Source organism: Micromys minutus (assembly GCF_963924665.1).
Source record: "Micromys minutus genome assembly, chromosome: 7".
NCBI lineage: Eukaryota > Metazoa > Chordata > Mammalia > Rodentia > Muridae > Micromys > Micromys minutus.
In genome coordinates this window covers 11987600-12059688 of record NC_137976.1, presented here as the reverse complement: position 1 = coordinate 12059688, position 72089 = coordinate 11987600, and positions in this window count along the sequence as shown.

Genomic DNA, 72089 nt, shown 5'->3' with positions numbered 1-72089 from the left:
TTTTTGACAAAGGAGTTGTAAAAATTCAATGGAAAAAGGACAGCATATTCAACAAATGGTGCTGGTCCAACTGGCACTCAGCATGCAAAAGAATGAAAATAGACCCTTTCTTATCTCCTTGTTCAAAGCTCCAGTTTAAGTGGATCAAAGATCTCCACATTAAACCAGATACACTGAAACTATTAGATGACAAAGTAGGGAAAACCTTAGAACACATAGGCACAGGAGAAAATTTCCTGAACAAAACACCAATGGCTCAAGCTCTAGGGTCAAAGATTAACAAATGGTACTTAATGAGATTGCAAAGTTTCTGTAAGGCTAAGGAAATTGTCAAGAAAACAAAAAGGCAACCAACAGAATGGGAAAAGATCTTTACCAACACCACATCAGATAGAGGCCTAATATCCAAACTATACAAGGAACTCAAAAAGCTAGACACCAGAGAATCAAATAACCCTATTAAAAAATGGGGTACAGAGCTAAACAAAACGTTTTCAGTTGAGGAACACCGAATGGCCGAGAAACATCTGAGGAAGTGCTCAACATCCTTAGCCATCAGGGAAATGCAAATCAAAACAACCCTGAGATTCCACCTCACACCAGTCAGATTGGCCAAGATCCAAAACTCAGATTACAGCAGATGCTGGCAAGGCTGTGGAGAAAGACGAACACTTACCCACTGTTTGTGGGGTTGCAAACTAATACAACCACTTTGGAAATCATTCTGGCGATACCTTAGAGAATTGGATATAGTACTACCTGAAGACCCAGCTATTTCACTTCTGGGCATATACCCCAGAGACACTTTAATACACAACAAAGATATATGCACCACAATGTTCATAGCGGCTCTATTTACAATAGCCAGAAGCTGGAAAGAACCCAGATGTCCTTCAAAAGATGAATGGATACAAAAATTGTGGTACGTATACACAATGGAATACTACTCAGCCACCAGAAACAATGACTTAACCAAATTCTTAAGAAAATGGCTGCATCTAGAGAATATAATCCTGAGTGAGATATCCCAGTCACAAAAGAACAGACATAATATGCAGTCACTGATATTGGGATGCTAACCCCAGAGGCTTGCAGTCCCCCCAGAAACAACTCGCAGACTATATGAAGTCCAAGAAATAAAGAAAACAAAATATACATATATATATATATATATATATATATATATATATATTTACAAAACAAGAAGACTTTGACTATTTCCATGTTGTGTTTTGTTTTGCATGTACTTTACGCTCATTGTAACTAGTAGGTTTTCAATGCATACTGTCAAGCCCTTGAAAAAAATCAAGTACTGACTAAAAAATATATTCACAGAGTTTTATGTAAAAATTATTTTAATATCTGAAAAACAGTAGTGACAAAAATGTATAATTTTAAGCAAAAAATGTTTAAAATCTGTACATTTATCTTTGTTTTGTAAAATAAAGTCATTAAAAAAAAACATTACTTGTAATTAAACCTATAGATCAACCTCTAAAAATAACTAGATAAATAAAAGAAAAAGAAGCCAGTAAATAACTGCCTTACCCTAGTATCCATGGCTTATATATTATTTCAAACACTGACTAATCAGGACAACATTGCTTCTATAAACTTAAGTCTGTTATTTTTTTTGGAGAAAGTTAAAGAGGTCACTGGGGGTAGGAACTTTTACAATGCTACTCTGACTTTGTTTGGGCATCTCCCACCTGACTTGCTTAGGAATAAAAATGTTTCCCTGATATAACTGAAATGAACATCTTAGTAAAAAGAATTTTTTTTTTTTTTTTTTTTTTTTTTTTTGCTTTTACCTATCTGGGTCTGAGCTCAACTCTAATGAACTTGTAGCTTAAAACCTAAATTCAGGAACATCACACATGTGTGTAAAAGCACTGACTCCAAGGTTCACTGAGGAATAGGTTTCATCATTGGGCCTATAATTCTCATCAAAGAGAAAACTGGTAGTTAATTGGCTGAACTTTAAGCCATGGGGTCACTGGGGAGAAGAAATGAGAGAATTCATAGCTACTTAGGTTTGTAGTCAAGGAACATGGAGATTTCATGGGGAAGGAAATGAATGAAGCAGTTGTGGTATCCCAGATGGTAATGAGAAATCTTGTCCAGGCCATGTTTATTGATCACAAAGTTAGCTCTGGTTCTGCAGGAAGTTCTGGCGAAGTCCTGATTGCTTGGGGAGAACCAAAGAAAAGAGATTGTTGTGGGAGGAAGGGGCAGTTCATCCCATTGTACCTATAATCTGGACACAAAGAGAGATGAATGGGAACAACCTGGAAAAGGTGTTCAGATCATAAGTGTCATGAATAGATTAATACTGCTGCCTTGAGGGTGGCATTCTTTTGTAATCAAAGCAAGCTCTCTGCCTCACAGCTGTGTTCCTTCACCCTTATCTCCTCCTACCACAGTCACTCCCTACCTGTGAATTCTCCTTAACAATAGAACAGGTAAGGCACATTCCTTGCAGGCCTAGAGGCTTGGAATCTTCAGATTCCTTCAGAGAAGTGAGGAATGGCATTTATTTAGTTACATTGTTTTTGAGAGAGTTTCATGTATAAGGCTGAGAAATAAGGGTTTTTTTTTTTCCTATTGTTTTAAACTCTAGACAAAATCTTCAGAGATTACCATTTTTCTCATAACAACAGAAAAACAAAGTAGAAAGTTCGTATCAGTAAGTAGAAGTTGGTTTAACAAATATTTGGAAACACAAAAGCAGCTTTATACATTGAAGACATGCTAGAGGACTCTTCAGAAACATACTGGAAAAACTCTGAATTCTTCAAGAGCCAATCACTGGGGTAAATCTAGTTGGGGCCAGCAACATCTCAATCTCCTTACTGAAGGGGGTCCTAGAGTTGGTGGAAATGGAAATTGTAAAGAGAATCCTGAGGAGGGGAAATTTGAAATGAAAATGGGGAGGCTTTAGAAACTGGAGTCAAAGCTATTCTTGTAAAACGTGACAGAATGCGAGATGTGTGCCATAAGTGATGAACTAGAAGATCCAGCAGGGAAAAAATACCTTGGCAGTCAAGCATTCAGGCTGCATTACAGCTGTATTCGTTGGCATATGGTTAGAGGCAAGTGCAAAGAGAGGACGTAGATGGGATTTTTACTTAAAATAGAAACGGAGTGGAAAGGTTGTGAAATATTTCATTCTAGTCATACAAAGCGTAAAAATGAAAAACGTGTGTGAAGAGGGGATTAAGGGAGTTATGCAATTGCGTAGTACTAAAGAACCTCACTGTAGTACTAAATTAATTCACTGGATTAAAAATACTCTTCTGATGTTCATCAGTGGCTATTCAGAAGACCGTGTATGGATTTCAGAAATATGAGAGGTTGCTCGGTCCATCATAGTCTCATAGTTCTAGATTTGGGGAATCCGTGCTGAAGAAACAAGCCCAGAGTGTTCTCCGTTGCTCACTCCAAAGACCTTAAACATTTGATTCCCCAATTCTAGGGTAGGTAGCATTAATAAGTACAAAGAGTACCATAAAGATTGTTCCAGAACTTTTAAATCATGAAGCTTGCTGATGCTAATATGCAGAGATGTAGGATAACAGTACTTAGAACCTGGTTTCTGTAAGGAAAAGATGACGGGGCACGAATGAAAGGAAAAGTCACAGGGCACCAATGTTGTGAAAGGTTAACGATCCGAGTCACGGCACCAATGTTAGTGGAAGGATGAAGAGAGTGGGGGGCATATGGCCCATGGAGGTGCGGCGAGGCCTGAGGGCAAGGGAGATGCCTCTGAGGGGTCCATGTTGGGAATCCCTTCCCTGAGGGACCAGCCACACAACAGTATAGTACGGAATAGAGTTTATTCAGGCCATGGGAGAGTTAAGAGGGTGGTAGAGGCAGAGAGAGAGAAGTAGAGGAGTAGAGGCCGGCCATGAGCACGTGGGAGAGAGGGGGGAAGGGAAGGGAAGAGGGAGGCTGCAAGAGCACAAGGGCAGGAGAGGCCAAGAGAGAGAGAGGAGGGGTCAAGCAGCTCCTTTTATAGTGTCAGGTCACTGGGGCGGAGCATACCTGGCCACTGCTGGGTAATTGAGGGGTGGGGTATACCTGGCTGTTGCTAGGTAACTGAGAGGTGGGGTTTACAGAATCCCAACAGTTTCCTCAACTCAGACTTTAATTAATGATTCAGACTATCAAGACACTACAACTCAGGAAAAGTTGCATAGAGGAACAGAACCATCAACCTACAAAAATGTCTAGTGGGACCTCAAGGACAAACATGACTCAGAATCCCAGAAACATAAGGATATTTGCATAAATCACAGTTCAGAGAAAACATCAAGCAGGATTTCACCCTTTGAAAGCCATGAATCCTACAAAAGTTTCTAGAGTCCCCACTCACATTCTATAGGAGTGTTCTCCTGGACCACTGTAGGAGGGCCCTCTATCCTGCTTCCTGACCCCATCCTCTGGAGCTCATTTGCCTGACTGTCACTGTGATATGCCTTGGATATGGACAATAGAATTTTGTTTACAAAAGAGTATATTTCAGACTTGAGCACACTGTCCAAGGTTACACATTACTGTCAGTCCATTCATCTTTCTTTCAATCATGGATGTACAAATACCATCCAGTATCTGATCCACAATAATTTGGAAATAAATAAATTGCATTGATCCCAGTGGTAATTTCCTGGGAAAAAAATTGCTTGAAGATGAACTTTGAGTTTACCCACACCTAATTTTAAAAAAAATCTAGACTTCAAATTCTTGTTTCATTGCAGAATAAACTAACATATTTTAGTGGTTATTGGGGTAGAATTTTGTTTTATGACAAAGATGGGTTTGAGAGAACCAGAAGCAGAATAAAATGACTTGTATTCTTTCAAAATAATAACACTGTAATTTAATGATGTGTGCTGGTGTTGGGAGATGGGATATTTGAGGGGAGATGTGTTTACGACAGTCTCTACCACCAGTGATCAATTAATGAAGGTAACGAAGTGAGGTCACCATCAAGAACTTGTGTTAGTATAAAACTGAGCAATCATTACACCTATTGACTCAGTTTGACCATCTTTCTTACACATGCCAGCACACTTTTCAAGTTTTTTTGTCAAGTTATAATATCATAGTATGAAGTCTAATCCAAGAATACTGAACTGTGAGTCAAATACATTTCTGGTCCCTGGTCTCTACTAGACAGAAAAATACAACGTTGCACCTAGGATTAATATTGAATAGTCATTATTACAACAATGGAAATAAAAAAAAATTATGCCTGATACCCAGAATGAGTGTGCATAAAATATGTTTTCATAGATGAGCTTTTCTTGGGAACCATTAAATTGTTCGTACAGCATTTGGCATTTTAAATAGCAAGGACTTAAGAGTAAATTTTCTAAGTTGCAGTAGAAGAACTACAGGTAAGAATTACAACAGCAGAGATGCCTTGGTGGGTAAAGTGGAGAGGTCCAACCTCCACTTTGACTCTTCAGGCTGATACAAGGGAATCTCAGAACAAACTGGCTAGTGAAGTTACTCCTATTAGCAAGTTCTGATTTGACTGATAACTCTTTGTGATTTAAATTAAAGTACTGATGAGGACAGTTGCCCACATGAACTTCAGCCCTTAAATATATACTAATATTGCATCTTCACACATTCTAGATAACATTCATAAGCGCAGGCATACAATACACTTGTATCAATGGAACATGAGAGCAAGAACTAGTTCTGCTATGAAAATAAACTAATACATACTCAAAAGAGTGAGTTTCCCCAATTGAATGGAAACAAAGAAAAGATAATGAAAAAAATATCTTACCTTCTCCTATTTAAAATGCCCACCTGGATGCCTCACCTAGAGATCCACCCCATGTGCGGCCACTGGGCCAAGGCACTATCACTAGGAGGTGTTTGCTGGCAGGAACCAGACAGGGGGTGCGTCCTCAGGGGCTCTGCCAGAGTCCTGTAGCTGAGCATGCTTGCAGTAACCATCAGGGCAAACACAGTGACCCTGGTGACGGTGCTTGGGGCGGAGAGGGGGCAGGTATGAAGAAGCTGAAGGGGGTTGTGGCCTCATAGGAAGAACATTGTAGACCAACCAAATCCTCCACAGCTCCATGGACTAGAACACCAATCATTGAGCACAAATTGAGAGGCCCATGGCTCCAGTTGCATATGTAGCAAAGAATATCAATATCTGGCATCAATGTGAGAAGAGGCCTTTGGTCCAGTGAGGGCATGTTTTGCCAATGTAGGGGAAGGCCAAGGCACTGAGGTGGGGAGGGTGATTGAGAACAAATGTACCTTTGTGAAGATAAGTAGAGGGGAAGGGGGATGGGAGCAGGGTGGGCAAAGGGTATAACAAATGTAAATGTAATACATAGAGTATCTAATCAAAATTGTAAAGACAGCAAATTCAAATTTAAAAAAAAGTCCCACTGTTTTTGCTTTCTACTAAAAATACATTACAAATAATATTTAAATGACAAGACTTTCTGTGCTATATATTTAAATGATAGATTTTGCTGCTTTTCATCATTTCTAGTATCTCAGCATATTTCTACTTCTTCAGAAGGAGCAAGTTATTAATTATCATCAGCTGTGGGTTACACTCAAAATCAACAAGCTTCCAATATGCAATCACGGTGAGGCATCTATGTAGAATCAAACCTATAATCGAGACAGGATGATGGTGTGGAATAGGTCATGGATAAGTACAATAGAGCTGTGTCAGGCTCCAACAATCAAAGATTGTGAAGCATAAACTATAGCTTTTTACAAAAGCCAATGCAGTCACAGCAACAGAGATGAGTCTGCTTTACTGTATTATTTAACCAATGACCCAGCTGCAGAAAAGGGATTGCACAAACCATTCAACCATGTCCAAAGACATCAGCACATCTCTGCAAAGGCTCCAGGGGCCGCCATAGCAGCAGAGAAAAATAGTCCATACTCCTGCATGTCAGCTCTCTCTGGTATAAAGCACCACTCCAGACTGTCAGGATCTCCTCTTAAGCTTATTGCCTGTTATATTTTCTTTCCTCAATTTGATATTCACCTATGTCATAGATTTGATTTATATTGAAAAGGATTCACAAAATTATAGGGAACAAAAAGTATTTGGTATATTAACTACCCTTCAGAAACTCCTTGCTTCCTTTGAATAATAATCGCATCATGACTGGCATGTCAATACTTTAGACCAGTGGCTTATATTACCACATGAACTATAATATGTGGTATAATATAACTACTTAGTTCCGTGTCAGAAAAATATAAAAACTATTATGAAGAGATTTTATTCTTTGCCAGAATAGCATCATATCTTAAGTAGTTGTTCTCTTGACTTACTAAACTAGTGTATTATTTTAGAAATTCAGTTGTGGAAATTAAGATAATTTTTTCCAGGAAATAACCATTTCTACCTCTACAGTTAATGAAGTCAGACCCTCACTAACACATCCAGCACACTACATAGAGCACGACTTCAGGGCTTCGAGTTACAGAGCTCCCTAAGTCCAATACTGAAAGTAATGGCAGTTTGTACAGGTGAACAGAGGCTGTCAGACTCTTTTCAGAACTAGAAAACAATCATGATCATAATGAATTCTTTTTATATCTAGTTCAATTCCATCTATAATGTGTTAGAAATTTCAGTGTGAAGGTGTACTTTATGAGGCAGATTCTTTTTTTTTTTTATTTCCCCAAGACGATTTTATAACTGACTCCTGATTTTTATTAAATCCCATTGTGATTTTTTTCTTGCAATAGAGACTATGAAAAGTACAGTTCTTCAGAAATTTCATTAAGAGCAGCCCACGAATTGCCTCTCAACTTATTCCTGCATGAACTGTTCAGCTTTCAGCCTACTTCCTTATTGGCATTCACACTCCTTTATATCCAAAGCAAAAAAAAAAAAACAAAAACAAAAACAAAAAAAAAAAACAAAGTTGCCTTTTGCTGGCCTCTAAAGGGAAAATTTCTCATTTTATATGTGTTTAAAATCATAAGTATTAGTTAGGGATACAGAACAATTGAAAGCATGTTTGCCTAGTGTGTACAAAGCCCTAGGTATATTCCTCAACTCCAAAAAACATGCAAAACCCATAGTATTTTTTAAACATTTTAATTACACAGAATTATTTGCCAACAAGAATGGAAAGATTCATACCTTTAAATTGAGACATCAGTTATTTATAGACAATTTTATAATTTCTAATAGTCATAATAAATGGTGATTACTCATGCATTTTAAATTAAGGCTGAAAATAAGAAATATATTCATCATCTAATATGTTAGATTAGAAAACTGTTGATGAATCTCCATTGCAGAAAACATTACTCTCTAATTTATGCCAGGATATAGGATAAGTGTCATTTTAAATCTAAGTCTAGGCTACCCAAAAGTCTTGATTTTCCTCCAGATGTATCTCCTTAAAAACAAAATGTAATTCTTCAGCGTTTTCTTTGAAACCATTTAAAATTCCACAAAATTATGGGGAGTTGGGTCCCTAAAATATAGTACCTACCTAATTATGTATCCTCAATCTTCATTATTGCTTCCCAGATTCAAGTAGCTTCACTCTCAGAAAGCCTCTCCAGTTGGGTCTGTTTTCTATATTTCCTGCCCTCCTCTTTGGTTAAAGATCCCATTCCGTCCAGTTGGATGATTCTGCTTCATTCTTCAGGTATTTTCTGAATCTTGACATCTCCAGAATTACCAATGGAGTTCTGAAATCTGAATCAGTACTCATGCACAAACCTCAAGGTGGTTTTTAGTTCTTCTATTTTATATTATTAGTTTACTTGAGTGGCTTACTCTGTTTATCTGTCTGTCTGTCTGCTTGCCTGTTTGATTGCTTTCTAAAAGGAAAGGAAGAAACAATCTGAGTTGGGTAACCTGCAGTGTGTGAAATTGGGAGAAGTTGTAAGAAGTCTGGGAGAAGTTGTAAGAATGAAACCTGTGATCAAAATATCTTATATAAAAACTAATTACATTAGTATATAGTATATATGACACAGTAATATATTATATAATATTAGCATAATATTATACTACTGGAAGCTTCATAACTGATTTTAATTTATACTCTAGAACCATAGCAATAAATGTTGATGTTAGTAGGAAGACAAAACAGACCCATTGGTTAAGAGAACTGAGAGCCCATATATAAACCCATGCTTCTACAAACACATGAGATTTTACCAAATAGAAACACATTAGACAAAAGACAACATCTTCAGTGAATGGTACTAGTCAAACTGGCTAGCTTCATGGAGAAGAATAAGTCTTCATCTTCATCTTTTGTACTGGGTGCTTTTGTGTCAACTTGACACAGCTGGAGGTATCACAGAAAAAGAAGCCTCAGTAGAGGAAATGCCTCCATGAGATCCAGCTGTTAGGCATTTTCTCAACTAGTTATCAAGGGTAGAAGGCCCAGCCCATTGTGGGTCGTACCATCCCTGGGCTGGTAGACTTGGGTTCTATAAGGAAGCAGGCTGATCAAGCCAGTGGAAGCAAGCCAGTAAATAGCATCCTTCTGTGGCCTCTGCATCAGCTCCTGCTTCCTGACCTGCTTGAGTTCCAGTCCTGACTTCTGGTCATAAACAGCAATGTGAAACTGTAAGCTGAATAAACCTTTATTTACAACTTGCTTCTTTGTCATGATGTTTGTGTAGGAATAGAAACCCTGACTAATACAGTTTTCACACGCACAAAACTCCACTCCAAATGAACTAATATCTTGAGCATTGAAACTTAAACCTTGATTCTGACAAATGAGAAAGTAGGAAAATGTGTCAATCCAGAAACATAGGAAAAGTTGTTCTGTACAAGACTTTGGTTGCATAAGAAGTGAGAACAATTGAAAAGTAGGAACTCAGGGGATTAAAACACCTTTTTATAGTAAAGAAAATGGTTAACTGAGTGAAGAGGAATCTTACATACTGGGGAAATTATCTTTTTGCTTTATGTTTGAAAGAAGGCTAGTGACCAGAATACAAAGAACTAAAAGACTCAAATTCAACAATCTATATCAAATAATAAGCTATTGAACTAAATGAAGAGTGCAAAAATGATTAAATAGAAATGGCTAAATATTTCTAAAATCACTCAATACCTACAGACAAAAGGATAAGACCAACACAATTTTGAGATTTAATATACATTGTTCTGAAAAGACTATTAAAAATACAAGTAATTTTTAAAATATTTTTATTTTTTATATTTTATATTTATGTCATTCCTTTATTTTAAAAATAAAAGGAATGACAGGCACCAGATGGGTACATGGAAAATGGAAAGTCTCTGTACTCACTGCTTGCGTTATGTATTGAAAATAAAATATTTACTTATATTTGTACTTCAGGACTATATAATCTGACTAGTCAAATATGTGACATTCCCTATTCGGGTTGAACCAGGAAAGCAATGTTTTATTATTACTATTATTATTATTATTATTATTATTATTATTATTATTATTATTAAATCTATTCATTCACTTTACAACCCAATACCAAGCCTTCTTTTCCTTTCAGTACTTGCTCATGTAAGTCCTCCCCACATTTCCCTTAGAAGGCAAACACCACTTCTGTGTGTCAAACCCCACATGCCTTCATTCATCCCCCCAACCCAACCTTGCACATCAAGTTGCTGAGGGCCTAGGCACATTATTTTTCTACCAAAGCCAGACAAAGCTGTCCATGTAGGGGTGCAGGATCCACAGAGGGTCTGAGACAGCCCCTGCTTCATATATGTAGTGGACTTACATGAAGACCAAGCTATTCATCTGCTACATATGTGCATGGTGCCTAGGTACAGCCTGTGCTTGCTCTTTGGTTGGTGATTGTGTTCTGGGAGCCTACAAAGGTGCAGGTTAGTTGATTCTCTTAGTCTTCTTGTAGATTTTTTGTCCTCTTGGGGCCCTTGATTCTCCCAACTCATCTGTTAAGACTCCTTGAGCTTCATCTACTGTTTGGGTGTGAGTCTCCGTATCTCTTTCTTATTGCCTATTTAGTAGAGCCTCTCAGAGAACAATTATGCTAGGTTCCTGTCTGCAAGCATAACAAAATATCATTAATAATGTCAGAGATGGGTTCTTGCCTATGGGATGGGTCTCAGTTTGGGGTAGTGTATGGTTAGCTATTCCCTCTATCTTTATTACTACACATCTTATATGCAGTACTTATTTTAGCTGGATGCTTTTGTGAGTGGGTGTTGTCCTTATTCTTTACTTCCTGTAGCCAGGAAGGACTACCAGAGGAAGGACAAGGACAGCAACCCACCCACAAACTTATGTTTCTTACGTGTGTGTTTTTAATGTTTTCATTTTTATTGGAAAAGATTCAATTTAGAGACACCTCATTTATTTTGTGACCATATTTTTGTAGAAACAAAACCAATCTTGAAGATAACTAGTAATAATGTGTACCATAGCACCATACAATCCAACATCAATCAACATTGTCCACATTTTGCTATTGACCCTTTCCGATCTCTGACCCAGAACCAAGGAGACTTTGGGGAAGGAGGAGAAGGAAATGGCATAGGGTATCTTGTACATCTGTCACACACATGACAGCATTTGACTTTGTGCTTGCTTAAAACCTCAGGTCTTTGGTTCAGTAGTCCACACTGACTGCTTTGTGAGGGTATATAAAAATTAGCAAATGAGGATGCCAGTAAAACATATTACACATAAAGAATCAAAAATATATAAAACAGCGGGCAAGAAAATCAGTTGTATGGATAGATGAGAGGTTATTTGGGAATTTAAATTGGCTATGGAGGACGAAATAAAGAGAGATTGCAGAAGTAGTTGCCAGGAATCTAGACTGTGCAGCTGAGAGGCTATTAACTGACAGAAGAGACACAGAATAGAAAGTCAACATCCAGAGCTGGTGTCCTTAACTTAACATTAAAAGCTCATTCTTCATACACATGTGAAGTTTGCAGTATTCTGAGTAGAGTACACATAAGTATGTGCAAGAAAATTAAAAGCAACATACCTGCAATGTTTAGACATTAGTCTTGACTTTCCACTCTCTTCTATCCTGGTTGCTAAACTATATAATTATAATTATTCTAACTTTCCCTCCTCCCCATCTGTACCACATATCAACATGATATTGGTCCCTTGAGAGTTTGTTTTGTTTTGTTTCATATATCTTGGCCTTTTGCTAGAACTGGGCCTACCTTTTCAGATTTATTATTTACCAGTCAATACTATCTACCACCAGTCTGTTCCTGATCTCAGACATCTCCTAGAATGATATGGGATCATTTCAACTGTTATGTGTCTTAAATTAAAAACATTGTAAATTGCTGTTGTTCAGCAAATTCTTCCTTAAACCGAAAGATAGACATATGCAGGAACATTCTCAGTTACAACTGCTCTTTTTGCTTAAAACACGAAAATCATGAGATTACCACTAAACAAAAGTTGGAACTTAAGTGTGTCTTTAGGCAATATTTGCCTTCTGTGGTTGTTTTTGTCTCTTATATTATATGGGCATCTGTCCATATTCAAATTTATTTTCAATCAGAAAAATAAAGGTCTTCCTTAGATGAAAGGAAGTAGTTGTCTCTACACTTTTATAATCATAGCTGCTATTTTCTTATGAAGGTTACACATTTGTGATGTGGAGTTCATGTATCTATTATACTCATTGGAAGGTTTTAGCCTGTTTCCAGGCAAAGTGTTTCTTCCTGAATCAATCTTCAGTAAAGTCCCATTATGTGTTTTTGAGATTAATCATCTTGTAAAGCTTTTGAATCACATATTCAAGCTGGGGATTTTCAGACTCCATTGATGCTAGCTCAGTTTAAATACACAGCAATGAGTGCTTGGATCACTTGATGGTTTTAGAATTATGACCTGGCTTGTTTTCCCCTGCTGGTTCACTTGCATTAGCTGCATCAATGAGACACTTCAGATCTGCTTCACTCTGAAAAACTATATGACTTCCATGTCCTCACCTTTTTTTCTTTCCTGTCACCAAATATGTTCTCTCTATGAAGACCAGAAAAATCCATAATCCTCTACATAATTTCACCAAAAAATGTATTCATCTGCCTATGGCATCCCTGGCCATTGTCACACCATTGTAGGCAATTATCCATGCCTATGTTCCTTACCTGCATTGTCATTTCCGGTTTGCATTGTTCTAGACTTGGTAAGAATGAGTACCTTCATTTATTTTCAATTATTTCCTTCTTAATTTGTTTTCCATTGTTCTTTTATATTTTAAGGCATGTCTTTAATTTCAGTAACTTGACAATGTTTACCAAGTGTGTTCTTCTGAAAAACAACAGCAAAACATCTACTACATCCTAAAGTGATGGCTCACTTAGACTTTTAAATGTCACAAACTTGATATTTCTGACTTTATAGATCTAGACTAGATGACAAAAAGCCTTATTTGCTAAACCCAGAAAAGTAAGCAAAATGTTCACACCACAAAAGGCCTATGTCAAACAAACCAGATAAATTAAGAATAGAACATCATACAGGTTCAGACTTTGAGTTACTGAAAACTAAACCTAAAACTAGGACAGGGATGTTACAAGAAGGTGCTTGAAGACTAGTAAGAAGGAAGGATGAAGTGTGACTATGACTAAACATTATATTAATATATAAAATTCTCAAATATTTTGAAAGTTTGAATGGGATATGTTTTGTGCATGTTTTGAATAATTTAAAGAGTGTTTCTCAAGGTAGAAAATCTAGATATGAGGAAGTTCACAGGGTATTAATTTAAGATCCTGGATTACAATGAGTCATTGGCCTAAAACAAATTTTAATAATCATTTTTCATGAAAATAGAGTATTGGCTTGATAGAAGACAATCATTGACTTATATAATGTTGTTATGAATAATTCCTATCATTTACCTATCTGTAGTCAAATATCCTGCTATTAGAATTTTATGGCAAACTGATTTTTTTTTCAATCCTCATTTATGTGCTTACATAGCCTGATTCACAAATACTGTCATTAAATTTCTCTGTAAAAATCAGATGTTGTTCCATTCATAAGAATTCATCCAATTTTTTGGGGCTGATTTCCAATTTCCAGAATAATTTCTTCCTGGAACATGCATCTCTCCTTTAATAAAAATCTCAAAAAGAAACAGTTGGATATCTGAGATACAAACATACATGTGTGGTTCTGTCTTTTGTTTGTTTGTTTTTAATTAAATGAAAATAGATTTTTTTGTGCAATATATCTGGACCACGGTTTTAACTCTATCATTACTTCCAACTCCTTTCCATCTTTCCTTTCCTTAGATCCATTCTCCCTTTATTTTCCTTTAGAAAGGTGTATGCCTCTGAGAGACAACAACCAAACAGGGACAAGCAAGATACAATAAAAAAGCCTTAATTTTGAGACTCATAAAGTTAACAGGGTAACAATAAAAGACTCTCAAATGACTCAGAGAAAGATCCACTACTACTATTATGATGTACACAAGAACCACAAGCTAACAATCAGAGAGAGAGCCTGGTACATTCCCATGCAGGCTACATGGCTATTGCTTCAGTGTCTGTAAGCTTAAGTGAGCCCTCATTGGGTGATTCTGTGGGCGATATGTGAGTTATCCTTCCCCTGCTCTGACTCCTCCAATTCTTCCTCTTCCTCTTCTACAGAATTCCATGATCAACACGTGCAGGGACCCAAGGGAGACTTCCAATTTAAATTCCCCCCCCCTCTCTCTGTCTGTCTCTCTCTCTCCCTCCCTCCCTCCCTCCCTCCCTCTCTCCCTCCATCTCTCCCTCCCTAATACCTTACTGTAGATCTCTGAACCACTTCCCTTTGCTGAAGAGGAATCACTAATGACTACTGGAAAACCTTAACCAAAGCATGGATAAAGAAAGTGTAATACATTCAAAGAATAGAATATTTTAAAAGGATATTCTGCTATACTCTTATTTGCTCTTATAAACAGTGGCTTGGAATTTTTTATTGTCTCTCACATTTCTCTGTCACATTGTCATTATAAAATAGCTACAGTAAAATTTTTAATGAAATTATGGGACACACACATGGGTTTAGTTACATTCAAGAGCATGTTTAGCTACCATTGAAATATTTAATTTTATCAACTAATAAGAATTGTAACTTCATGAAGAGATTTTATAATTTACTACTTGACTTATTTAAAATAAAATAATGTATCATCACAAAAAGCATGATAGCCTATGCCAACAGAAAGCCAGTGTTCATTTTAAAATCTAGCATGGAGACACATATATCATATGTGTCTGAGTTCTGTATCCTGATCTAGAAAGAATGTTAAATATATCTCCTAGTTTATTTCAAGTAATTTTATTTTGGGGTTTTTGCCATTTTAAAAAGTAACGAGTAAAAGGTAAAAGCAGGGCATAGTTGATGAAGACAGGTTATGATGCAGTTTGGAAGGCATTGAGTAAAATCTAATTTTGAAATTTAAAATCAAAAAGAAGCCAAAACCTCATTTTCATTTTTTCTACATGCCCATCAAGCTTGTGATTATGACTTTACAAAATACTTAATCCATCAACTTGACTATCCCCATTGAATATTTCAAAGTAGGGAAAGCATATGAAAGTGCACCTTCAGCAAGCTGTATGCTAAGACACTATATATACCATTATCAGCATGAGAGTGGAACCTTTTCTTTTAACTAATGTATTCTCATACTTGGCTGTGGCATCTTGAATATCTTGGGGTCTCCAAGGCAAATTCAATGTTATACCTTGTTGTTTCAATATCTACAAATGATCTTCTGGGCTCTTCCAAAGGACTGGTGACAATTCTCCAGCTCTGGTCTCTGTAGCTCTCCACACTCAGGTTGATTGACTCCATTCATACTCTTGTTCTTGGTGATCATCCAATAGTACTGGCATCTCTAATATACTGGGGTCTGCCATTACGATTAGGCTTCACCAATAGCTGCTCATAGGCTCTCTACATGTTGCCAAACCTCAAATACTTTGAGTAACCACTTCAGTTCTGGGCCATTAACTACAACTGAGGCTGCACCTTTACCAAAGGCCTCTCATAGCGCCAAGCTTCAGCTGTTCTTCATGACTTTTTCATGCCTTCAAAGTAGCACCTGGGTGACTCTTACACATTACCAAGTACAGCTGCATGACAAAGTACAACCTTGGCTATCTCTGGAATGCAGCTCTTTTCTGCTTTCAGAAAACACTTCTCAGAAGATTTTACCTCAGTGATACTGGTCTCTTGTTACTCACAGCTAAATTCTTAGCTCCAGCTATCCAGCATCAACTGTCCCAGTATTCACTTTGATTCTTGACTCTAAGGCCAAAGATGCTGTGTCCTGCTTCTTTCTGGGGCTGAAACATGCCTGCCTCCAACACACACACATTATTCTATTACCAACTTTCTCTTTTCTAATTCCCTCACTGCTTAAGATTGGCTGTCCTGGAACTTGCTCTGTAGATTGACATTAAACTCAAAGATCCTCATGGCTCTGTCTCCTGACTTTAAAGATGTGAGCCATCATGCCTGAATCTAAACTTAGTTTGGTAGGATGTTGCTCCAAAGTCCCTTAGTTTATCCTTTTGAACATGGGATTCAGCTCCATTTAATTTCCTGGTACCTCATTAATACCTGAAATAAATATTTTATATTTTTCCTTTCTTTTTTTCTCACTTTTATTGGATATTCTTGGTATTTACATTTCAAATTTTATCCCTTTCACCCCACTCCCATCTCTTCTTCCCCTCCCATTGCCTCCATAAAGGTGCTCCCTCTCTCAACCACCCTCTCCCACCTCAGCACCTTGGCATTCCCCTACACTGGGACAAACAAGCTTTCACTGAACTAACAGCCTCTACTCCCATTGATGCTGGAAACTGCTATCTTCTGCTATATATGCAACTGGAGCCATGGGGATCTCCATGTGTACTCATTAGTTGGAGTTTTAGTTCATGGGAGCTGTGGAAGGTTTGGTTGGTTGAAAATGTTCTTTCAAAGGGATTCCAGACTCTTTCAGCTCCTTCATTAGGGTAACCAGGCCACATCTATTTAAAATCCTCTTTATGCGACTTAAACATAAAACAAAGGCTATGATGGGTGTTTCTGAGACTTCCTTTGTCAATGCAATTAACCTGAGTTTCTTCACCTTAGTCTCAGACAGACTCTTCAGACAAGGGAAAAAGTATCCACCTTCTTCTGGAAAATACCACATAAAACAGGCTCTAGGCCACATTCTGAAATGCTTCTCCACTAAACCTCTCAAGACAGGTCTGCATAGTTCAAATTGTACTCAGCAACAATGCCTTCCATATTTCTACAAGGATAGCCCATTAAGCCCAACTTAAAATATTCCAATGCTTTCCAAAGTTCCGAAATCCACATTGCTCCAAACAAAAGCATCGTCAGGGCAGTCACAAAAATACCCCAGTCCCTGGTATCAACTTCTGTCTTAGTTAGGGCTCTACTGCTATGGACAGACACCATGACCAAGGTAAGTCTTATGGAGGATAACATCTAATTGGGGCTGGCTTACAGGTTCAAAGGCTAGGGCCATTATTATGAAGGTAGTGTCCAAGCAAGCATGATGCAGGCAGAACTGAGTTCTATATTTCATCTGAAGTCTGCTATTAGAATACTGGTCTCCAGACAGCTAAGATGAGGGTCTTATAGCCCACATAAACAGTGACTAACATACACCAACAGAGCCATTCCTTCTAATAGTGCCACTCCGTGGGCTGAGCATATGCAAACCACCACAATTATACTTCTCAAGTTCTGCTGGTTTGGTTTTTCTTTTCTTTTCTTTCATTCTTTTTTTTTCCAACCAAGTTTTTACCTCAGCTCAAGTATTTTTAAAGGAAAAGCATTTAAACCAAGAGGTAGATAGTTTAAGGTAAATTAGTTTAGCAAGGCAAATAAAAGGGAGAAAAGGAGAACTGTGTGAATGGGCCAACCTGAAAGAAAATAACTGAGCACTGAAATCTATGCTGTAGTTTTTCAAGTGCTTGTTAAGAGAATATGGGATATATTCATTTCAGGTTTATTTAAGCACAAAATCCATGTGATTTCCTTTTTTAATTTATTTTTTTCTCTCCTACAACTTTATTTAAATGTACCTAATATGTTCTTTGCACATAGTGTGTTCTCCATTATATAATAAGCATGTTCTCCAAAAAAATAATTACCCATTTTATGGAAAACCATCGTGGTCTCAGATCCTGTCCAATGAAAGAAGAGAACTATGTTGAAAATACAGCACACACAGTACTTGGTGTATAATTTCAATACTAAAATGTTTCTTTTCTCATAAAGCCACTGACTAAAATATAGAAAATCGCTCTCACCTACAATAAAGATATCATTTCACACTGTCTGACTAAATGGAATTGAGCAAATAATCCCAATAAAATTGTATCATATATATTATTTCTAAACACTGAAAATCTCTAAAAATACTTAGATGTAAATATGTATTCCAGAATAAATAAATGCAAACTTCTCAGTATCGACAATTTAACTATTATACATAGTTTATAGCTAGCTGATTAATTAGTATTGACCAATTTATCTACTCTTCCCTGAAAAGATTATTTTCTCCTCTCTCAGCATTCCTTAGTTGCCTATATATTTTTATATGGTTGATATTGCTAAGCGATACTCCCTACTATGAGGCACAGTCTCAAAAAAAACACCTGATCCTCTGGGCCTAATAATAATTCTGTCCTCCCTTCAGCATTGATCCCTGTGTCTTAGTTCCAGAAGTTTTATTGTAGTGGTAGGGACTGAGGTTCATAATTTTGTTTTTTGATTGAGTTTAGTTTTCTGCAAAACCCTATCTGTTGCAGAGAGAAGTTTCCAGAACATACACACTGAATGTAGTCTGGTGTTACTACAGAAAGTTTATTTTCATTTAAAAAATGTTCAATTTTATAAACTTCTTGAATGGTTGAGTCATAATTTCTCATACCTAAATGTTTCTTCTTAGTAATTTCTCATTCCTCTACTTTAATGTCCATATTGCCAGTCTCCTATGCCCTATGTGAAGTTGTGACCAGTGTCTCTCCATTACTGCATGACTCTTGTTGATATGTCTCCCAGTGTTTATTCCAATATTCCTGAATAATTTCCTTCACTATATTTAACCAACGCTCAGTGAATAATTTTAGTAATATTGATAAAACATTACACAAGTGTTAGTAGACTTTTTGTTACCTAAAATTTGCCTTTAAACTTAACTATATTAAGTGAGCCCACATTTCTGTTGGAAATATCATTCAATACTATCATTTTCTCAGACTCTCTAAGCTTCTTAAGTACAAACCATCACTTATAGCTTCAGAAATCTTCTGATGAGTTGTTGGTATTATCCCAAATTCTCTCCTGTTGCTCTTCTCTCCTATAGACTTCATGTGCCATTTTCTTCAAACATTCTAATAAATCCTGAAAGTCAGACACCCAAAATGGAGTAGTTGCTGGTGAATGAGACGTAGATGTAAATAGATTTGTCTGAAATTATTCTTCTTTCAATAGAAAATATAGGAAGCAGATACCATAGCAATAACTTGTTCATGATATTCACAATATATAATTTAATGCTGAGGGTATATAGAAGTATACTAGATATCATTCTATTTTTCCATTAAAAAGCTAGCCTAATTCCAATTTCACTTTTTCTTGTAAAACCTTTTAAATTTCTATGAAAGCTGTGTAAGTATGAACCTTCTCTAAGATACCCCACAACCACCACAAAACTCTGTGATTCTATGCCTTCAAAGGACATGTGTCAGTTTAGAAGATTTAAATTAAAAAAAAAAAAAAAAAAAAAAAAAAACTTTAGACTTTTGCAAACAATAACAAATTTTTTTAAATGGATGTAAATTTGTAGACAGTGACTTCCCCCTAGGACTCAAAATGCCATGGCAGAGGCAGGTGAACTACAGCCAGGTTTTAGAATCGGGATGAAGCATCTCTAGAATTGAGGGCAAAGGAAGCTAAGACAAGAGAAGAAATACCCTTCCCTCTTTCCCCTCTTATTGTTCATTTTTATCACAGTACTTCTTTCTAGCCAAGGACACTTGGAAATCAGAAACAAAAAGGAAAAGAAAGTACACAAAACCCACTCATTTCTGCAGAGTTAGAGAACAAAGGGCTGAAAACGATCAGCAGTGGTCTTCACTCCAGATTACAACATATGTGAATGATCGGCACTGAATATAATTTCATCAGTATAAAATTGGAGGATAACTTAGAAATGGCTACATTTGACTCTTCCACTTCCTGCCAGTCCTATAGGAGACACTGTTAACAACAAAAGCCCCTCATTTTGCAAGAGACCTTGAGTGTAAAACGTATTTTCTCATTCAGAAGAACCCTGAAAATTTAAAGCAAAAGCAAAATGAACAATCAGTTCAATGTACTCAAATCCAGGTGATGTAAAAATTACAATAAAGACTGGCATGTTGCTTAAATCAGGAAACTCTTTGGGAACATTGGGTTCTACATTAAATGTATAGCCATACTTCTCTGAAGGACTGTTTAGCTCTTAGCACATATCTAACTTACTCACTTGTTTTATTATTCAGGCAAATTTAGCTTTACACTCTCCACTTGAATCTAGGCCTTCATGTCTTTCTGCACCATTAAAGGATGATCATTTCTCCAGGTCTTTATTTCTAAATCAGAGATACAGTTATGTCTTAGAGCTGTCTGTTGTTCATTTATTGATTTATTTTCAACTACAAGAGAAGAAGAAAGACCGGGGATAGGCAAGATACTGAATAGCCCACTGCTCACCACCACACTGTGTATTGTAGGAGTCCCTTTTTATTTTATATAATTTTCTTAATTATATTTATTAAAGCTGAAACAGAAACTTAACAATGAAGAACAACAATAACTTCAAATGCATTCAAACGTTAATTTGAATTAATTTTCTGCTATTATCTGGTATTTTTAATTTGAGAAAGAGATACTAATGAAAAGCAAACATTCATTGAGTAGAATTGTTGATGACATAAACAAATACATACCATGATCCTCTACTCAGAAATCATGTATTGCTTGTTGTCTCTGGTTTAGCCTGGATGTTTCTAAAGACGGATCTTCTGATACAAAATATGAAGAAAAATGCAATTGTTAGCTGATTGTGGGAGAATTAGTTTAGGCAATACTAATTTCTAGAACTATGAGAAATTTATTCTTTGCTAGCCTAATATTTACTGAGCATAGATGAAGCCATTCTTCAATAGATTCAGTATCCCCAATTGATTCTATTGTATAAGTATGCCAAACATTAGAATCTTTCCAACATCTGTATCTGGAGCTCAAATTAAAAATAAAAAATAGAATTCTGAGGTTATGTGAATAATCTCAGAACACAATGGGCATGGCCTACTCCCATACCAACTTTATTCACAAGAATTTATCCATGCAGTTACATGTGATTTCAAAAGATAATAAAAATATATAGTAGTTTGGTGTCATAGAAAAAAAAATAGGTTCTAGATCTACCAAATGATACCTATCTGTATATTATAGCTGTTAGTTGAATAAAGACTTTAACATTAAATATTGTATTAATAATCATAGTACTTTAAATGCTTAAGATTAATGTTACTGAAGAGTTCACTATATTGAATATAATATGCTTGTCTGTGAATAAAATCATAATATAATCATCCTTAAGCAGTATAAATATAACAAAACTTATTTATCCTACCTGTAAATTCTAGTAAATGACCAGAAGGAGGGGAAACTGTGGTCATGTGCTATTTTATTATTGAGATTTAAAGCCAATATGAAGTATGAGGTAATGTTTTCAACTACAATGATGGCCATAATAAACTAGAAAAGAATGATTATTTTGTTACTACCACAGTGAAATATCTTATTATTGTAGTGTTTCGGGAATCCTAATAAAGTTTGCCCTCACTAATTATGGAATGTTGTCCTTAGTTTAATTGGGAAAGATTTAATAACTTCCTCTCCTAAGGAAAGATTGAAAGAGCCAAATTTTCTAAGGTTCAGAATTAATAAATAATGAAGTATTTTTATGCACACTCCTGCTTTTTCCTTAAATGTTCTGTAGCAATCAACACCAAATTAAGTCATTTTTGCATCCACTTAATCAATGTCTTTCACCTCTCTAAGTTAAAGGTCATATGTTCATTGATGAGCACGTTATGAATAAGACAACTAAGACTAGCCATGCACTAGGATTCATGAGCCTTTACTTCATGCTCCCTCTATTCTGAGAAAGGTCATATGTCATCAGCATTGCTGACCTCAATGTTAGTATTGTTGCCCACATTGTATAGTAAGGGCATTTAGACTCACCAATGGACTAAGTATCCAAGAGTCTTGTTTTGAAACAGCAGAGTGGAATCCAAGCATCAAGTACTGCATTTAATACATGTACCCAGACCTGACCTGCTCTTCTCAAAGTTCAGTATCAGTAGACTACTTTTTCTTTTGTAGTTTGCATTGTCTAGTGTTAAATTTACATCATTATGTATGTACTTTCACTTCCAGTTTCTAACCCATACCATAGTTTCCTAGCAGGAAAATATCACCTTTTTATTTCCTTTTCAACTAGAGTGATGGTTTGCTGGCTTTTCAAACTGTGTAAACAGTGCCATCTTCTGTCAGCATGTTTGCAGCACTTGAAAATAAGGATTTGACAGACTGAGGTAATTCTGAACCTTGATGAGAAGAAATCTGGAGAGTTTGTAATCTTGGCACAAATGCACATGTCTGAACACTTGCAAAAGACTAATTGTTGAAAGGCCTCACTAGGCAGAACCAAGTGAAAAACATTGTGGTATGATTAATTATTTGAATAGCCATTCAAACAACACAATGAATAGGGAAGAGATACAACAGAAGCAGATGCCAAGTGCTTATAATGATTCTAGGTCAATATAATCCAGGGTGTAAAATAAGCAGTTCAGTTGTCAGCTCTTCCATTTGTGCATGCATGGACTTCAGTTTTCACCTTTGAGAATCCCATTGGGCCTTATCAACAAGCGCCTTTGTCAAAGAAAGAATAGCAAGACAGAAAAGAAGTAAAATATTATGCTGTAAGGTCTCAAGGTTATAAATCATTTTTCACTGCATGTGGGGCATGTTAACAAAACCAAAAGGGTGTACAATGATATAAATAAAATTTTGTAGAGTTAAATCATCAGTCAAAATCCATATTCTCTCTCTCTCTCTCTCTCTCTCTCTCTCTCTCTCTCTCTCTCTCTGTGTGTGTGTGTGTGTGTGTGTGTGTGTGTGTTGAAAATAAAGACTTAATAAAGCAAGTAAGTGAGAAGAAAAGAAAATGAAGGATTTAAATTTTTGCCATAAATGTAGAGCATATGTGAACACTTGTTAAACACTTTGACAAACAGAGGCATGTGAAAAGACTGTAGTATGAATATATATATATATATATATATATATATATATATATATATATATATATATATATATAGAGAGAGAGAGAGAGAGAGAGAGAGAGAGAGAGAGAGATGTATATAAACATAGATATTACAGATGATCCATTGACCACGTGCCTATCTCTGTACCAGTACCATGTAGTTTTTAACACAATTGCCTTGTAATATAGCTTGAGGTCAGGGATGGTGATTCCCACAGATGTTTTCTTCTTGTTGAGGATGGATTTCGATATTCTAGGTCTTTTGTTATTCCAGATGAAACTGGACATTGCCCTTTCCAAATCTATGCAGAATTGGGTTGGAATTTTGATGGGGATTACATTGAATCTATAGATTGCTTTTGGTAAGCTGGCCATTTTTACAATGTTAATCCTTCCAATCCATGAGCATCGGAAATCTTTCTATTCTCTGAGATCTTCCTCGATTTCCTTCTTCAGAGATTTGAAGTTCTTGTCATACAGGTCCTTCACTTGCTTAGTTAGAGTCACACCATGTCATTTCATATTGTTTGTGACTATTGTGAATGGTATCTTCTCCCTGATTTCTTTCTCCACATGTCTTTCCTTTGAGTAGAGGAAGGCTACTGATTTGTTTGAGTTAATTTTATACACAGCCACTTTGCTGAACTTGTAACAAGCACATACATAAGCACATACACACACACACACACTTAACCTCTTCTTAGCATGTGTGTATATGTGTGTGTGTGTGTGTGTGTGTGTGTGTGTAAGAAAGAGAGGGAGGATATATGTATTTACATATATATTCACATCTATAGATGTAATGTAATAATCAACTTATATTTAGATTCATGTTAATTCCTTAAATGTAAAAGTCATTTTAGAGAGTTTGAGGATTAAAATGTGAATGTAATAATTGGTAAAATTTTATTTTCATTAAGATTGATTTTTTTTTTTTTTTTTTTTTTTTTTACAAATAACAGTAATGTTAAAAATGATCTGGCTGGACCAGCGGAGCCCTAGAGATAAAGGCCCGGTGAGAAGGTGATCCGAATAGCCAGGGGGCAGAGAGACCTCTGCTGAGTGCGCACAGAAATCACGCACCTGCCCTGCCTGATCGAGGGACCAGGAACCCAGCATTGGGACCTCTGTTCACACCCGGCAACTTTGGGGTGCAGAACAGGGTTCAGAGCATCCTCGACCTGGACCAGCGGAGCCACAGATATAAAGGCCTGGTGAAAAGGGGACCCCAGTAGTCAGTAGGCAGAGAAATCTCTGCCAAGAATGCACTGAAAGTGCGCCCCTTCCCTACCTGATCCAGGAACCAGGAACCCAGCATTGGGACCTCTGTTCACACCCAGCGGCTTTGGGGTGCAGAACAGGACTCAGACCATCCGCCACCTGGACCAGCGGGGCCCCAGAGATAAAGGACTGTTGAAAATGGGACTCGAGTAGACAGGGGGCAGAGAGAACTCTGCCAAGCACGCATGGAAAGTGCACCCCTGCGCTGCCTGATCCAGGGACCAGGAACCCAGCATTAAGACCACTGTTCCCACCCAGCAGCTTTGGGACACAGAACAGGGCTCGGACCATCCACTACCTGGACCAGCAGAGATCCAGGGATACAGGCATATCACTGACAGCAAGATGACAAGAGGAAAGCAAAAGAGCATATCCAAGGGAAACCAAGACAACCTGGCAACACTAGAACCCAACTCTCCCATCACAGCAAACAGCAGAATACAAAACACTCCAGTAAAAGAAAACTCAGACATAAAATCCTGCCTCAAGATGATAATGGAGATCCTCAAACAAGTACAGGAGGAAAAGAATAAAGAATTAGAAGCTTTTAAAGAAGAAACAAGAAAAACACTCAAAGAACTCAAAGAACTAGAAGAAAACAGAACCAAAGAGATGGAGGGATTGAAGAAGGAATTTAAAACAGAAATGGACACAATAAAGAAAACACTAAAAGAAACAACCCAAAAAGTAGAAATCCTAAATAACCAATCAGTGGTCACAGATGGAAGCATTTCCAACAGACTACAAGAGATGGAAGAGAGAATCTCAGGAGCTGAAGACAACATTGAAAAAATAAACAAAGCAGTCAGAGAAGATGCAAAAACCAAAAAGGTCCCAACCCAAAATGTCCAGGAGGTCCAGGACACAATGAGAAGACCAAACCTAGGGATAATAGGAATAGAAGAGGGAGAAGAATATCAACAAAGAGGCACACTAAATATCTTAAACAAAATTGTAGAAGAAAACTTCCCTACCCTTAAGAATGAGATGACCATGAGAATAAAAGAAGCTTTCAGAGCTCCAAATAGGTTGGACCAGAATAAAAATTACTCTAGACACATAATAGTCAAAACACCAAGTGCCCAAAGGAAAGAAAGAATACTAAAATCAGTAAGGAGAAAAGGTCAGGTAACATATAAAGGCAGACCAATTAAAATCACACTGGATTTCACAACAGAGACTATAAAAGCTAGAAGAGCCTGGACAGACATCCTGCACACCCTAAGAGAGCACAAGTGCCAGCCCAAGCTGCTATACCCAGCAAAACTATCAATCACCATAGTTGGAGAGATGAAGATATTTCAAGACAAATCTAAATTTACACAACATCTGACCACAAACCCAGCACTACAACGAATTGTAACTGGAAAACCAAATGCAACGAGGGGAACTACATCCTAGTAAAAACAAGAAAACTCCTAAGCAAGAAAACCAAAAGAAGAAAGAGACACAGACACAACTCAATGTACAAAAGCAATAATAGCAGGAAACAGAAACCACTATTTCTTGTTATCTATTAACATAAATGGACTCAACTTCCCAATAAAGAGACATAGACTATCAGACTGGATACATAAACAAAATCCAGCCTTTTGCTGCATACAGGAAACGCATCTCAGAGACAAAGACAGACACTATTTCATAGTAAAAGGTTGGGAAAAAAACTTCCAAGCAAACAGCCTCAAGAAGCAAGCTGGAGTGGCTATTCTAATGTCGATTAAAGTAAATTTCCAAACAAAAGTTATCAAAAATGATAAGGCAGGACACTTTTTACTCATTACAGGGAAATCTGTCAAGAGGAACTCTCAATCCTTAACATATATGCTCCAAATACAAAAGCACCCACATTCATAAAAGAAACCTTACTAAAGCTCAAAAAATACATTTCTCCCCACTCAATAATAATGGGAGACCTTAATACCCCACTCTCACCAATGGACAGATCATGGAAACAGAAACTGAACAAGGACACTGTAAAACTAGCAGAGACTATGAACCAACTGGAATTAATAGATATCTACAGAACATATCATCCTAAAGAATACACCTTCTTCTCAGAACCCCATGGCATCTTCTCAAAAATTGACCACATAATAGGACACAGAACAAGCCTCAATCGATATAAGAAGATTGAAATACTCCCATGCATCCTCTAAGGTCACCATGGTCTAAGGCTAGTCTTTAACAACAACAAAGACAAGAAAAAGTCCACATACACATGGAAACTAAACAACGCTCTGTTAAAAGATAGCAGGGTCAAAGAAGAAATAAAGAAAGAAATTAAGGATTTTGTAGAATTCAACAAAAACAAAAACACAACATACCCAAACCTATGGGATTCAATGAAAGCAGTATTGAGAGGAAAACTCATAGCTCTGAGTGCTTCCAAAAAGAAACTAGAGAGAGCATACATCAGCAACTTGAAAGCACAGCTGAAAGCTCTAGAACAAAAGGAAGCAGATACACCCAAGAGATGTAGATGGCAAGAAATAATCAAAATTAGGGCAGAAATAGACCAAATAGAAACAAAAAGAACCATTGAAAGAATCAACAAAACCAAGAGCTGGTTTTTTGAGAAAATCAACAACATTGATAAACCCCTATCCAGGTTAACTAGAGGGCAAAGAGAAATTATCCAAATTAACAAAATCAGAAAGGAAAGTGGAGGCATAACAACTGAAACTGAGGAAATTCAAGAAATCATCAGATCCTACTACAAAAGTATACAAGAAGAATCCTTTATTTTTTTCTTCATATTCTAAGGAAATTGGTAAGTTACAATAAATGTTAGTTGGGAATGAAGAATACATCTAGGAAAGAGCAAGTAGAATGATTAAATAATTCCCTAATAGTGGCCATAATGATATATTCTACATTGTAAGATTCTTATAGAAATATAAACTGGAAGTCACCAAATCAGAACCTATATTCAAGACTGTCTTGCTCACAAATGCCACTTTATGATGTAGTGCAGGGACAAGAAGGACTGAGCTTCATGATTTCTGTGACATTAACCAGGTAACCATTTTAGTCATCTAAAAACTGGAAGACTGGGACAGAAATAGAAGTCGAGACAGAATACACAATAGAGAATTTACTTAAAGGTTTTCACAAAGTTAGTACAAAATTAATGTTAAAGTGAAAAAGTGAAAATCTAGGACTAGATTTCTCTCTAGGACTAGAGAGAAATCATATGTTGACCCTAGAATTTCTAGTCACACTTTTCATAGCTTGTACCCAGAACCTTTGTCACCTTGTTCACTGGAAATGTATATATTTATCTCATCTGTACACCTCATCCCACCCTCATCCCATCGAGTCTGACTCCTCATCTCCAGTCAATAAAATTAGCATAAAAACAAATACATATTTTAAACAGGAAACAGTCACCAAGTTAGAATAATAGGTTAAGCTTGTTTTGTCACATTGAAATATAAACTATTTTAAAGTAGAAAAAAGCTTTGAGTATTCATAGCCGTGTGCTGATCTTGCAATGCTAAAGGCAGTAATGAATCCAGAAAACAGAAAATGAGAAAACAAAACAAAAAAAAAAGAAAAAAAGAAAAAAAGAAATCAAAGAATCTAGAACACTAAGTAATCTTTCAAAATGAAAGACAAATGGTTATTTGCCTACTTCAGAGACTATGTTATGATGTTGGTAAATGAGTACCCTGCATAAGTTTGTCATTTTTGAAGACCGGTGGATGTAAATGGTATTAATCTATTACCTAGAAAAAGATAGTTTAAAAGAGATTTGACTATAACGAATCCCAGAATGTGTCTACTCTCTGCTAACATGTTTCTATAAATACATTCCATTTCCTATGGTGTCTTCCTAAAATAAAACAGTGATTCTTTTGGAACAAACATGTTTCTCGTTAGGTCAGAGCCCCTTTTGGCACACTATGAGCCCCACCTGAGATAGTTAGGCCATGGCTTTCTTATGGAAAGTGTAAACAAACAACTCACAATAAGCAGTCCTGGGCAATTGCCTAAATAAATAATTAACTTTCAATATTCTGAAAAGAAATCTCAAGAAATTAGAACCTTTGAAATGATATGTCAGAACAACAGTCTACTTTGGGCTGCCTAAAAAGCTACTTCATGCTTTGATAAAGTCCCTTTTATAAGGCTGAGGAGTCAGCCTTAATTCCCAGTGAGATATTTCTCATAATGTAGAGGCATTCGCGGGATGGCTGAGAGTTGATGCTAGTTACAGGAAGGCAATGCTCAGAATTATGCATTTGATGTTTTATGAAGTATGACCTCACAGAGCTTCAGGGCATTCACTAAGCACTTGTAACATTATTTTGAGCAGAAGGAAGAGAAAAATAAGACCTGTCATCTTGCTCCATTAGATATTATTCAGTAGCCCATATGACTGATTAACTCGCTGTCAAATTCTATTGGAAGTAGGACCAGAATTGCCTGCTTCAAAAGGAAAATCACCAAGTCTGTCAGATGAGATAAACAAGTTTATGAGACAAGTAGAATTGATTGCATTGTTTCTGGCAAATATAATCCTGGAAAATTTCCTGCTTCAACAACAACAAAATTCTGAAATTTTTCTTTTACTTCTATTGCAGTCAGTATCGAAGCAACCCTGCGTTACAAACTTAAAAGAAACACATTGAGCCTCAGCTCCTCCTATGGGGTTACACAACATAAAAAATAATAATAAAAAAAATAAACCCACCAGCAATGAAGTCAAATAAGATAATTGGACTTTCTTATACTGAAAAATCATGAAAAGAAAACCAAACTATTCTTTGTTGTTTCTTTGTCTAAGCTAAAGCTTGCTATTATTTCATTGATTTCTCTTGTGAAACTCATAACTCCATCAGATTGATTGTATCAACAGAGCTAAAAATTATTGCAGGGTGCTTCTAATTAGTGAGAATATAAAATTATTTTTAAATAATATTTTGTATGAAGTAAATTTAAAGTAATTTGTTCCTCAGTGAAGGATTCTATCATTGATTTTGTTATTTTAAAATTATTAATTATCAAATAGTATTTAGTAATTATTAATTGTTCAAGTATAGTGTATTATATATTATATGTTTAGTAATGAAGTGCTTTAAAAAAGCTAGTCCTAGAACAGGAAATTTCTATACCTATAGAAGTATTGACACTTATAATTTTTAAAAGAATTTTGACTCAGAATTTTATACTAAACTCTGCATTTATAAAATTCTTGCTTTTTCTATAGCCCCTAACAAAGTAAACATTAATAAGTTATCAGTTATGGGAAAAATAAAAAGATTCTGGTAAGATTTGAAGCAGAATACAAATCACAAATCTTTTAGCTTTGGGTTAAAAATAAATGATGTCATATAGCAAGTACTCAGTTTGAGGAAAGCAAGGAAACATTGAGTCAGTGAGTCAAACTGAAAGCACATGGAAGTATTTGATTGGCATCTACCCTAAGTCATACACTAGGTAAACACTTCTCAGCCACCATCCTACTTTTGTAAGAAAGAGCATCACATACATTGTCTCTTCTTCTCAACTGGCCAATGAGTCCTCACTTCATTCAAAATTGAATTCTATCTCTCTCTCTGATTCACCACTCCCTGCACACTAAACTCTTTGCAATGACATTCCACTCACCATCATATTGTTTACTCCAGTGTGATGCCCACAGTCTCCACCTTCCTTTGTCTTGGACAGCTTTTGATAATTTTCTTCCTTTCCAACACCATGCCTTTCCCTAGTCTGAGCATGTACCTTCTGGTTTTGCTCCTACCATTCAATGTTTAGCATCACATAAGGAGTTGTGTATGATTGAGTGTCTTCAACACTTTCAGGCTATATCATTCATCTTGTTCACAAGAATCTGATTATTTACCTCTGGAATTTACCAACTTCTTTTCTAACAAGGTTGTATGTACATACTTATAAATGCATATCAACTTGCCTGTAGTATTTTTCACTCTTCTCATAAACCTAACACTCTTTTTTTTTTTTTAATTTTAGCTTTTTTTGACTGGCTCTCATTATGTAGCCTAGGCTGGCCTCCAGCTCTCCAGATCTCCATCCCCTTGCTTCAGGTTCCTGGTTTCCATAGTTACATGCATCTACAATCACCATTAGCTTTGAAGTGACTTTAAATGTGCAGAAAGAGAAAACTCTCAGGAATAGAACTTGAAATTTAATGTTCACCTCCTTATTGTATCTAATCATGAGTGTTTTATGGACATTCCATATCATCACTGTATCTTCAGCACCTATCCTCTTACTTAGTAGGCATATAAAATTCATTTAAATTATGTATCAAGAATCAATCATCTATAGTTCTGAAGAACCTTGATTCTAACCATGTTTATAAGCTTTAAAATAAAATTTAAAAAATTCATTACACTTACAACTCTAAGAGGAAATTTATAGTTTTTTCTCATTCACACATGGTATGAAATCGAAAGTGAAGTGTGAAAGACAAATGTAAATCGATGAGGTAAGAAGGCTGGGAAAAAAAACAGGGTTTGGCCAATTCAAATGGATGAATCCAGAGCTGGGAAAGCCAAAGTCCCCTCCACCACAATCAAAAAATAAATAAAGAAAAGAAAGAGAAAAACATATAAAAATTCATACATAGGTAGTGATTATATAGATTACAATTTCAATGACGAATAATAAATTTAAAAAGGATTTATCAATCATCAATACAAAATAAAAATACAGCATGATATGTGTGAGTTATATTAAAATGTTGATGGGAAGAATCACAACAGTCAAATTAACACTACATTACGTTAGACTAGGGACTTTGTCTAAAATTATATGGTAAAGAAATAGAAGAAGAGTAACTTAGTACAAATTTATACATAATAAGGTAGATGGTAAAAAAAAATAGTAACAAATTAGATGTTTTCCTACAGGGCTGCCCTCCTTCTCAGCTTTTTCCAGCTATTTGCTAATTCAACCAAAGTTGGTTGACAGCTTCTGTTGATTGGTTGGATGCAAATAAATGCACCAAACTCTTTCAGCTGCTTGTTGGGTCTTTCAGAGGACAGTCAAGATAGGTCACTTTTTGTGAGTGCTCCATAGCCTCTGGAATCGTGTCAGGCCTTGGAGCCTCCATTTAAGTTAGATCACACTTGGAAATGGTCTCTGGATCTTCTTTCCCTCAGGCTCTTCTCCATTTCCATCCCTGCAGTTCCTTCAGACAGGAACAATTATGGGTCAGAATTTTGATTGTGGGATAACAACCACAACCTTCACTTGATGGCCTGTCTTTCTGCTAGAGGTGGGCTTTACAAGTTCCCTCTCCCCACTGTAGGGCATTTAATCTAGCCCCCAGCCCCTCTCTTGAGTCCTGAGAGGCTTTTACTTCCTAGGTCTCTGGAACATACTGGAGGGTTCTCCCAACCTCCTACCCCTCTTTCTGGTTTTCCCTCCACAAAACCCCTATTCCATTCTCCCTCACCTTGCTCCTCTGAGGGCGCTCTCCTACACACCCACCCACTTTAAACTCCCTGCCCTGGCATTGCCCCACACTAGGGCATTGAGCTTTCATGGGACCAAGGACCTTCCACCCCACTGATGACAGATAAGGCTACCCTCTGCTATATATGCATACATGGTTGCTCATTGTGTATTCTGTGGTTGGTGGTTTAGTCTATGGGAGCTCTGGGTGGTCTAGTTAGTTGATATTGTTCTTCTTATGGGTTCAACACTCTTTAGGATTCATATTGGCTTATTTGTAGTTGTTCTAACCTAAGAACAAAATGACTGCTTACAGATTTGGAAAAGAACTTTATTAACTTTACACCTGACAAGGAAAACAACCAAAAAAAAAAAAAAACAAACAAAAAAACAATTCAGCAGGTGGTGTTCATTACACCTAATTTTTCAACACATAGAAGAATGTCCTGAATGGTTTACAAGGTCTCTGGCATAAGTACCATGAATAGGCAGTCTAGAAATGGAATGCAATATAGTATATGGACTGCAAATATAAAGTTTTAATTTGTACTTATCACATTGTGCCTTCCATTTCAACTAAGCATAAAGAATGGACCACAAGTTTGGCCTTGGGCTAACTATGTTTTTAAGTGAGGAATTGCATGGGATTACTCAGTTCAAGGGTGCATAGGGACTTCTCAGAGTAGATGTTACATAGTTGAAATTGAGAAAATTCTTTTATGGGACAATTTTAATGAGGAGAATTACGGGAGTCAAATCAGAGATAAGGCTAAATGGTCAGGAAATAGGTAGGCATTTTCCAAGATAAGAGTTTATTCGCCATTTTCAACCTTATATGCACAGTTTTTAAATGTGTCATGGTATCATACACAAGGCAAGACCAAGAAGTTTTGCACAATATTTTTGTATATACCATTAAAATAAAACTGTGGTCCTTAGATGAAATCATGTCCTCTTGTTGATCTCCTGTGATTTCATAAGGAAACACAGCTCTGTAGTCTCATCATCCTCTAGTCAACATATCACCCACTTAGTTCCTTTTGCCTGTGTAGCATGGTCAATATGTTCCACATCTATAAAGGGTAGTCAAGGGTATAAAACAGTACTAGTTTAAAAATCAACTAGCTCTAGAGTTCTAATGAGTCAATTTCAAATAGAGTTCTTGTTTTCTCAATCACATTCTCTAGATCAATATCTTCACTTATATAAAGTGTATAACTTAATATATTAAAGAAAAAAATTTCCAAATAAGTTTGTCACCAGAATTAACGTAAACTTCAAGGTGTTTAGGAGGGGAGACTTACTTGGGCACAAACATGTTGTTTTGAAATATATGTTAAATAAGTTACTTAATCAAGCAAGTTGAGATACATGATTATATCATATATCTTTCATCACAAGGATACATCATACCTTCTTAGCTTAATATACTGCTGCTCATGATCATATATATTGCATAATATCTATAATCACATTCAGGAAGTATGTGTATCTCTGTGTGTATGTGTGAGAGAGTGTGTGTGTGTGCATATGGGTTTGTGTCTGTCTGTTTAGTGGGAGAAAGGGGGATGATTTATGCCATCACCTGTTTGGGGAAACCAGGCAGGTCCTGGGAATTGAACTCAGTTTTTGAAGGTTGAAAGCAAGCAGATTTACCCATTAATTCATCTCCCTGGACATGGTATCTTAAATCTATTCCATAATTCTTTATAAAATTTTCAAGGATTTGACAAAGATCTGTCTCAATATACCCCCTTTTTCTATGACATGGTGACCATCATTGTACTGTATGCTTTAGTTAATCTTAAACTTTTGTTTTGATTTGCACAAAAGTGACATCCTGCTAAGTTGTTCTCATTTAATAGAGTGCTGTTGAGTTTATCCATGTTGCTACTAACAACAAGATTTCTTTCTTTTAAAAATTCTAAATTATTTGATTATACATATAACTACATTTTCCTCACCCATTAATCCACTGAAGGACAGTTTATATGTTTTCATATCCAGGATGTATAATGTTGCAACTTAAATGACAATCTCGATATCTGTGCAGCACATTGGTTTCATTTCATTTGGGCATATTCCCAGTAATAGGATGACAGGCTAATTCTCCGTCTACCTTTACCTGCATTCTGATACTGCCTTCTTAATGATAGACTGCCTTGTAGAGCAATTAGGTTCTCAGACAATTTGAGTAAGCAATGTACAAATTTTCCATGTCCTCACATATGCATGGTTCCTCATTTTTTGTATGTGTTAATTGTTCTAAGATAAAAAATTTTAAAACTGACAGTCATACTCAGATTTCTCTTTATTTTCCATGGGGAACATATATATATTGTGTGTGTGTGTGTGTGTGTGTGTGTGTGTGTGTGTGTGTGTGTGCAAGAGAGAGAGAGAGAGAGAGAGAGAGTGAGAGAGAGAGAGAGAGAAAGAATAGTATGTACATGGTGATTCAAGATGATTGTTAGAGAAGGAAAAATATTCAGTGTTTTCCATCAGAATTGCATTGCAATATTTTTTTAAAATTAAATTATATATTTGTTGAAAAAAGAAATACCATTAACTGTATTCTTAATTAAATAACTAACTCTCAGATTTGCCATAAGCAATTCGTTGCTTAAAATTAAGGGAATTGTAAAGAATTAAAAGGAATAGATTACAAACTTTTTTTTATTATTCTTCTGAATTTATTTTATTTTATTATTATTTTTATTTTTCTCTCTTACAACTTTATTTTTAAAAAGAGGAATACATATACAGATTTTTAAAGGCATTTTGGCATAACACCATATGAATATTGTTTTCAGTACTTAATTCTTTTAGAGGTTTGATGGCATGCATTGAAATCCCACTAGTTACCATAAGCATAAAGTACATGTAGGACAGAATGTAAGAGGAACATTTCTTTTGACTCATTTTTCAAAATGTAACTCAGGCAACTTGCAGTGTTAAATGATGAGAATGACAAACCTTTGCTATGTGCGCAGCTTAGAGACTCAGTCTACTCTCTGTTTGCCAAAGTTAGCATCAAATCATCACAATTCAGAGTGTTTGTTTCTGCTGGCTGCAAAGTCAGGAAAATGCTTGGTGATATTACTCAGTGGAACAATACAAGAATGAATCATTTGCATAAGCCTCTGTACTGTAATCCGGCCTCAGAATGACGGCAAAAGTTCTGCTGCTAACATATTTTTTACAGTTTTCAACAAAGTGTACCTTATAGATATCAAACATGCTAGGAATATTTTTGGCAAAATGCAATAAATTAGTAACATTTCTTTGCAGATTGAATCTCTAAATGTAATTTTATGCTTTTGAAACTCATAGGAAAAAACATACATACTTAATGGATATTTGAAAAAAGCATTGTTAATCTTTGCCACTAGAATAACTTACTATTTCAGTTATGATGATTCCTACACAGATGAGTATGATAATTTAGTGAATTATCTTTGGGAAATATATTTATAACCACATTTTTGTGACTTTAATATTTACAATGTAAAAACATACATATGGCTTTAAAATGCTGTCATTTTGTCCTATACCATGCAGTCACACACTGTACATTGCTGCAAAGACAAAATGCTCTATAAACTGCTGCGGGAAAAGTGAATGGGGGAAGAGCTGCCTAGTATAACAGGGGAGTTGGGATCAGTGACAATGGCAGAAGGACAATGAACTTGCCAAATTCTAAAGTAGAATGCTCATCTACATTTAGAGAGCCTGGCAGAATAGCAAAGGCTGATGAGAGTTAAGAAAACTGTGGCTTCGGTCATGCCAAGATGTCAGAGTTGTTTTGGCAAGAGGACCCTCCCTGTTTGGATGCCATAAAGTTAGAGGAACAAAAGAATGCCTTGATCATGGGATTTAGATAAAAACTGCATGCTGTAACATATTACCTCAAAGAAATAGACTTCATCATTCCCAGTATGAAATTCTTGGACAATGAGTATGACATTGGAAGGCACTGATTGTCAGTGGACACAACCTGCCACTACTTCCGTACTGTTTTTCTATTTGGCTGATTTCTGTGAATACAAATGAAGAGCACTCTGCCAGCCACTGTAATACTAGGATGGGTTATGAAATATCTCTCTACATATAATTCCAAATGACTACCGGAGATGAACTTTGATAGCCTGGTCTTTTCCTTTCCACATATATTTATGTCATATAATTAGTGATAGTTTCGAAATAAACTAAAGTGTCCTTATAGTAAACCTATGTGACCAGTAGGTATGTATAGTCCAACAAAATGCTGCTTCCATCCAGCTACATACAAAGGACAAGAAGCTGTTAGAACTGCATCTGGATTGACAGAGAACAAGAACTACTGAGGAGCCTAGGTACTACTGTTCTGTGTGTACTGTTTAGCCTTCCAAGCACATCTCATGTCTGTTGGTTTCTAATTGGCATGCATAGGCCAATTAGCTAATAAGATTACCTGAGGAGTGTAATGCTTGTTTATTTTTTGTGTATATCTTTGCAATCTATTATATATATATATTGACAAGAGACTGTGAAATATTTAGCCATGCAGAATATGTGACCAGACCAGAGCATGTGTTGGAAGATTTTGGTGAACTCTACCTTGAAGTAATGGACTACAAGTTGTAATATGTGTTATCTGCACTTCAATCAATAATATTAGCAAGTCTCCAACTGTTAGCAATGCAGTTTGTTTCCCTTGTACATTCTGTATGCATGATGCTGTACCTGGACGATCATTTTTAAACTAAACATTATTTGCAAAACAGAGGGTATTATTTGTTTTTAAAGCTTCTGTAAATAAAGGCTTCAAAAAATGCTTTCCTAAAAGAAAAAAAAAAAAAAAAAAAAAAAAAAGAACTACATCTGAGAGAGCTTCTAGACGCAAATTCAACACCAAGCTAAACTGAAGTACATCATGGAAATACATTCAGTTAAGGCACCAGTAATAGAATTTTTGAGACGGAGTAATGATGTACTACTGAGTTACATCTTCATGACACAAAATAACAGTTTCTCACAGAAGATATCAGACTTTGAAAGATACTCTGCACTTTCAAAATTATCTTAGTGAACTTTGGACCATTATTCAAACACTTTTCTATTTTTACTAGCCCATTTGCAAATATATTAAATTATATTATATCACTATATTTATGCATAATATTATATCATAGTAATTATTTTGTTATAAATGATATTATGAGATATTATACAAATATACTATATATTTATATATTATAGCATAATAATCATTAATGTATTAAATATTAATATATAGTATGTTATAAAAATTATACTGAGAAAAAATAAAATGTAAGATTTTAAATTATATACTCTTAAGTTTATGTATTTTGACTACATGTGCATGCAGTGTGAGGGTTTCTGAAACAGATAAGTGTGAGGGGATGTGAAAGCTGTGAATTGAACTCAGTCCTCCTACAGAACAGACAGTGCTCTTACCTAATGAATCATTTCTCCAGTCCTGACAGCTTAAATATTATGACACCATAAATACATGTTACTTCAAAAATTATTAAATATCATTAGGAAAATATTTGCAGCATTATTATATGTTAAATTGGCCTATAAGACAATGTATAAGACCATAGAGTAAAAAAAAAATGCCTTAGAGCTAGAAAGTTTTTCAAAGTGCAATATACTTGCTGAAAAAAAAAACCTTTTAGGAGTGCATAATGTTACTTCAGAGTCTTAATACAGTAATATGATACAAATAAGGATCTCGGTTGGGTTTTGGGACAGGATGTTATCAATGAGCGCTATGTCAATGTAATGTTTGTAGTAATTGGGCAATAAGAACAATAATATTGACAATAGTATATAAAATTAATTAAATCTGAAGTAACTTTGTTTACAAACCAATAACATGATGATAGCACAATAAACTGTAAATTATAAATATGACAGAGTTATAGCCATACAAATTAGTATAAAATACAATAACCTAAGATCTATAGTAGCAATTCCGAAGCCATTTTTCAGTGGGTAAATGCACATGCACATGTATTTGCATATATGTATATTATAAAGAGTGATCATTGCAAAAATATACAAAAATATTATAAGTACTTCTATTTCAAGTTCTATTAAAATCACACATAAAATGTACTTTTATATTTCAGATATTCCATTATTATAACATTATTCTTGTGAAAACAGTTTCTTTCTTAAAGTAAAAGAATTTTTTTCTAGGGAAACTATAATCAAGTGAAAGAAAACACTCAAAGACATAGCCTAAGGTTAAATAAGCTTGCCATGCCAGGGACACTATCTCATGTTTCATCTAATTTGCAAGCCAGCAAGATAGCTTGTCACATTTTCCTGCATACTGGCAAAGTAATTTTAGGTTTCTGGGTCATTTGTTTACTCGTAGCAATCACAGGAGCACAAACAACAGCTTGTCCTTGTTTCTGCAAACAGATTCCCAAGGGCCATGGTAATGTGACTCAGGTGTTTCTTGCCAATAGGATGAGATGGGCTACAAACAGAGTCGAGAATGTGAATCCAATGATCTTATGTGTCCATTACTGACAAAAGGGTCTAACCACCCCTTCAGAATGAGGCATTACTTTTATCACCCAGGAACTTCAGTAGACTAACAGGAGGTAAAGATCACTGTCTTCCAAGGCTACTAGTTTATAAAAACATCCTATGCAAAAAATACTGGGAAAATCGGCCTGTGGTTTCTTTATTAATAAATTAAAATCTACACAAGGTCTAGAGACTACTGGAGATGCGTTCCTTGAGAAAATCATCTCCAATAATTTAAATAATGTATAAATGAAGTCTATTTGTACATGTAAAATGAAGTTTAGTTAGAAGTAATTATATTAGACTGTAGGTTGTCTGTCCAATCTTGTTTGAATCTGTCCAAGGATATGATACTGAATTGCTCTGTATAGATCCCACTGACCTACCTTTATCTCTAACTTAACTGTTGAAGAAATCATAAGAATGTTGGTTTTGTAGCATGGCTTTGAATTGAGTCATTTATTCTTATCATTTCTTATAGTCAAATCTGTATTTTTTATATAGAAGCCAAAGAAAAGTCTTTTGTGAAAACTCAAACAATAAAAAGAAATAGGTGTTATCCAGTGTGCTGGCTAGTTTTATGTCATGTTGACACAAGCTAAAGTCAATGGAGAATTAGTTGTACCAGTTCAGAGGAAACACTTTTCAGAAGATTTCACCTCAGTGATGCTGGTCTTTTCTTAATCGCAGCTGATTCATCAACCCTAGCTGACCAACATCAATTGTCCCAGAAAAACAAAGGTGTTGTTTTAGGCATTCTGGTTTCTAGTTAATCACTGTTGAATCTTTAGCTCCTGCTGACACCACAGATTCTTTACACAAATGGCCCTGTAGTCTTTCTCCCTGAAGCTTCTCAAGTCAGGTTTCAAGTTTCTACACTGCTTTCAATACACTTACATTCTAAATTGTAACAGAGCAACTCACGAAGGTCAATACACAATAACTTTTCTAATCCAAATTCCTCTCACAATCCTCCCCAAAACAACAGGGACAGGCCTGTCACAACAATACCCCACTTTTGATACCAAATTTTATCATAGTTATGGTTACTACTACTATGATAAAACAGCTTGGTGAGGACAGGATTTATTTGTCCCATGCTTCTATATTTCTGTATAAGATCAGGATAGGAGCTCAGTAAGGAATCTGAAGTGAAGAGCTGACACAAAGGCCATGAAAGAGTGTTGCTTACTGGCTTTCCCCCCACAGTTTGCTCAACTTGCTTCCTTATAAAACTCAGGACCACCCACAATACGCTGGACCCTTACACATCAATCAGTATTGAGAAAACAGCCCTATACGCTGGCCTACAGCCCATTCCTTTGAAGGTATTTTCTCAATTCAGGCCACCTTTGATCCAATGACTCTAGCTTTTGTCAAATTGATATGTTAGTACCATGGGGTGAAACAAGATTAACTGCAAGTTTGGAGTGAAGCTGAGCAAAGTCTGGCAGACAAGCTGTATGTGGTGTAGAGGGCAGAGCCAAAGAAGTGACTCAAGTGCTTTAGCGAAATCCAGAAGATCATGAATGAATCCTTGATATTAGACATTGACTTATAATTGGAGTTTGGCTTTGATTTATTCCTGTTATGACTGTACCCTGGTTCTGGCCCTGGGAAATAAGAAAGCGCTTAACTTGATTTTGATTTTTTTTTAGAGATTTATTTATTATATATAAGTAAACTGTTGCACCAGAAGAGGGCATCAGATCCCATTACAGATGGTTGTGAGCCACCGTGTGGTTGCTGGGAATTGAACTCAGGACCTCTGGAAGAGCAGCCAGTGCTCTTAGTTGCTGAGCCATCTGTTACAGGCTTGATTTTGATTTTTACAAGAGCTCACTGTTGAAGAGTTTTGAACATTTAAAGGTGATTTTGGATTTTTAGAGACACTGAACATTTAATATGTTTGAATTTGTAAAGACTTTTAAAGTGAGACTTTATAGTTATTTATGTTCTTAATGTGACATCTTGGCTCTGAGATTTTTACACAAATGGTGCTATAGTCTTGCTCCCTGAATTGAAAAATAATGTAAAGAAAAGGGCACAACCTGTTGGCTTTGTATTTGTGTGTCTGGTTGACAGGGTTTAGTTTTATTGACTAGTTTCTTGTCAATATCACACAGGCTAGGTCCACTAGAGAAGAGTCGCTCTCAACTGATAAATATCTCTACAAGATAAGGCTATAGGGAAACTTAAACAAACACTTTCTTAATTAGTAAATGATATGAGATGACCCATCCTACTGTGAATGGGGACAGCACTGGGCTGGTAGAAATGAAATTAGGCTGATCAAGCCATTGGAAGAAAATCAGGAAGCAGCACTCCTCGAAGGCTGATGGTCAGTTCCTGCCTCCAGGTTCCCTTCATTTGAGTTTCTGTCTGGACTTCCTTCCATAATAAAATGTTATATGAAATTTTGTATGAAATAAACTGTTCCTCAACACGTTACTTTGGTTATGCTGTTACTGCAAAGCAATAATAATCATAGCTAGGACTTCTAACTTTATTAAAACTCTTAATGTATTCAGAAAATACAATTTCTTTGTGACTGTAAACTGCTTGTACAATCATAATACATATTCTGAGTCTTGAAGAGAAGGGTGTGATATAGATTTGGAACTGCCATATTTTTGTATGCTGATCAGTTGTGGAGCTCTGTATTATTCATGGATGTGAACTGACATGTATATAAAAAAGTTCTCTGATACAAACTCAGAGATGAATAATCTATGGATATGATGCTGAATCATTAACAGTCAGTTTAGTTCTCTGTGTACTCAGCAGAATAACAGTGGTATATTCTTTCCTAGAATCCATAACCTATCTAGCCATGGCCTACTGACCCTGATAACTCTTCCAGTTACCAGGTATTACTTCATTCTTCTGAACTGAACCTTAAATTTAGTCACAGATGATAAATTTAATCGATGCCTTAAACATCCATGCTGTTATTGCATCACTTGTCCTAGCAATTGCAACTAACAGAATCCCCAGCTTGGTAGGATTTATTACTACATTTTGTCTCAGATGGCATGATTAGTGGCCCCAGCATTTGGAGAGTCAATTAGTCCAGTTGAAACTTTACTATTACAAGTTTGATTTCTTCCTGTTTTGTTACTTATGTATATGATGTCTTCAATATTTACCATCATGTTCTGTAGGGTGACAACCCTACAAGCACAATGAGAATGACTTGTAATATTTGGTGTCCTTGTCAGGGTTCCTATTTCTATACAAACATCATGACCAAGAAGCAAGTTGGAGAGGAAAGGGTTTATTCAGCTTATACTTTTACATTGCTGTTCATTCAAAGGAGTTGGTGACCAAGGTGTAAAATGTTGAAATTACAATGTATGAAAATGTCTAAAATGTACAACAAGCATTGTTGAAATAATTTAAAGATATTTATTAGCCCTCTGTAGTTTTTCTTGCCATCCAACACTGTATAAAGTTAATCCTGACAAAAATCACTGACATTAACATAAATGAGGCTGAGCTACACCAGGCAAAGTTCAGAAAATGAATGCTTTGAGGCACTGGATTAACTTTTAGACAAAAATTGGTTTAAGTGGGTTTGTCACTTCTTGGTTTTTAAGAAAAAGCACTCTCTAAAATAAATCACAGGTAAAAATCGAAATTAATAAGGACCTTCCATTCTATCCAAATTTATACCTATAATTTTTTTTGTTTTTTTTTTTACAACTTTATTTAAAGAAGAGAAATACATGTACAGATTTTTAAAATGCACTTTGGCAAATCTTTTAGAGGTTTGGTAGCATGCATTGAAATCCCAGTAGTTACCATAGCATAAAGTACATGTAGAACAGAATGTAACATGGAAACAGTCAGAGTTTTCTTGGTGTGTATATATTAAATAGCTATTCAGAAAGAAATATGTATTTGACCTCTGCACACAAGAAGTGAATAAAATGAACATTTCCCTAATTTTTAGATACCAGAGCTCTTGATCCAGACAGCATTGGTGCTGTGGTTATTACTAGACTCACCATGCGATATTATTGTAAGGAACAGAAGACTGTCAGTGGCAGTTTGTGTTTAAACAGCATGGTACAGTTATGAATATCTGGTATAGCCAAAAATGACTAATGCTTGGCATCCAGGAAGATATCAATCCCTACAACTGATTGACACAAGATGTTTGAAGAAAAGAACATTAAAAGGTGGTATAATAAGTTATAATGAATTATAGAAGAATGCCATGTTCATGTGGGTAATAAATAAGCATGCTACTTTGTCAGATGTCTGAGCTGTTGCATTCACCTTTGCCATCCTGCCTATGTGTGTTTGTCTATTGGCCTATATACCTACCTCCAATATGACCTATATGTGATCGACATATATGACTAAGCCTCTCTTGTGTTACTTATGTATGCCAGCATGTGCCTGGGTACCTGTAGGCATCTGCTTGTCTAGAGTTCTTTATGGCAAATTTTATACACAATGAATAAATGTCTTTTTTGATTGTGGATACGTGCATTCTCTTCTACCTTCTGTCTTCCTGTGACCCTGATCCTTTCCTGGTTTTATTGCTTGGACCTCATCATAACTCATGACAAAGCTAAGATGTCCATTCACCAAACAGAAAGTATGAGCTAATTTTTGTGAGCCCAAACAGTGTTTCTTCTAATCAGTTAGAGAGCAAGAGAAAAAATAGAGCAATACCTCAGGAAGGGAACTCTTGTATTGCTTGCAACAGAGCTGATGTTATGAGAATTGAGAAAACATAGAATGATGCTCGAAGGGCTGAAATGTACAGCATTAATCTGGGGAGTCTATAAAACCAGAAAGCCAACATTGTTGATATCAGTCTGTTGAAGAAATAAGGAAAGTGGAAAAGACCAGATGTTAACTTTTAAGTTGAAAGGAACTTATTTCTCCTGAAACTGTCAAGAAGGTGGATAGGCATTTAGGAGTTCAGAAATTTGGGCAGCATCTCAGAAGAAATTAGAACCTGTGCAAATTATTCTGTTCACCTGTGCCTTATAACTTTACCTTGAGAGCATATTAGAAGGGGTGTAAGAAAGCCCAGTGTGTACTTTGTGCAGTACTTTCATCACAGACAAGCATCCTAACATTCTTCCTTTCGTACTATTAGCTTGAAATCAGAGGATGCGAACATTAGCAGCAGCCCCCTTTTAATTGCATGTAGGATGTCTACCAAACAGTACAAAGATAAACAGACCAGAATCAGAATTTCTCTCCAGCTCCTCCAAACCTTCTGTTCTTATTTTTTGAGATTCTTCTTTCAAGCCTGTACCCATCTCTTCATCTCACAACAATAAAAACCCTGGGTTGGGGACACTGATTTTCACAATGTTTACAATGTTGGAATTTACGCCAATGCTTCAGCTTGCTCATTTGGATCTGTATTCCCTTTAATCTGGCCTCCAGATTTTGCTAGTTGATTATATTCATTTACTCTTGATTACCCATTTCAGTTTTATCATTCTAAAGCTGGCCTGTCTACACTGTTGGAAGCCACCTATCCAGACAGTATTGTCAGTATAGCCAAAGCTCACATTCCAGGCTTACTCAAATTAATGACAGTATAGTTTGCCTCTGATATGTTTTGATCTTGCTACTCACAAAACATTACCATCTCAGATTTTTCTTCCTAGCAACAGAACAAAAACATCCATAGTTCTAGATTATTTTGAGGAAATTCTTCACTATGGAGTCATTGACTCAGTGAAAAATCAAAGATTGTTCATTTCATTTGAGCTCGTATATCACTAAATCCAATCCTATTTTCTGGGGGAGGGGGGAGAAAGAAGAGACCTAAACATATAGGTAAATGCCAAATGCAGGTTTTAAGCAAATGTTGTTTACTTCCCCTTAATGAAATTTTAGTAAATCTACTTTCTACTTCCAGAGTCATATGCTCTCATGGAGAGTCAACATAAAATTCTCAAGTGATAACTCCCAAATTCCTGTTTCTGAGAAGTCAAGCAAGATACTGATTGTCAGAGCCAACTCCATGATTCTCAAGGAATAAGAAGGGCAGTTATCTTCACTAACCGTTTGTCTGCTGCTCTATATTTCACTTCTGGTTCTAGTGTCAGAGCGCTGGCAGCTCTGAGAAAATCTGTGGTGACAATATAATTTCTAGATAGTGGTTGTCAATTTGATGCTGAGAAATTTCTTGTTTTCTGATTTCTATTTTATTAGAAACTATTTCCACAAAAATATCTATCCTTTTTTTTTCTCGGTCACCTTTTAATAAAGTCATCATACAACCTTAAATATGTCAGTGGAGTACATGAAAGTTTTTAAGTAACTGAGGCATCAAGTGACCTATGTAGTTCATAACAGTAATTATTTGGATTGTTTTTCTGTAAAAAAAATTATAAAAAATAATTTTAGCTAAGTGGAAAATTTTTTGAGAAATAAATTATCCCACATTCTTTATAATTCATCATCATATAAATTATTCTGTTGTACTAAATTATTAGCCCAGTGTAAAATATGTCATTTATTTTTTTTATAATTTGACATTTTTAAAAATACATAGTTATTTATAGGCTTCACTTAATAACAACAGTCAATGCTATCTATTTAACTTATGGTTGATTACTAGCATCTGATCATATACAAAACATTATATGTACTCTTATGTATACGTATTCTACTTTAACACTGAAGAAAAGGGAAAGCCCATTAAAGCATTATGGCATACATTCAGTAGTGCCAAATAAACTGAAGAATTGATGCAGCTCTGGAAAGTCCAATGTGCTTTTTCTTCTCTATATGTCCTCAAAGCAGACCTCACAAAGCCATGTCCATATTTGCTCACCTTTAAGTCATCTGATAACGAAGCAATTGTGTCTGATTGTACCAGTTTATTGCTACTGACTTCTGTTCTCATAAATCCTGGGGCAATTAAACATTGCGCCTTCATATTTAATTTCCCTCTGCTCAGTTGTCTCTGTGTTAAAGTACATAAAATTCTAAAATTCATGGCAAATTATGAAAATAGGAGGTTGGGTATTCACAGATGTCATCAATAAGCAAATAGGCATGAACTCTCTGACAAAGATTTTAACATTTACATAGCATTTTGAAATCCATGAGTAAAATGTGCACAAGAATCTCAATATCTTGTCACTGATCTTTTTGTGAAGAAAAAGGCAAAATGTTCAGAGGGTTGCTCTTACCTCACTCTGTATGACAGTGGACAAGATACGTTTTTTTTTTTTTAATTCTTAGAATAATAACAATAGATTAGCAATAAAAATAAAAGTATACATATGTATGCTTTATACCAGATGGAAAGATAAATAGAGAAATGAGTGCATCTTAAAAAAAGACTTTGAATTTAACCTTAGATGCTGTCTTAGTCAGGGTTTATATTCCTGCACCAAACATCATGACCAAGAAGCAAGTTGGGAAGGAAAGGGTTTATTCAGCTTACACTTCCACATTGCTGTTTATCACCAAAGGAAGTCAGGACTGTAACCCAAGCAGGTCAGGAAGCAGGAGCTGATGCAGAAGCCATGAATGGATGTTACTTACTGGCTTGCTTCCTAACTCACCCATCTTGCTTTCTTGTAGAACCCAGCTCTACCAACCCATGGATAGCACCATTCACAATGGAGTGGGCCCTCCCCACTTGATCTCTAGTTGAGGAAATGCATTACAAAAAAACAAAAATAAATAATGTGGGAATGTGTAACTATATGAAAATACTAAAAAGAGAATGACAAAAAAAAAAAAGGTATGTCATACCGATTTGCATCTACTGGTGTGTCTATTGTGTGTTTCTAGGAATTTAGCCACACATCTCTTTCTAATATGGAGAAGACACCCTCTGTTCTGTTAAGAAAAATTTTCCTCATAGAGATCCACTCACTGGAAGGCAATAGCTTCTACTGTTGGTAGAACATTTCCTATTACTACTTCCATTTAATATATTCAGCTTAAAGTCATATACTGAAGTGAACATTTTGAATGGTATTCGGGCATCCTAAAATGGCAATGTGAGCATTTTGAACATTTTCATATTTTTAGTATCTGAATGAAGGATAAATAGGTAAATAGATAGATAGATAGATAGATAGATAGATAGATAGATAGATAGATAGGTAGATAGATAGATAGATAGATAGATAGGTCTTTCCTTCAAAATATATGTGATAAAATGTGTTCATATATTTATTGAACACTAACTACACATTTAGTATTACCTCAATATGCCCTTTGATCATCAACATTATACCTGTCAGGCAGATATTATTAAAATATTTTAGAAATTGATTAAATGACCTGATAATATGTTTTAAAGTTATGGTTTACAAATTATTTATATTATCCTGTTCTGAAAGTAATTAGGTGAACTTGTTGTAAGTAATCCATTCCTTGATATCAAAGATAAAGACAACTATTCAGCAACAAAAACTGATGAAATTAGAAGGTATCTTTATTACAGGTTGCCATGTAGCAGTTTCCTTGGTGATTAAAACATCCCATCCTGCTGGGGATAATTTTAAGAGAGAAGGTAAACAACTCAAAATAGCTCTAGGAAGTTACTAAAACTGACAAGATTCACTGATAAGAGTTTATCTCATCAGTGACTTTAAGACAAGAACAGATGCCTAGAAGAAACTGAATTCAGCAGAAGTGTCTGGAAGAGGATTATACCGACAGTGTCTAAAAAGGACACTCTCAAAAATTTATTGAAAGGCTGTGAAGTATGCTCCAGGTTCCCAGCTTATGTCACCCATACTGTGGTGGATTTTGGTGATACAACTGCCTTTAAATCATTTCTGCTACTGCAAGTAATGGCTATCTCATATTCCTGAAAATAATCTGAATAAAATTCATCGGGTATGAGTATAACTCGTACTTGGATCTGCTGTGGGCTCCTATGTTGAATCAGTAGATGTTTCTGTTGCTTCTCCTCAGGATAAATCTTTTGCTACAACACAGTATAGACCATGGCTAAGGAAACAGATGTAGTCAGTCATTCCTTGTCTGGATGGCAGCATAAATAAAAGTTTGTAAAAAGCAATTGTTCTTTTCCACAAATCTCTGTGTTGTTGCCAGAAGAGGTGCCTAAGCTGGCCTATGAAAGAATACGAGTTTGTGAAACCAAATCGAATTGCCCTGGTCATTTCAAGTAAACGCATCAGAGTCATAATTCCCCATACGATTACTAAAAAATGTGAATGACCCAAGTCACGGCCAAGAGGTGTACCATGACCTAATAGTCAACAAACAAATATTAGCTGTCTATACTATAATAGAATTTTGTTATTATATATAATAACAAATTACCTATTCTTGTATAGGACTCACTCTACTATTAAATTTTACTATTGCAAACTAACTTGTCATCAAATATTCTTCAGCTAATTCACCATTTCCAACATAGAAACTGTTTCTCCTTTGATGGGAGAGCTGGGTACTGGTGTTGCCAGGTTGTCTTGGTTTCCCTGGGGTACATTCTTTCCCTTTCCTCTTGCCATCTTGTTGTCAGTCTTGTGTCCCTGGATTACTGCTGGATCACCACTGGCTCAGCACTAGCTAGCTCACTGCTGGTTCACTGTTGTTCCAGTCCTGTGTCCCTGAATCACCACAGGCTCACTGCTGTTCTGCTGGCTCACTGCTGTTCCTGGTGGCTGGTTGTCAGAGTGTAGTTCCTCATTCCTTGTTATCTGGCCGGAAATAGCCCAATGCAGGGTTATTGGTCCCCTGGAGCAAGCTGGGGTGAGGAGGGGGAACCAGGGGACCTCAAGCCGGCTCACCACTGGCTCACTGCTGATCCTGGTGGTGGGTGGTCTGAGTGCGGTTCCTCACTCCTTGTTCAGCTGGGAATAGCCCGATGCATATTGTTACATATATACATATGTGTATGTATAGGTACCCACAAATACTTAATTACAACCTTATAAATATGTGTTTGTATACTTTTATGCAAAAATGCTTAAAAGTCTGAAGAAAAAAAAGGGGGGGGGAAGTGTTTCTTATGCCATACTCCCACCCCAGACTGGAATTTCATTTTTCATTTCAAATAGTCAATGAGTTGTCCTCTTTCAAAACTTTGAGTGATCTATTGCTTCTCAAATCAATCCAAATACCTTGGACAGGCACTAGTGGTTTCCAGCGAGCAGGTATGAAGGTATGCATGTGCCATTTCTTCAGATCAGAAGGTCCTCCTCCACAGGCTAACAGGGTTTGGAAATAGTGTGCATCCTCTATGATGGAAGTGAAATTTCAACCCTCTTCTTCTCAGCTAGTCGGAGTGATTTCTTTCCTTTCTATCTCAGCTTGAACTTTCTTGATGGATAGCCGATGACACCGGCCACATCTTAACTACAAAAGTAATTAATGTGCATCCCAGCATTCGAGACCATACTTGACTCTACCTTGGTTCTCTTTCTGAATATTTCTTCCTATGTCTCATACCTGTTGTGCCTCCTCCATGACTGAGGGACTGGTAAATCTCAGACCACCAGCTCTGGAAAAGAGATTGTAGTCGTCAGTGTCAGTGTCTCCACAAATAGATACAACCTTGCCATAACCCTAAATAAGTTGGCAATATTATTTAAGAAACACACTGTACGCAGACTGCCAGCTCCTAAGGTTGAGAGACTGGTGTGTGGGAGATCTGGGCGGCCGGGGAGCAGAGAGATCTCTGCGGAGTGCGCACGCAGAGCACACCCTCTGACCTGCCTGATCCGGGGAACAGGAACAGAACTTTGGAACCTCTGTTCCCACCTGGCAACCCTGAGGCATAAAACAGGGCTGGGCCTGTTGCCACCTGGACTAGTGGAGATTCAGGGACACAGACCAGATACAAAAGAAAGGCAAGAACATATCACTGACAACAAAATGGCAAGAGGAAAGCGAAAGAGTATATTCCAAGGAAACCAAGACAACCTGGCAACACCAGAACCCAGCTCTCCCATAGCAGCAAACATCGGAATTCCAAACACTCCAGAAGAAGAAGACGCAGACCTGAAATCAGACCACAAGATGCTGATAGAGATACTTAAACAAGAACAGGAGGAGAAGCAAAAAGATTCAGAAGCAAATAAAGAGGAAACAAGAAAAACACTCAAAGAACTCAAAGAACTAGAGGAAAACTGAACCAAAGAAATAAAGGAAAGGAAGAGGAAAATTAAAACAGAAATTGACACAATAAAAAAAACACTAAAAGAGATAACCCTAGAGGCAGAACACCAAAAAAGAAATCAGGAGTCACAGAAGCAAGCATTTTCAATAGATTACAAGAGATGGAAGAGAGAATCTCGGGGGCAGAAGACAACACTGCAAACATACAAAAAACAGCCAGAGAAGATGAAAAAAACAAAAAGCTCCTAACCCAAAATGTCCACGAAATCCAAGACACAATGAGAAGACCGAACCTAAGGATAATAGAAATAGAAGAGGGAGAAGAGTATCAACTAAGAGGCACAGTAAATATCTTCAACAAAATGTAGAAGAAAATTTCCCTACCCTCAAGAATGAGATGACCACGATAAAAGAAGCCTTCTGAACTCCAAATAAGTTGGACCAGGAAAGAAATACCTCCCGACACATAATAGTCAAAACACCAAGTGCCCAAAGCAAAGAAAGAATACTAAAAGCAGTAAGGGAAAAAGATCAGGTAGCATATAAAGGCAGGCCAATCAGACTCACACCCGGTTTCTCAACAGAGACTATGAAAGCTGAAAGACATTGGTCAGACATCATGCAGACCCTAAGAGAACACAAGTGCCAGCCCAAGCTGCTATACCCAGCAAAACTATCAATCACCATAGATAGAGAGATGAAAATATTCCAAGAAAAATCAAAACTTACACAATATCTGAACACAAACCCAGCACTACAACAAATTATAGGTGGAAAACCCAATACAATGAGCAAAAATACAGCCTTGTAAAAACAAGAAAACTCATAAACAAGAAAACTAAAAGAAGAAAACGACACAGACACAACCCAACCCACAAAAGCAATAATGGCAGGAAACAGAAACAACTATTCCTTGATATCTATTAACATAAATGGACTCAACACCCCAATAAAGAGACTTAGGCTATCAGACTGGATACATAAACAAAATCCAGCCTTTTGCTGCATACAGGAAACTCATCTCAGAGACAAAGACTAACACTATCTCAGAGTAAAAGGGTGGGAAAAAAACTTCCAAGCCAACAGCCCCAAGAAGCAATCTGGAGTGGCTACTGTAATATTGAATAAGGTAAATTTCCAACCAAAAGTTATCAAAAAAGATAAGGAAGGACACTTTTTACTCATTACTGGGGAAATCTGTCAGGAGGAACTCTCAATTCTTAACATATATACTTCAAATAAAAAAGCACCCACATTCGTAAACCAAACCCTACTAAAACTCAAAAAATACATTTCACCCCACACAATAATAGTGGGAGACTTTAATACCCCACTCTAACCAATGGACAAATTATGGAAACAGAAACTGAACAAGGACACCGCAAAATTGGAAGAGATCTTGAACCAACTAGAATTAATAGATATATACAGAACATATCATCCTAAAGTAAAAGAATACACCTTCTTCTCAGCACCCCATGGCACCTTCTCGAAAATTGACCACATAATTGGACACAGAACAAGCCTCAATCGATATAAGAAGATTGAAATACTCCCATGCATCCTCTCAGATCAGATTAACAACAGCAAAGACAACAAATAGCCTACATACACGTGGAAACTAAACAACGCTCTGTTAAACGATAGCAGGGTCAAAGAAGAAATAAAGAAAGAAATTAAGGACTTTCTAGAATTCAATGAAAACGAAAACACAACATACCCAAACCTATGGGATGCAATGAAAGCAGTAATGAGAGGAAAACTCATAGCCCTAAGTGCTTTGAAAAAGAAACTGGAGAGAGCTTACATCAGCAACCTGACAGCATAGCTAAAAGCCCTAGAACAAAAGGAAGCAGATATACCCAGGAAGAGTAGACAGCAGGAAATAATCAAAATTAGGGAAGAAATAAACCAAATAGAAACAAAAACAACCATTGAAAAACTCAACAAAACCAAGAGTTAGTTCTTTGGGAAAATCAACAAGATTGATAAAACCTAGCCAGACTAACTAGAGGGCAAAGAGAGAGTATACAAATTAACAAAATCAGAAAGGAAAGGGGGGAAATAACAACTGAAAATGAGGAAATTCAAGAAATCATCAGATCCTACTACAAAAACTTATACTCCAAAAATTGGAAAATCTGGAGTAAATGGATGAATTTCTAGACAGATACAAGATCCCAAAGTTAAACCAGGACCAAATAAACCATCTAAATAACCCTATAACACCTAAAGAAATAGAAGAAGTCATCAAAAGCCTCCCAACCAAAAACACCCCAGGTCCAGACGAGTTCAGTGCAAAATTTTATCAGACATTTATTGAGGAAATAACACCAATACTCTCCAAACTATTCCAAAAGATAGAATCAGATGGAATGCTACCCAGCTCTTTTTTTTTTTTTTTTTTTTTTTTTGAGGCTACAATAATCCTCATACCTAAACTACACAAAGACCCTACAAGGAAAGAGAACTTCAGACCAATCTCACTTATGAATATTGATGCAAAAATACTCAACAAAATCCATGCAAACCGAATCCAAGAACACATCAAAACGATCATTCATCATGACAAAGTAGGCTTAATATAAGGTAATCCATCATGGTAATCCACCATATAAACAAACTCAAAGAACAAAATCACACGGTCATCTCACTAGATACTGAGAAAGCATTTGACAATATTCAAACAAAGTAGGTTTAATATAAGGTAATCCATCAATGTAATCCACCATATAAACAAACTCAAAGAACAAAATCACACGGTCATCTCACTAGATACTGAGAAAGCATTTGACAATATTCACCACCCCTACATGTTAATAGTCTTGAAAAGAACAGGAATCCAAGGTACATACTTAAACATAATAAAAGCAATATACAGCAAACCAACAGCCAACATCAAACTTAACGGTGGGAAACTGGAAGCAATTCCACTAAAATCAGGGACTCAACAAGGCTGCCCACTCTCCCCCTACCTATTCAACATAGTACTGTAAGTCCTGGCTGGAGCAATTAGACAGCAAAAGGAGATCAAGGGGATACAAATCAGAAAGGAAGAGACAAAAACATCACTCTGTGCCGATGACATGATAGTGCACTTAAGTGACCCCAAAAACTCTACCAGAGAACTCCTACAGCTGATAAATAAGTTCAGCAAAGTGGCTGGATACAAAATCAACTCAAACAAATCAGTAGCCTTCCTATACTCAAAGGACAAACATAAGGAGAAAAAATTAGGGAAAAGGTACCCTTCACAATCGACACAAAAAATATGAAATACCTTGGTGTGACTCTAACTAAGCAAGTGAAGGACCTGTACAACAAGAACTTCAAACCTATAAAGAAAGAAATTGAGGAGGATCTCAGAAAATGGAAAGATCTCCCTTGCTCATGGATTGGAAAGATCAACATTTTAAAAATGGCCATCCTACCAAAAGCAATCTACAAATTCAACGCAATCCCCATCAAAATTCCAACACAGTTCTTCATGTAATTGGAAAGATCAATGTGCAATTTCATATGGAACAACAAAGGACCTAGAATAGCGAAATCCATCCTCAACAACAAAAAAACATCTGCGGGAATCACTATCCCTGACCTCAAGCTACAATACAAGGCAATTGTGCCGAAAACTGCATGGTACTGGTACATAAATAGGCATCTGGATCAATAGAATAGATTAGAAGATCCAGAAATGAGCCCTCACATATATGGTCCCCTGATTTTTGACAAAGGAGCTGTAAACATTCAATGGAAAAAGGACAGCCTGTTCAACAAATGGTGCTGGTACAACTGGTACTCAACATGCAAAAGAATGAAAATAGACCCTTTCTTATCCCCTTGTACAAAGCTCAAGTGTAATTGGATCAAAGATCTCCACATTAAACCAGATACACTGAAACTATTAGATGAGAAAGTAGGAAAAACTTTAGAACATATAGGCACAAAAGAAAATTTTCTGAACAAAACACCAATGGCTCAAGCTCTAAGGTCAAAGATTAACAAATGAAACTTAATGAGATTGCAAAGTTTCTGTAAGGCTAAGGACATTTTCAAGAAAACAAAACGGCAGCCAAAAGAATGGGAAAATATCTTTACCAACTCTACATCAGATAGAGGCCTAATATCTAAGGTATACAAAGAAATCAAAAAGCTAGACACCAGAGAATCAAATAACCCTATTAAAAAATGGGGTACAGAGCTAAACAAAACATTCTTAGTTGAGGAATATTGAATGGCTGAGAAATATCTGAGTAAGTGCTCTACATCTTTATCCATCAGGGAAATGCAAATCAAAACAACCCTGAGATTCCACCTCACACCAGTCAGATTGTCCAAGATTTAAAACTCAGATGACAACAGATGTTAGCGAGGTTACGAAGAAGGAGGAACACTTCTCCACTGTTGGTGGGGTTGCAAACTAATACAACCACTCCGGAAATCAGTCTGGCGATGCCTCAGAAAATTGGACATAATACTACCTGAAGACCCAGCTATTCACTTCTGGGCATATACCCCAGAGACATCTTAGTACACAACAAAGATATATGCACCATAATGTTCATAGCAGCTCTATTTATAATAGCCAGAAGCTGGAAAGAACCCAGATATCCTTCAGAAGATGAATGGATACAAAAATTGTGGTACATTTACACAATGGAATACTACTTAGCCACCAGAAACAATGACTTGACCAAATTCTTAAGAAAATGGCTGCATCTAGAGAATATTATTCTGAGTCAGATAACCCAGTCACAAAAGAACAGACATAATATGCAGTCACTGATAATGGGATGCTAATCCCAGAGGCTCGGACTGCCCCAGAAACTACTCAGAGACTGTATGAATTCCAAGAAAAAAAGAAAACAAAACAAAACAAAACAAAAAATCTCTATACATCAAGAAAACTTTGACTATTTCCATGTTACACTTTGTTTTACTTGTACTTTATGCTCATTGTAACTATTAAGTTTTCAATGCATACTATCAAACCTTTAAAAAATCAAGTACTGACTAAAAAATATATTCATACAGTTTTATGCAAAAAATTATTTTAAAATCTGAAAAAAAGTAATGACAAAAATGTATTATATAATTTTATGCAAACAATGCTTAAAATGTGTACATTTATCCTTGTTTTGTAAAATATAGTTGTTAAAAAACTATAAAAAAAGATACACACTGTACAACACTATATAATGGCAAAAGATCTAAATGTGTGTCTTTGATTTCATGCACTCAGGAACAATGTACCTGTGTGGTTTTCTCGGTGAGTTCAAAAATGCAAATAATGGACATACTTAGCTTTGTGAGTAGTAAAGAAGAATGAGCAAAGGTTTCGGGGGATGATGCATGTAATGTAGAGAATAGAATTTGAAACCCAAGAACCTGGGTGCCTTCAGATACACCTCTTTTATTCATATTATTTCAACAAGAAAATTAACTACTTTATACCTCAGATGTGTGAAACATAAAATGTGGAAATGTTTGTATTCATTCATACTGGCATGTTCAGTAAACACATGTAAGAGCTGAAAAGATGGCTCAGCAGTTAACAACAATTTTTGTTCTTTCTGCTGAGTTATGTTCCCAGAACTCACCCAGTGGCTTGCAGCTGTCTGCAACTCCAGTTGTGGGGGTTTCAGTGTCCTTCTGTGGCTATATATTGGGCACATGTTGCACATACAGGAGTACAGACAAAACACTAAACAAAACTATATCTGAAGCTATACATGCTCACACAAATGTCACATATATAATGCTTTGTTTCTATTATCTATTTGTTATTAGTTTTGCCCAGGACACTCTTCAGTTTCTTTAGTATTCCACAGAATAACATGATATATAAACTACATCATAGCCTTGTATATCTTAATGTGTCTAAAATATTCATGTATTCATTTATTCTAAGCTAATTTTCCCAGGAGCAGGTTAGACTCACTCAGTTGTGAATATGCTCATATTAAATAGAAATAAAACATGACATTTAAACCCATTTAAATACCTGATTGAACAGTTTTCTTTTCTCTGGGCCTGTAATAAAGAATGTACTATTTCTTCATAACATCATGATCAGATATTTTATCATGTAACAGAAACATCTGGAAAATTTTATGTCACCCAGACTATGGACTAAACTTTGTCTTTTTTTCTACTGAGAATATACAATCTGTGAGAGAAATATGTGTTCCAGATGCGTATTACATTTTATACTGCTTTCTAATGACCTTTACATGTGTCAAGAGGACTACATAATAAAGTCTGCTACTTCTTTTCCATTGGAGATATTTATTAAAATATTAAATTACAGAAAGTGCTCAAGTGACTCAAGATTACTAAACATACTATACTATCCTGCACACATACTACATAGTTATAGCTCTGTTTTCATTTAGGACTTTGTGGCATAGAATGTCAAAGTTGATTAGTTACTTCTTCTGTGTTGAGTCCTTAGCTGTATGGAAGGTAGAGGAGCAAAAAAATTCAGAAAGCTATAAGCTCTTGCAGGGATCAGGAAATTCACAAAATTGCATGTCCATAAATGTAGGAGTGAGTGCTACGGAGAAGACCTTCTTGTCTTAGTGCTGCCATCAAGTTGGGCAGGAGAAAACCCATGCAAAAGTGGGTTTTTGAGGTGGGCAGATGCATTTGAGTTGACCCTGCTCTTAGATTTCCAGGATAAAATTGGTGGAATCACTTTAGGGGCAGAATAGGCATGTATTCACATCTCCATAGAAAAAATAATACAGAAAACACATATATTTGCCTGACTGGAAGCCCAACAAACTAGAGTGACATGGGTTTACATAAATTCTAAAATTATTCTAAGGCAATATACATATAGTTATTGTTTATGTTCACATGTATTTTACAAATATTGGGACTACACACTTTTCTTGCTGTCAAAATAAGTAAGTTCCTTTCATAAAGTTGCTCCTCATTTCCTTTTCAGGCCAGCCTTTTCTTGCTCACTAGCCTACTAAATATTGTTTGTGTGACAAAAGATGTGTACCTGCTGGTCTTTCCAGAAACTTGAATGCAGTAATATCCAAAGTCTGTAAAACCAAGATTCTTTTATTTGTAAGGAAAAGTTTGGTAAGCTTATAAGTATTTCTTTCTACTTCTAATATATAACAACATTTAAAAATTTTGTAATTTCACTATAAACATAGATTTTTAAATGTTTGAGTCATTGTATTTGACAATTATAGGTATTTGTGATTTCTAAAATAACCAAAAACTATTTCAAGATTTATTAATTCAGTTTTACAACAGAAACCTCCAGAGACAGTGACTTTCTTACTATACTGAATGTTAATTCCTCTCTTCCATTATTTGCCTTTTTGTCAATACTGTCTGTGAGACTTTTCCATGTGCTTTGTTTCTGTACTAGATTTAAAGGTTATTGTTCAGTATTTAGGCTCACCATAATATTGATCTGTAGTATTTTGTTTCACTTTTTGACTGTGCTGAGGATCAAAGCCTGATCTCTGCTCAGGGTACAAAAGTGTATTAGAGTATAACTAGCAAGTTGAACAACTTGTGTCAGGAGAAATCAGAATCTCAGTTAAAAATGAGAGATTACTTTATCTAATTAAGAGTGGGAGCTACTCAGTCCTAAAACAAAAGGAACTGAGAGTAAGGTGAGCAAACATGAGTTGGAAAGCTAGTATGGCAAGATTTATGGAATGTCCTCAATAAATTAGACACTATACTGTAGCCATTGCACTACTAAGAGTGCATCTAAAACAAATGGTCATTGTTCTATGATTCACAAGAGCCAAGAAAAAAAATCAACCTAAGTGTTTATGGACAGATGCAAAGCTAACAAAAGCACCATGCATATGTAAAATAGAATAGTACTCAGCTGTAAAAATAACAGAGCTCTGTCTTTTATGACAACCCAGATGGAGACAGGGGTCATAGTCATTGAAATATTACAGGCTCTGAAAGATAAGTATAAAATGATATCACCCACACCACATACAAACTCTACAGCAGAGATAGAGAAGTTGAAAGAAAGGCAGTGAGGATGGACAGGGGTACTTTTCCAGTGGGTACCACATTTTACAATTAAAATTCCTTAGTGCTAGCACCTAGTGGGTTATCTACCGATCTGATAGCAGTGATGTGTTGTATACGTGGCATGCTTTAACTCCAGAGAAAATATGTTTGTGGAGATGAATGGTCTAACCTGATCTAAACACTAAACTAAATGTGCATCACACTTCCTTATTATAATATGTGTAGGAAGCCATGAGTGAGTGAAATCCTGAGTGAATATGCGTTATTGACATGGTCACAGCCATAACACAGACCAAGGCTTTGGATCATAGAAAATTGACAAATCTATCCCCAACATCAATCAGGCTCAAAGCTGCTAAAGCTCTTTTTGTTGGTCCAAAATGAATGTTTATGAGTGATTGATTAGTGCACTCAAAAACTAGAAACTGCAGTTTCCTACAGCCAAAACTGAACACTGCTAAAGAATTCCAACTAACACAAATGATTACTTCCCATAGTTGTGCACATTATAAACATCCTGGGATTCAGAGTTGGAAAAGTAATATGTGAAGATATCCTGTACATCAGGATGTTCTTAAGAATGTAAATGAATAAATGGAAGACATTTAATAATATAACTAGTTATTAATTCAAAACTAAAAGCTATAAAATATCAAAAGTGATATGACTTATTCACCACTTCATTCATTCAATCATTTTTTGAATTTCATTGATATTCACTATATTTACCTTTCAAATGTTATACCCTTCCCCCTACCACTACCCTCTGTTGCTTCCATGAAGGTGCTGCCTCTCCCAGCCACCATTTCTACCCCACTGAGTGGCTGGTTGATGATGTCATTCTTCCCATGAGGGTACAAACCTTTAAGCTCTTTTAGTCCATTCTCTAGCTCTTTCATTGGAGTTCCCATGTTTAGTCTGATGTTTAGCTGCAAAAGCATCCACATTTGTATATATATGACACTGGGAAAGCCTCTGAGGACACATCTATATCTGGTTCCTGCCAGTAAACACTTCATGGCATCAGGAATAGTGCTTGGGTTTGGTGTCTCTATATGGGGTAGTTTTCCAGGTAAGGCAGTCTATGTAGATCTTTTCTTCAATCCCTGCTCCTCTATTTGACTTTGTATTTCCTCCCCTGTTTTGTTCTCCCTTCTAAGAAGAACTGAGGTATCCACATTCTGGTCTTCCTTCTTTTTGAGCATCATAACATCAGGGGATGATTTCTTGGAAATTCTGAGCTTTTTTTTTGGGGGGGAGGGTAGTATCTGCATATAAGTGAGTGCATAACATAAGTGTTCTTTTGTGACTGGGTTAAATTACTCAGGATGATAGCTTCAACTTCCATCCATTTGCCTAGATTTCATGAACTCATTGTTTTTATTAACACAGTAGTACTCCATTTTGTATATGTACCAAAATTTCTGTATCCATTGCTCTGTTGAAGGACATCTGGATTTTTCCAGCTTCTGGTTATTATAAAAAAAGGCTGCTATGAACATTGTTGAGCATGTGAACTTGTTAGATATTGGAACTACTTTTGGGTATATGCCCATGAGTGTTATAGCTGGGTCCTCAGTTGTATAGCTATGTTCAATTTTCTGAGAACTCAGAGACTAATTTCCAGAGTGGTTGCACCAGTTTATAATTCCACCAACAGTGGAGGAGTGTTCCTCTTTCTACACATCCTTGCTGGTATCTTCTGTCACCTGACTTTTTGATCTTAGCCATTTTGACTGGTGTGAGGTGGAATCTTAAGGTTGTTTTGATTTGTATTTCCCTGAAGACTAGGAATTTTGAACATTTCTATAGTTGCTTCTCAGCCATTCGATATTCCTCAGTTGAGAATTCTCTGTGTAGCTCTGTAACCCATTTTTAATAGGATTATTTGATTCTCTAGAGTCTAACTTCTTTAGTTCTTTGTATACATTGTATACTAGCCTTCTATCAGATGTAGGATTGTTAAAGATATTTTCCCAATTAGTTTTTGAATTTTTGCCCATTTGACAGTGTCCTTGGCCTTATAGAAGCTTTGTAATTTCATGAGGTCCCATTTGTTGATGCTTGATCTTAGAGAATAAGCTATTGTTCTGTTCCAGAAATTTTCACCTGTGCCTATGTGTTCTAAGCTCTTCCCTACTGTCTTGTTGGGGTCCTCCTCGGCCGGCAAGGAAGACACAACACTCCAGATTCTTCTCAACAGCCTTTATTCAGAAATACCTCAATGCTGAGTACAGGGACCCTGAGTGCGGAGTGCACTTGCCTTATATTCCCTCTGGCTGGGGAGGGATGATCTGTTTCCCAGGAATTGGTGCAGTGCGACTCGCCTGATTAGCATAGCGCCGCCTGGCATTAGGAACGTGTATGCACATGCACAGTGTACTTGTTAACCACAAAGCAAGCCAGATGTTGGCGCCATCATGGTGGGTGCAGTCGGGCCGCTCCCTACACTGTCTGTTCTATTGGTTTCAGTGTACCTGGTTTTATGTGGAGGTCTTTCATTCACTTGGACTTGAGCTTTGTACAAGGAGATAAGAAAAGATTAATTTGCATTCTTCTGCATGCTTATTACCAGTTGAAGCAGCACCATTTGTTGAAGAGGCATTTCTTTATTCATTGAATTTTTTAGCTCCTTTGTCAATGATCAAGTGACCAATGTGTGTGGGTTCATGTCTTAATCTTTGATTATATTTCATTGGTTGACCTGTCTGTCTCTGTAACAATACCAGAGAGTATTTATCACAACTGATCTTTAACGTAGGTTGAGGTTAGGGATGGTTATTCTTCTGGAAGGATTTTTTTTTTTTTTTTTTTTTTTTTTGAGAATTGCTTTTGCTATCCTGGGTTTTTTATTATTCAAAAAGAATTTCCATATTGCTCTTACCAAATCTATGAAGAATTGAGTTAGAATTTTGAAGGATTGCAATGAATTTGTAGATTGCCTTAGGCAAGATGGCCATTTTTACAATGTTGATCCTTCCAATTCATGAGCATGGGAGATCTTTTCATCTTCTGAGGTCTTCTTCAATTTCTTTCTTCAGAGACTTGAAGTTATTGTCATATAGATCCTTCACTTGCTTGGTGTAGGGTCACACCAAGGCATGTTATATTCTTTGTGACTATTGTGAAATATGTCGATTCTCTAATTTCTTTTTCGGCCTTTTTGTCCTTTGAGTAGATGATGGCTACTGATTTGCTTGAATTAATTGTATATCAATCTACTTTACTGAAGGTGTTTACCAGCTATAAAAGTTTCCTGGTGGAATTTTTGGGGTCACATAAGTATGCTATTACATCTTCTTCAAATAGTGATATTTTGACTTTTTTCTTTCCAACTTGTATCCCATTGACCTCTTTTTGTTGTCTTATTGCTCTGGCTAGTACTTCAAGTACTTTATGGAATAGGTAGAGAGAGAGTATATAGCCTTGTTTAATCTCTGATTTTATAGGATTGCTCCAAGTTTCCCACAATTTACTTTGATTCTGGCTACTGGTTTGCTGTATATTGCTTTTACTGTGTTTAAATATGAGCCTTGAATAGCAGACCTTTCCAAGTCTTTTAACATGAAGGGGTGTTGAGTTTTGTAAAATGTGTTCTCAGCATCCAGAGAAATAATCGTGTGATTTTTTTTGAGTTTGTTTATATAGTAGATGACATCGATGGATTTCTGTATATTAATCTATCCTTTCATCTCTTAAATCAATCTTACTTGATAATGTAGTATGATCATCTTGACATGTTCTTTGATTCTGGTTTGCAAGAATTTTATTGAGTATTTTTGCATCAATGTTCATGAGGGAATTTCATCTAAAGTTCTCTTTCTTTGTAGGGTCTTTGTATGGTTGGAATGAAAGTAATTATGGCTTTGAAGAATGAGTTGGGTAGTATTCCATGTGTTTCTGTTTTGTGGATCAGTATGGAGAGTATTGGTATTAGGTCTTCTATGAAGGTATGATAAAATTCTGCACTAAAGTTGTCAGGTAGGTCCTGTTTTTTTTTTTTTTTTTTGTTTGTTTGTTTGTTTTGTTTTTGTTTTGTTTTTGTTTTGTTGTTGTTTTTGGTTGGGAGGTTTTTGATGACTGCTTCTATTTCTTTAGGGTTTATTTGGATGTTTAGATGATTGATCTGTTTTAACTTTGGTACCTGTTATCTGTCTAGAAAATTGTTCAATTTCCTTAGGTTTTCTAGTTGTGTTTTGTTTTTGTTTTGTTTTTTTTTTCTGGTTTTATTTTATTTTATTTTATTTTTTGAGTATAGGCGTTTGCAATAGGATCTGATGATTTCTTGAATTTCTTTAGTTTCTGTTGTTATGTCTCCTCTCTAATTACTGATTTTATCAATTTGGATACTCTCTCTGCACCCTCTGGTTAGTCTGGCTAAGGGTTTATCAATCTTGTTTATTTTCTCAAAGAACCAGCTCTTGGTTTTGTTGATTCTTTGTATAGTTCTTTTGTTTCTATGTGGTTGATTTCAGTTCTCAGTTTGATCATATCCTGTTCATCTACTCCTCTTGGGTGTGTCTGCTTCTTTTTGTTCTAGAGCTTTCAGGTGTGCTGTCAAGTTGCTAGTGTATGCTCTCTCCAGTTTCTTTATGGAGGCACTCAGTGCTATGAGTTTTTCTCTTAGCACTGCTGTCATTGTATCCTATAAGTTTGGGTAAGTTGTGCCTTCATTTTTGTTAAATTCTAAAATGTCTTTGATTTCTTTATTTCTTCCCTGACCAAGTTATCATTGAGTAGAGCATTGTTTCGCTTCCACGTATATGTAGGCTTTTTATTGATGTTGTTATTATTGAAGACCAGCTTTAGTTCCTGTTGATCTGATAGAATTCCTGGAATTATTTCAATCCTTTTGTATCACAAAAAAGGCCTGTTTTCTGACCGACTGTATAGTCAATTTTGGAAAAGATGCCATGAGGTACTGAAAAGCGGCTATATTCTTTTGTTTTTGGATGAACTGTTCTATAGATGTTTGTTAATACCGTTTGTTTCATAACTTCTACTAGTTTTGCTATGTCTCTGTTCAATTTCTGCTTCCATGATCTGTCCACTGATTAGAATGGGTGTTGAAGTCTCCCACTATTATTGTGTGCAGTACAATATATGCTTTGGGCTTCAGTATTTTTTTTTTATTTATGAATGTGGGTGCTCCTGTATTTGGAGAATAGATGTTCAGGATTTAAAGTTCATCTTGATAGATTTTTTGTTTGATGAGTAAGAAGTGTCCCCCTCCTCTTTTTTGATTACTTTTGGTTGAAAATCTATTTTATTCACTATTAGAATGGCTTTTCCAGCTTGTTTCTTGGAACCATTTGCTTGGAAAGTTTTTTTCCCCAACCTTTTACTCTGAGATAGTACCTGTCCTTGTAGCTTAGATGACTTCCCTGTATGCAGCAAAATGCTGGATCCTTTTTATGTGTCCAGTCTGTTAGTCTATGTTCTTTTATTAGAGAATGAGTCCATTGATGTTAATGGATATTAACAAATAATGATTGTTGTTTCCTGCTAATTTTGTTGTGAGAAGTAGAGTTATGTTTATGTGCTTTTCTTCTTTGGTGTTTGTTGCACGAGGATTAGATTCTTGATCTTTATAAGGTGAATTTTCCCTATTTTTGGCAGACTTTTCCATCTATTATTCTTTGTAGGGTTTGATTAGTGGACAGATATTGTGTAAATTTGCTATTGTCCTGGAATATCTTGGTTTCTCCATCTATAATGATTGAGAGTTTTGCTGTGTATAGTAACCTGAACTGGAACTTTTGATCCCTTAAGCTCTGTATAATGTTAGTCCAGGATCTTCTAGCTTTCATAGTTTCTGTTAAAAAGTCTGGTGTAATTCTTGTTGTTCTGACTTTATGTGTTACCTGTCTTTTCTTTTTTTTCTTCCTGCTTTCAGTATTTTGTTTTGTTTTGTTTTGAGCATTTTCTGTTTTGACTATTATGTGTTAAGAAAAATTTCTTCTCTGGTCCATTCCATTTGGGGTTCTGTAGGCTTCATGTATGTTCATGGTAATCTCTTTTTTTAGGTTAGGGAAGTTTTTTTTTTTTTTTTTTTTTTTTCCCTGTAAGTTTGTTGAAGATATTTACTGGCCCTTACAGTCGGGCATCTTCACTCTCTTCTACACCTATAATCCTTAGGTTTGGTCTTCTTTTTGTGTCCTGGATTTCTTAGATGTTTTGGGTTAGAATCTTTTTGATTTTTGCATTTTCTCCAACTGTTGTGCCAATGATTTCTATACTATCCTCTGCTCCTAAGATTCTCTCCTCCATCTCTTGTATTCTGTTGGTAATGCTAGCATCTATGACTCCCAGTGTCTTTCCTAGGTTTTCCAACTTCACGGTTGGGTTGTGTCCTTTTGTTTTCTTCATTGTTTCTATATTTATTATCAGTTCCTTCACCTGTGTTTTGTGCTTTCCTTTAACTCTTTAAGTGATTTTTGTGTTTTCTCTTGAAGTACTTGAACATTTTTGTGTGTGTTTTCCTCTACTTCTTTAAGTGTGTTACTTATGTGCTTCTCAAAGGTCTTCATCATCATCGTGAAGTATGATTTTAAGGCTCAATCTTGTTTTTCTAGTGAGTTAGGATATCCACTATTTGCAGTGGTCGGCTAACTGGGTACCGACGTTGCCAGGTTGTCTTGGTTTCCATTTCTTAAAACCTTGAGCTTGCCTCTTGGCATCTTGTTTTAGGTGATGCTAGGTGATTTTGTTGTTACTTGCTGGAACTTGTCTCTCTGTGGGTCTCTAGGTCCATGGTCGTCAGCGGCAGATTGTTCCTGGGTGTTTGGCTCTCTGGGTAGGGTATGAGTTCTGATGGCAAAGCCCAGTCCTGATACAGCTGGGCCATGTCTGGCTTTGGCCTGGATGTGTTTGCTCCCAGGAAATACTGCTGTCTGCACTGCCACTAGAGTTCTAGGTGGTCTTCCAGGGTAGACAGTGGGCAGAAGAAGTTGATTCACCCTCTCACTTAGGATGGAGAGCGCTCCTACAGTTCTTTTGAGCTCCCAGTGACCTGTTGGTAGGTGGGCCTCAGTTCCTAATGAAACTGGGCCAAGTTTGGCCTTCTCAATAGTATTGATAGTTGTATTTTCTTGGCTTATGGCAAGAAAAGTACACTATTTTGAGTGCTTGTAGTAGAGCAGAAGTAATCCTATACTCCCCTATAGACCACACAGTGTCCAAACGACCTCCTACAAAATTCCAAATACTGAATATTTCTATTACTTTCTAGAAAGCCATTTGACTTGATGATGCCTAGATCATCAGTATTTCATGCTTAAATTGAACTGATAAACATTTGCCTTCTTTAATTCCAGACTTCATTGGAACAATCAGGATATCTGACATTAATTTTTGTTTTTATTTTTTCACTTACTTTTACATGAAAATGTAAAAATTTTTAGATTATTTATTTACTTACATTTCATCTATTTCCCCCTTCACCCAGCCCACAGGTCTTCTTTCCATTTCTCCCTTACCCTCATCCTAATTTCGACATCCTCCTTTTCTTAGGCCTCAAGTCTCTATAGGATTAGACACATTTCGTCCCACTAAGGCTAGACCAGGCAATCTTATGCTATATATGTGTTAGAACCTTGAACCAGCCTGTGTATATTGTGTGGGTGGTGGCTTAGACTCTGAGAGCTCCCAGGAGTCTGGATTAATTGATACTTCTGGTCCCCCTATGGAGTTCCTTTCCCCTTAAGCTTCTTTAATCCATCCCCTAATTCCTCCATATGGTTCCACAACTTCAGCCAAATGGTTGGGGGTATGTATCTGCCTCTGTCTCACTCAGCTGCTGGTAGGGCCTTTTAAAAGATATTTGTTTGCCATTTTATATAATCTGAGATTTGCTTTTGAAAAAAACATTCTTTAAATAATCTATTTCAAAAATTATTTTTTGAAAATTTTAAAAATTGTATTGTAGATTCTTTAACAATTTTCTTTTGAGACTTTAAAAATGTTACTTCTGATATACTATTTGAGATTACTGTTTTGAAATCTTCTCTGTTTAGTTCTACACCCCATTTTTAATTGGGTTTTGAGGTTGTTGGTGTCTAACTTCTTAAATTCTTTGTAAATTTTGAATACTAGCCTTCTGTCAGATGTAGGGTTAGTGAATATCTTTTACCAATCTGCCAGTTGCTGATTTGTCCTATTGACAGTCTTGTAGTTTTATGATGTCCCATTCATCAGTTGTTAGTATTTGAGCCTGAGCCATTGGTGTTTGGTGCACGAAATTATCTCCTGTACCAATGCTGTTTCCCAGTATCTCTTCTACAAAATTTAATATATCCAGTTTTATGTTGATGTCCCTTATTCATCTGGACTTGAGTTTTGTGAAGGGTGATAAGTGTGGATCTACTTCATTGTTCTACATGTAGCCATTCAGTTTGTCCATCATAATTTTTTGCAGGTACTTTCATTTTGCAATTGTAAGGTTATGGCTTTTTTATCAAAACTCAAGTGTCTATAGGTGTGTGGACTTATTTCTGGGTATTCTATACCATTTCATTGATCAATGTGTCTGTTTCTGCACCAATATTATGAAGTTTGTATAACTATTGCTCTGTAACACAACTTGAGGTCAGGGATAATTATTATTCCTAAAGTTCTTGTATTGTGCAGGTTTATTGTGGCTATTCTTTTTTGTTTTTCAATATGAAATTAAGAATTGCAAAAGATATAAAAAAATGAGTTGCAATTTTGAGAGTTGCACTGAATCTGTAGATTGCTTTGGTAAGATGGCCATTTTTCACTACTTTAATTCTTCCTACCTACCTCTCACTAGCATGGGAGATAATTCCATCTTTGGGGATCTTCTTCAATTTTGTACTTCAGGGACTTGAAAGTCTTTTCATACGGATCTTTCACTAGCTTTGTTAGAGTTATATCAAGATATTTTATAATATTAAGGGCTGTTATAAAGGGTATTTAGTCCCTACATTCTTTCTCAGATCATTTTTCAGTTTTATAAAGAAGGGCTACTTCATTTTTTGAGTTAATTTTGCATCCTGCCAGTTGCTGAAGGTATTTATTAGCTGTAGGAGTTCCCTATGTAATTCTGGTGTTTGCTTATGTACATTATCATATCATTGACAAATAACTATACTTTGACTATTTCCTTTTCAATTTTTATATTTATATTCCACTCATTGCCCCCTCATAAGTCTTCATCTTTATTTTTAAGTTTCTTTGTTTGTATACTACTGCTCTCTCTCTTGGTTAGTTTGGCTAAGAGTTTGTCTTATGTTGTTGACTATTTTTTAAAGAACGAGCTCTTGGTTTCGTTGATTCTTTGTATTACTTTTTTTTAACCTACCTGATTGATTTTAGTCCTGATTTTGATTATTTTCAGCCTTCTATTTCTCTTTGGTGTGTTTGCTGCTTCTTTTTCTATAGCTTTGAAGTATACTTTTAAATTATTGATATGAGAATTTTCTAATTTATTTATGGAGATACTTAGTGCTCTTAGCAATGCTTTTACTGCATCCCATAAATTTTGGGTATGCTGTGACTTTATTATCATTAAATTCTACACAGGCTTTAATTTCCTTCTTTATTTCTCCCCTGACACAGAGATCACTGAGTTGAGAGTTGTTCATTTTTCATGAGTGTGATGAGTGTGTAGGCTTTCTAATGTTTCTATTGTTGAATTCCAGCTTTATTTCATGACGGTCTGATAACATAAAATGTTATTTCTATTTTCCAGTATGCATTTGGGTCTTGATTTGTGACCAACTATATTTTATGATCAGTTTTGGAGAAGGATTCATGAGGTACTGAGATATTCTTTTGTATTTTGGTAAAATATCTTCTGTATGCCTGTTAGGTTCATTTGATTCAAAATGTTTTTAAGTTTCATTACGTCTCTGTTCAGTTTTGTCTGAATGTCCTGTCAATTGGTGAGATCAATTGGTAAGTGGAGTACAGAAGTCTCCCACTATTAATATTTAGAGCTTGATGTGCAATTTAAACTTTAGCAATATTCTTTTACAAATGTGAAGGCCCTTGGATTTAGAGCATAAATGTTCATAATTGAGATATCTTCTTAGAAGGATTTTTGTTTGATTAGTATGAAGTGTTCTTTCCTGTATCTTTTGATTAGTTTTGGTTGAAAGTCTATTTTATTATATATTAGAATGGCAACACAAGCTTGATTTTTGGGTCCATTTGCTTTCTCCAGCCCTTTACTCTGAGGTAATTTCTATATTTATTGTTGAGATGTGTTTCTTGCATGCAGCAAAATCATAGATCCTCTTTCTCCTCCATTCTGTTAGCCTGTGTCTTTTTATTGAGCGATTGAGTTCATTGCTATTGAAAGATATTAATGACTACTGATGGTTATTTTCTATTATTTTTATGTTTCTGGTGTTTTTGTGTGTGTGTGTGTGTGTATGTGTGTGTGTTCTTTCCTTGTTGTTCTGGAAATTACTTATTTCCTGCCTTTGTTTTCCTGAAAGTAGTTACCCTTCTTGGGCTGGAGATTTTCTTCTAGCATTTTCTATAAGGCTGTATTTTTGTGTAGATACTGTTTAAATTTGAATTTGTCTTAAAATATCTTGTTTTCTCTATCCACAGTTATTGAGAGTTTTGCTGGGTATAATAGTCTAGGTTGTCACTTGAGGGATTTTGTACTTTTTTTTTTTTTTTTTGAGGTTGAAAAATAACTCTTCAGGCCCTTCTAGCTTTTAGAGTCCCTGTTGAGATGTTGGGTATAATTCTTTTAGGTCTGCCCTTTTATGTTTCCTGGCATTTCTCCCTTGCCTCATTTAATAGATTTCATTTGTTCTATAAATTTTGTGTTTTGATTATTATGTGCTGGGAGAATTTTTGTTTCTGGTCCAGTCTAATTGATATTCTATAAGCTTCTTGTATGTTTCTCGCCATCACTATCTTTAGCTTGGGAAAGTTTTCTTCTTTAATTTTGTTGAGAATGTTTTCTATGTTTGGAGCGGAGACTCTTCACATTCTTCTATTTTTATTATTCTCAGATAAAGACTTTACATAGTATGCCAGGTGTCATGGATGATATGTGTCAGCAAATTTTTTATTTTTTCAGTTTTTTGACTAGTATATCAGTTTCTTCTATTGTATGCTCTACACATGAGATTTTTTCTCTCCTATCTCCAGTTTTCTGTTGGTGATGCTTGCATCTGATGTTCCTGTGTTCTCTTCCCTAGATTTTTCTTTTTCAGTATTCATTTGGTTTATGTTTTATAATTTCTTTGTTGCTTTTATTTCCACTTTCAGGTCTTACAGAATTTTATTTACTTCCTTGACCTATTTAACAGTATTTTTGTCTTGTATCTTTTTAAGAGGTTTATTTGTTTCAGCTTATAAAAACTGTTTGTTTGTATTTTCCTGTATTTTAATATGGGATTTATTCATTTTTTCTTGAAGGTATTAATCATCTCTATAAGATTGGAAATAAGGTAATTTTCTTGAGTTTTGTTTGTGGTGGATATCCAGGGCTTGCTATAGTAGGGCAGCATTGCTTTGGAGGTGTCATATTACCCTGGCTTTTGTTGATGATGTTCTTTTGAGAACCTTTAACCATCTGGATAGTTTTGGTCCCTGGAATTTCTGGTTGCAGTAGGTTTTGGGAGGAAGGTGTACCTCAATGGTCCTGATGTGACAGGCTTCTGATGGTTATCCTTAGGCTATATGCATCTGTCCCTGCAATGCTCTATGGTTCAGGAGTTTCAGGTCTGATAAAGACAGATGGAGAGGTGGAAGAAGAATGGAAGTTTCACAGTCCTATCAGTTTGGTCAGAGCAGCTTGGCTTGGCCCAGAGAGCTGAGAGAGCAGGAAAGATGGATGGGGAAAGGTAAGCTTACCTGTATTATTCAGGAGTCTGCTGGAGGTGCAGAAAATGTAGTGGGATAGTGGAGGTCCCCCTCGGATAATATGTGGCTCAGGGAAGTTGGTTTGGGCCAGAGGGCTCAGAGAGCAGGGAAGAAGATGTGTGAGGGAAAGAAAAGATCACTTGTATGATTCACAAGCATGACGAAGGTAGAGAAGAGGTGGTGGGAGAATGAAGTTTCCCCTGGGATAGCCTGCTGCTTAGGGCAACTTGGCTTGGCCCACAGGGCTCAGGGAGCAGGGAAGATGGGTGGGAGAAAAGAAGCTTACCTGTATGGGTCAGGAGTTTAAATAAGGTGGAGAAAAGGCAGTGGGAAAATAGAAGTACCCCTGGAATTGCAAGCTACTCAGGGTAACTTTACTTGGCCCAGAGATGATTATAGTTATTAAAAATAATTAAAAGTATTAAAGGAATATACTTCAGTCTAATGACATTTAAATTATTTTTATATAAACAAAAGCAAATACTAACTATCTTTATTTCATCTGGTTTTAATTTTTTTACAGAAATATATAAATATTTAACCTTTAGTTTTAAAATTAAAGAACAGAAAGCTAAATCTTTGGGGATGTTACATGCTTTGAAATGTAATGTTTTAAAGTGACAAGCACAGTAAGACTGTCTTCTTTGAAGGTTACAGGTTCCATCTCACTTGGCATGGGTCCCCAAGTCTTGCTTGTCTAATCAACATAAGATTTTTTTTAAGGTTGTTTGATTTAGTGTTTCTGTAATTAAAAATAACTGGTCTGTAGGTTGGTGACCTACATATATATTCATTAATTTCTTCAGATCTTGTCTAAAATATTAGACTGGAAATAGAAAATTTAAAAATCTCGAGGAAAACAAAAAATATCAATATATGCCTAAGTAGGTATCAACAATTGAGCATTAATTTAGCTTTTGGCATCCTGGCAAGATAAAAATGGAAACATGACAGATTATCCAATTGTCATGTTCTGATAAAGGCCATATATCAATTCTTCAAGTGAGATCATTTTTCCTTGTACTAAGTCATGCAACCAATATATCAGTTTAATGGACAATATATTATTAAGTAGGATTCTAGAGTCATATCATAATGACTTACTGAGTAGATCTATCATAGTGGAATCAAGGTCGCATTGATGTACATTTGTACCTAATGATTTACCCTGTTATGGGGTAAAACTTTAAGCAAATCCATTTGTGAGTGCTTATGTAGAAGTGAACACATTCATACTTAATAAGAATAGTAAAAGTTAATGTTCAAGTCGCATTCTGGAATTCAATAAAAAATAATACGTGTACTTCTTCTACTTTTTCTTTTTGAAACTATTTATCACCTGTAGACCACATAACTTTTTACACTTTTATGAAATTAAATTGAACAAATGTGAAAGGACTTCTGTGTTTGCTGTACCCTTTGCCATGGTGTAACAAAGTTTGCACACTGCATTTTCAATGGCTCATCTGGCTAGTGAACCCCATTGTGTGATGACACTCTCACTGCAGTGGGGACTCTCTTTGTTCAACATTCTAGCAAAATGAAAATGTTAAAAAAAAATACCCTTTAGCAATTAATGGATCCCTCTATAAGTAATATAATAGTATGAGTCTTGGGTCAATCAGAGTGATTCATGTTTAGCTATGCACAATAGAAATTTGAGAAATAGGCAATTAAATTATGGAACGTTCTGATTGATAGCTTTGCTCAAGTTAAGAAAAATGCTTGAGCCTAAATCTAGGAGCATAAACTAGCATTCTGGTGATAAAGAACAGTAGTTTCTCCCTTCACAGTTCTAGAGACTAGGAAGTAGTAAAATCAAGTCCCTGAGAGTAAACAGAATCTGCTAACTGTATTATTATTACCTGGTAGATAGAGTTGTGTATATCTTTTATAATGGAAATCATATTCCTCGAGGACCCAACCTAGTATAACAAATTACAAGGTCAATCTTTGTTAAAGTTTTAATTTCAACCCATCAGCTTTGGGAAAGCAAATATATTCATAGCATTATGTTCAAACTAAGACAAAAATTTTAGTCTCAGGTAAGAAGAATACTCAAAAAGTATTAATTTGACATATTAAATGTACACTTTACTATAGAATTTATCTAATTAACTTTACTATATATGTTTATTAATATATGTATATATACATGTATAGAAGTGTACACATATTTTGATACATATTTGATATATCATCATCTATCATATTAAACAATTGGAAAAGAATTTTCATCAGTATTTATAAGGTTCACATACACAGCTGAATGTACCTGTCAGCTCTCCCTTAAGATCACTTGTAAACTGGTTGTTTGAGTGTATCAGCTTCAGTCACCCTTAATCCTCCAAGATAACATTCAGAGAAAGAAATAAAATGGAAAAGCTAATCCCTTTTTCTTCCTATCACTCTTTTTGTGAGCTGGAGATAGGCATTGATAGCAGATTAGTGGGTGCCACATGCTCTCTCTG